Source organism: Capricornis sumatraensis, chromosome 5 (genome assembly GCF_032405125.1).
Source record: "Capricornis sumatraensis isolate serow.1 chromosome 5, serow.2, whole genome shotgun sequence".
Classification (NCBI taxonomy): domain Eukaryota; kingdom Metazoa; phylum Chordata; class Mammalia; order Artiodactyla; family Bovidae; genus Capricornis; species Capricornis sumatraensis.
This window is the reverse complement of record NC_091073.1, coordinates 119521237-119572536: the sequence shown is the minus strand read 5'-3', so window position 1 is coordinate 119572536 and position 51300 is coordinate 119521237. Positions and strand designations below refer to the sequence as shown.

Below are 51300 nucleotides of genomic sequence, written 5' to 3'. Positions count from 1 at the left end.
TATAATACATGTAATGTAATGGCACATAAAGTTATGATAGAAAAAACAAATCTTCCACAAAAGTGATTAACTCATTTTATGTAACTTCGAGCAAGCTTACTTCTCTGAAAGTTTTTCTTTGGCACGAAATGTATACAGTTATTTTAGTTCTACAATGCCCCATGAGGAATAAAGAAACTCAAAATACTGTGATCTGAGATGAATCAGGCAGTAAAGGGGCGGTTGAGGGGAAAGTCAGAAGTGTAACCAAACACAGTTTCTTCAGCTTGCCACTCCACAACCAATACATCGAGAGGCAAGCTTCGTTAGAGAAGAAAGGTGCTTTATTCGGAAAAGCCAGCAATCTGGGGAGAAGGTGGACTTATGTCCAGAGATCAGCTCCTAAGATTCTGCTCAGCTGCGCCAATTTTCCAGGTGGTATTGTTGCTGTGTTGTTTTCCGGCCACACCACACGGCTTGTGAGATCTTAGTTCCCTGACCAGGGGTCGATCCTGCATTGGAAGCGTGGAATCTTAATCACTGGGCTGCCAGGGAAGTCCCAGCCGTGACAGTCTTTCAAGGGAAAAGAATCTCAGTTAGTCGTTACGGCTGGAGGCCAGATTCTTCATCATTTTTCCACTGCGTGCAGGCCTGCTGACTTCTCTTGATCTTTCTTGGGAATCTCTCTAGCCTGCTTGGCCCACCTGTGACTGGCTGTTCTTTGCCCACGTGGTCCATCTGTGTCCACGTGGTCTGCCTGCAAATTTCCTAAGGGAATTCTAGGGGTTGAGAGTCAGTCATTCTTTAACGACTGAATTCTTTATTCCTATTCCTTCTAATCCAGGAAAGGAATCAACAGGTTAGGTAAGGCGCTAGCGGTAAAGAACCCGCCTGCCAATGCAGGAGCCGTAAGAGGCTCGAGTTTGACCCCTGGGTCCGGAAAATCCCCTGGAGAAGGAAATGGCAACCCACGCTAGTGTTCTTGCCTGGGGAATCCTATGGACAGAGGAGCCTGGTGGGCTATGACCCATAGGTTTGTGAAGAGTTGGACATGACTGAAGCGACTCAGCACAGCAGGCAATGCGGAAAAGCTGAAACCAGGAGCTAAGTTAAATGTTGCCTAATGATCTCATCGTCATGATGAAGGTCTAAGGAAAACAGCAGAGATAAACAAACAGAAAAGGGGCAAAGGAGCTGCTTGCAGAGGGTTTGAGAAGATAAATAAGAGAATTCCGCTGTCTTGAAATTCTTGCAGAACCATCCTTCGTGCAAGAGTTCAGCTCATCCTTCAAAGTCCTAGAAATCCAGGCAAGGACTTGACCATTTGAAATCTGCAGAAATTCCTCTTCAATTTTAGGTACAACTTGCTGTCAATTACAGTGCTCAAAAATGCAACTTAATATAGAATTACATTGTCATTTGCATAAAAAATAAAGGCGTGGTGGTGCTGGTTGAAGGAAGGGTGCTACGTGCGTGTGTGAACACACGTACAAAGCCCTCCTGGGACAAAACAAAAACAGTTCTACAGGGAGGAGACTGAGGGAGGGTGGAGAGTTACCTGCTCTGCAAACGCTTGTGTTTTGCGCATGCTTGTGTTGCTGCTTGTTTTAGCTGCGCTGCGTGGCTTGAGGGATCTTAGTTCCTGACCAGGGATTGAGGCTGCCTCCTCGGCAGTGAAAATGCAGACTCCTAACCACTGGACAGCCAGGGAATCCTGGAATGTGTTTTAGCACAGTTTAATAGTGTTTCTGACGTTAACACAATAGTTTTTCTGACACTGATGGTGCTTAAGCTAAGTCTTGTCAATGAGATGATGAGAAAGCTTTAAAAGGAATTCCTGCTTAGGGTAAGGCCCAGTTCGGGGCAGAATCAGTACTGCGCCTTTGAATTTATGGATACTATGAATGAGGTCGATGAGGCAGGGAGCGGGAACCAGGGAAAGTGGGGAGCCCTTGATTGACCCCATTTCCTTCCAGGTTCCAGGAGGGAAGGGGTGTGAGGCTCTCGGATGCCCAACAGCCCAGACTCAGCGGTGGTTATGAGAGGCAGACAGGAGCCTGCAAGCCGGTGTTGATTTTTTCCTTATGGCTTTTTGCTTAAACATTTAATCCCTCTTTTAGTTTCAAATCAACACAGTGGCAGATATTATCAACAACCATTATCCCTGTCCTGAGGTAGTTGTCAACCCAGGGAGAGAAATAGGATCAACTCTGGGGAGAGGCCGCCTGGGCTTTGCCTCTGGAGGCTGTAATTGCCTCTGTCAGGAGAGGGATACAATTCCACTTCCCTCTCTGCCTGCAGACACCAGTGTGAAATTCTCTTCCCCGCCCTCCTCCGAGGGCTGGTCCTGTTGAGAACAAGGCTGGGTCTGGACAAGGAGGAAATGAAACCCGCTGCCCCAGTTAAAAGGTCTCAGCGGGTCCTTCCAGCTGCCACGGCCTGCTCCAGGTCTGCTGGCTTCCCCTGGGCCCTGCTGACTGCCAAGGCCACCGAGCGTCCTTAGCTCATGTCCACTCTGATGGGCTGGCCCCGGCCCTGTCGGTCCGATGGATTTCGTGCTGATCCCTGACTTGGCCATGGTCTTTCTGATGAGGTCACCTGCCTGGCTTGCACCTTCAGCCTGATGCCGTGTCTCCCTCACCCCTCCCCCAGGTGCAACATATGTTGTTGCGGAACCTCAGGTCATCAAGGAAGCGAAAAACAAGTTCGGTCCCTCTTGATGAAATACTTGATTCCTTTTTCCTTTGCCTAAACAGAAATTTGCTTCAAGGGAAATAAATTACACATAAACGCTGAAAATGAGCTTGCTTTTGAAAAAGGAGGATGTCTGTTCAGCCTCATGGGGGGAACCATTCTTTCTATCTCCATTGTTCAGGCGAACTCTACAGTCTGTGATGAACAGATCTTGCCCTTTATCTTGTTTGGCCATCTGCCTTCTGCTTCTCAGTTATTTAGAAAGTGCTTTAATAGCATTTCTACCCATGAGGAAAGAGACAGAAAATGGGGACTTCCTTGGTGGTCCAGTGGTTAAGAATCTACCTTGAGATGCAGGGGGTGACGAGGGTTCAATCCCTCGTGTGGGAATTAAAATCCCACATGCTGCAGAGCAACTAAGCCTGAGCACCACAACTGCTGAGCCGGCAAGCCACAAGCAGAGCGTCCACGCACCACAACGAAATAGCCTGCACAGTACACGGAGGTCCTGTGTGCTGCAGCTAAGTCCCGGCACAGCCAAAGGAATGAAGAAGCACTAGAAAGAAACAGAAGACGACACTCAGAAAAAAAGAAAAGGCCTGCTTGTTTTTTACTATTAGGTTATACGAGAAGAATAAAATTTTACTCAGGATTGATTTGGATATCTTCTGAAAAGGGCAGACTAGATCATGGGAAACAACTCTTTCACTGAGAACATTTTAAAAAGCTGCACCAAATATATGATTACTTGGCTTAAAGTCATGGGAGGCGGTGGCTACTTCACAGTAATTAAGTCCATACTTAGGGGCTGAGATCTAGACAAGACTTGAACCCGGGGTGGAGCATCCACCTTCAGGCCTACTGTTCTCCCAGGGCATTGGCTAACTCCTGAGGAAGGAACTGGAAGACTGAGAAGATAAACAGAGCTGTGAAAGCCTTGTGCGGGGACCTGCCCTCTTCATACCCATCCCTGTGCCTGCAGTGAAATCGTGCATATGGCGGGCTCAGCACAGACTCAGTGACTGGTGAGTGTAGGTCACTGATATAAGCTAATCTAGCCTTCCTTCCTCCAGCATAAATAGAAAGCAAGACTTGTTTTAGGAATACATGGTAGGTCCCAGCTAAGCTCAAGCTAGAGCTCAGAGTATGGAAGTAGTCATCTGGGAATCCCTGCAAGTGCCACATTGGCATGAATTGGTATGAACAGAGGCCTCGGTCCTGGGCTAGCGGGAGATGAAGGCTGGGGAGAATTGGGCAGGAGGAGGATAGATAGTAAGGATGGCTAGGCACAAGTCCCCATCAATGTTTGTTTATTTCTTTGGATATAACTGATTTACAATGTTGTGACAGTTTCAGGTGTACAGCAAAGTGAATCAGTCATCCATATAGGTATGTATACTCTTTTTTCAGAGTCTTTGGCCATATAGGTCATTGCAGAGTACTGAGTAGAGTTCCCTGTGTTATTGTTCAGTCGCTAAGTTGTGTCCACCTCTTTGTGACCCCATGGACTGCAGCACGCCAGGCTTCCCTGTCCTTCACTGTCTCCTGGAGTTTGCTCAAATTCATATCCGTTGAGTCAATGATGCTATCTAACCATCTCATCCTCTGCTTCTCCCTCCTTCTTTTGCTTTTAGTCTTTTCCAGCATCAGGGTCTTTCCCAATGAGTTGGCTCTTCACGTTAGGTGGCCAAAGTATTGGAACTTCAGCTTCAGCATCAGTCCTTACAATGAATATTCGGAGCTGATTTCCTTTAGGATAGACTGGTTGGATCTCCTTGCAGTCCAAGAGACTCTCAAGAGTCTTCTCCAACACCACAATTGAAAAGCATCAATTCCTCAGCACTCAGCATTCTTTATGGTCCAACTCTCAAATCCGTACCTGACTACTGGAAAAATCATAACTTTGACTAATGGGCCTTTGTCAGCAAGGTAATGTCTCTGTTTTTCAATACACTGTCTAGGTTTGCAATAGTTTTCCTTCCAAGGAGTAAGCATCTTTTAGTTTCGTGGCTTCAGTGGATTCCTACCAGTAATCTGTGTTATTTACAGTAGTGTGTCTATGTCAGTCCTGATCTCCTGATTTATACCCCTCCACCGCTGGGCTTCCTTGGTAGCTCAGAGGTTAAAGCGTCTGCCTGCATTGCGGGAGACCCAGGTTCGATCCCTGGGTTGCGAAGATCCCCTGGAGAAGGAAATGGCAACCTACTCCAGTATTCTTGCCTGGAGAATCCCATGGACGGAGGAGGCTGGAGGAGCCTGGTGGGCTACAGTCCACGGGGTCACAAAGAGTTGGACACAACTGAGCGACTTCACTTCACTTCATCACTGTTGACTAAGGGGTTAGATCCCAAAGAGGCAGAGATGTGCTCCCCAAAAGGCTCTGACTGAGAGCTGTGATGCTCTGAGGAGCAGCTGACGGACGGAGCCAGCTGGGAGGCCTGCCTTCTGTGGTCCGCACGTTTGGTCCTCCGAGGGCTCAGTGTGGCCGGCTGCAGAGGACTGCAGCACTCAGTCAAACTCTATGCTCAAAAACAAGGGTGCCAGGGTTTCCTTGGTGTCCCCATGGCTAAGACTCCACGCTCCCAATGCACGGGCGCCCAGGTTTGGTCCTGGGTGTGATTTATATTATTTTAAAATAAACATACAAAGCACATAATGATAAAAAACACAAGAGCACCAATAGCAAAGGCCAGGGCAAGATCCCTCAGAAGAAATCCGAGCAGAAGGACATAACCCAACCCTGTTGGGTCCTAGAGACTCCCTGGGGAGCGAGTGGGGCTGGGGAGCTGCAGGTGTTGAATCACCTCTGAAGCCTGTGGGAACTGAGGCTCTTCCTGCCTGTGGTGTGGCCTCCGTGGCACCCTGAATGGGGCCTGGGACTTTTCGCACTGGCTAAAAAATATGAATTTTATGAATGAAAAATTTTCAGGTAGAGATTACTCTTTCATAAGGGTATAGAAATTCAAGTTTTAAAGATTATCCTATTTAATTAGGTTATTCGTTTTCATGCTGTTGAGTTGTAGAAGTTCCTTACGTATTTTGGAAATGTATCCCTTATCTGATACATAGCTTGCAAATATTTTCTCCCATCCTGTAGACTGACTTATCCTTTTATTGACTGTTTCCTTTGCTGTGAAGAAGTTTTCTCGTTTGATGGAATCCCACTGGTCTATTTTCACTTTGTTGCCTGTGCTTTGGTGTCACGTCAAGAAATCATTGCCAAGACTAATGTTGTACGGCTTTAAAAAAAAAATAAGCTAGAGTTGAGTAGACGATTTCTAAAGACAAACAAGTGGCCGATAAGTATATGAAAGGATGCTCAATATCACTCATCATCAGGAAAATGCAAATTGAAACCAAAATGAGATATTACCTCACATCTGTTAGAGTGGCCTTTATCAAAAATAAAAAGAAGAAAAGAGATAAATGTTGGAGGAAGGGAATTCTTGTACACTGTCAGTGGGAATGCAAAATGTGCAGTCACTCTGGAGAACACTGTGGAGGAGCTACAAAAAAATTAAAAATAGAACTACGGTCTGATCCAGTAAATCTACTTCTGGGTATTTATCCAAAAGAATTGAAAGCAGGACCTTGAAGAGATACCAGCACTCCAATAACTGAGTAGCGCAGGCGTTCTAAAGATTCGGGATCGAGGCATTCTCAACCGCCGAGATGTGTAAACAACCTGAATGTCTGTGACGAACGAAATAAATGATACAACGGAATATTATTCAGCCTTCAAAGAGATGGAAATTCTGGAAGTGTGACAAGGAGGGTAAAGCTTGAGGATGTTCCGCTAAGTGTAAGAAGCCAGTCACAGGGCAAACAGTGCCTGATTCCACTCACATTACACTATCCAAAATGGTCAAACTCATAGAATCAGAGAATAGAATGGTGGTTGCCAGAGGCTATAGGAAGGGGGAAAGAGTGTATGGTTATATACAATGGGAGTTTGCAAAATGAATAAATTCTAGAGACCTGCTGGGCAGCATTGTCCCTGTAGCTAATAATACTGCCTTGTACACAACATTTTTTTGTTCTTTGATCTCACTGTTAATCTCACTACCATAATAAAATTTAAAAATAATTTTTTTAAATTCTACTTTCAATTCATTTTTAAGTTTCTGTTCTCAGCCAGATTTTGTTTTGAAATTAGAAGAGAAGATTCTATTCTCAAAGAGGCTTTAGTCTTACCAGAGAGACAGTTAAGAAAAAAAAAAAAAGCAAGGTACACTGACTGTTTAACTAGCAGTGAAACTGACAACTGCTATTCCTCTTGTTGCATTTCACGTTTCGTAATTCTAATCCACAATGTCACTTCGCTTCCCAATTCCAATTGACATCATTTTGATGTACATTTTGGGTTGATGCCTAAGGACATTTGAAAACAGTTTAGTGCTGAGCCTAAGCTGAATATATTCCCAGAATTCCTGTGCTGATCAATTATTTATCCCTTAAAAATGCTAAGATCAAAACTGAAAAAAATGTTCTATATTTCAGCTTAACAGGAGCTTTTGGGAGACTAGCAGGAACAAAATACTTTTGAGTCTTAAGTTGGTAGAAATGAGCTTCCCAGTCCCCTTATTCTTTATCTAAACAAGGCAATTCCTTTGCCCCCAGTAGTTAAAAATAAATTTTTACATTATGAAGAACTTATCATTTATATCAAACATTTTAGTCTTTTAACATGAGAGTTATTGGGGATTTTTAAATACAACTAGTAAATATTGTGATTTTCTGTTTTAATTAAAAGGTAATAAAAATGCCTAATTGCCACTTTAATAGCATCTTTTGATCCACGAACTTCTCATTTTTGTATACATTCACTTTTTAATAGATTATTTTTTTAAAGAAACTTCACATTTACAGAAAAATTGGGAAGACAGTACAGAGTTCCTGTGTATCTGGCCCCATCTTTCACCAATTATTTTTTTTTTAATCTTTGAGGACATTGGGTTATATATATATTTCAACATTTATTTATTTGGCTGTGCCAGGTTTAGTCGTGGCCTGTGAACTCAGTTGTGGCATGTGGGATCCAGTTCCCTGAGCAGGAATGGGTCACGGGCCTCCTGCGTTTGAATCACAGTCTCCCCCTGCACTGGACCACCAGAGAAATCCCTCCCCCTGATATTCTAGTTCTTTCATGAGTCTAGAAGAAGCTACCAATTTTCAATTTACTCAGCTTTTCTCTTGTTGTCAGGATACAGTGGAGACTTACAAGAACTTGAGAAATAGGAGCCGCAACAGGAAGTCACACACGCATTTTTAAACCTTAATCTAGGTTTTCATGGACGCAGTAAATGAAGAGTAGTGCATCATGTGAGAATAGAACAGGAGGGTGCTGATTTCCAGCTGTGTCCCTGGCTATGGCTTTCAAAGAAGTCACTGTCTCAGGCCTTCCCTGGCGGTCCAGTGGCTACCATTCCATGCTCCTGCTGCTGGAGGTACAGGTTCAATCCCTGGTCTGGAAACTGAGATCCCACATACCCCGTGGTGTGGCCAAAAACTTAAAAAAAAAAAAATTCACTGTTCCTAAGGCCTACCTTCACATAGCTGAACGTGAAAATCAAAGGCTTAAAGCGCCTTGAGAACTCATATCCTTTCTCTTTCTCTCAGTCTTACTAAAACATTTAAAATAGAAGGTTACATTGTCACTCAGTCGTGTCCAGCACTTAGTGACCCCGTGGACTATACAGTCCATGGAATTCTCCAGGCCAGAAGACTGGAGTGGGTAGCCTTTCCCTTCTCCAGGGGATCTTCCCAACCCAGGGATTGAACCCAGGTCTCCCGCACTGCAGGCGAATTCTTTACCAGCGGAGCCACAAGGGAAGCCCTCAATTAAAGGGGCGTGGTCCATGTAGTGTGTGCGTGTGTATGTGTGTCAATTTTTTTTTTTGAGGGGTGTGTTAAGTCACTCAGTTGTGTCTGACTCTTTGCGGCCCCATGGACTGTAGCACGCCAACCTTCCCCATCCTTCACCATCTCCCGGAATTTGCTCAAACCCATGTCCATAGAGTCAACGATGCCATCCAACCATCCACAAGTGAACACCAAACTTAAATCGGTTTGGGTTGTGTTACAGAACGTTGAGGTCTAGAATCAGGTGAGCTGATTGCTGTGCTTCAAATAATTCCACCCGGGATCCCCCTTCCTCTGTTTCTCTCTCCTTTAGCAGGTCTGGGTCTGCCCCAGGCTGCACCTCCACCTCCCTGCTCGGCTTTTCCTTTGCAGTTACAGCTGCTGCCCTTGGAGAGCTCAGCCCCTCTGACACACCATGCTTGGCCTCTTGCTTTTCTCCCGGACAATATGGTGTTCATATCTTTTTCATAACGATACATAGGACCACCACTGTGAGTGAAATAGCCATAATTTATTAAACTAACCACCTATTTTCAGACATTTGTATTATTTTACTTTCCCCCATCACAAGCAAAGCTCTAGGACTTATTTTTGCAAATATTGATGCACCTTAGCCGTTTATTTTTATTTTTAAAAGATTTTTAGGACTTCCCTCGAGGTACAGTGGATAGGAATACACCTGCCAATGCAGGGGACATAGGTTCAGTCCCTGGTCCAGGAAGATTCCATGTGTTTTGAAGCAACTAAGCCCACGTGCCACAACTGCTGAGGCCTGTGCACCTGCAGCCTGGGCTCTGAAACGAGAGGCCACGGCAGTGAGAAATCATGCACCCCAACAAAGAGTGGCCCCAGCTTGCTGCAAGTGAAGAAAAGCTCACTCAGCAACGGAGACATAACACAACAAAAAATAAAAAAATAATATATAAAAAAGGAAAACTCAAAAAAGTTGTTGTTTAAAAAAATCTATTTGGCAGCAACTACTATCTATTAATAGTTGCAGCCTATGAGATCTGGTTCCCTGACCAGGGATCAAACTCCGGTCCCCAGCAATGAGAATGCAGAGTCTTAGCCACTGGACCACTAGGGAAGTCCTTTAGCTGGTATTTTCAAGGACAGATTCTTACAGGGGAATTAATAGGTCTAGGGGTATTGTTCACACTCCTCTTAACCTTTCAGAAATAAAGATTTGATAGGAGTGAACCTGTTTCATCACTCAATTTTCATTTCTCTATTTAATTCACAAATCACTAAATGCTTGGTTTAATCAAAATGTATTATGCCTATGATGATTCTGTGATATAATTTCATTATAAGGGACTCATTTTTGGAGACATCGTCCTTTGGTCTTATTTTCTTTTAAATTGTCTACCCACAGGGTTATAGCTTTTTGTCTCCTTGAAAATTGTACTCTTCTTAGGTTTAGGACATATCTGGCTGGACCCAATATTCCCTCTGAGATAATATGGTTATTTTCCACTACTGCCTTCTCACATGGTCAGAACGAAGATCTATATGGCAGTTCGTCTCATTTAACATTTAAATCTGAACAGTTAAATTTCCAACCAAGACAGTTAAGGACATATCTGATATTCAGCTTCGAACAAAGTGAGATTTTCATCAGTGAAGAGACAATTCAATCCTCTCTGCTTCTTGCACTGGTTTTACATCCATTTTGGAAAACATGACTCATTTTCTCTATGTGGTCTGGTGATCTCCCTACAACAAGCCTCCTGCACCCTCTTCCTCAATTCTGCTTTCCCAAATGCTTTCCACCATTTCTCTACTAGAATGTTTATTTCCTCAACAAGTGTGTAAGTTTTGAGCAAAGAGTACAGAGCCACACCTCTCTTTTAATATAGGTGATTTTTTAGAACACAGTGTACTCCCTGATTTCCTCATTTGAATCGTGAATTTTATATGCTTCTTTCTCAGTGACTTCATAAGATCCATTTCTTATCCATGCATTAGTTCACTTTGTTTAGTACCCAGGGTCTACACACGGCATAGCACATGCTACGGCAGTATCGACTCATTGAGACCCTGCTATCTTGTCCCCTGAAATACTGGAATGGATGTTGCTGCCGTTCCTGCTCCTATATTACTAACATCTGAACTAGCCTGGACTGAAATCTGCTTCTTCCCTGCTGTATTTTCAACCTGTTACCCAAGGACTGGTTACACAAAGCCACTGGTTCTAGCCTCATTCTGGGCTTTTCCCAGAAAGCATACCCGAAGTGGAGTAGAAATGCAGCAAGCTTGGCGTTTGGAGCTGTTGACTGCAAACCATCAGGTCACTGAGACTGGTTTTCTTTTTCTGCCAGCCATCCCTCCTCCACGATTAAAATGGTTTCCATGTTTTCATGGAGTGAAAGTAAATGTTTTGAAGCACAAGCTTTATTACCTAATCTTTGTACATCAACCTGGGCATCTGTGCACATATTTTGAAAGGTAATTATTAAGTAATGAACCTATTAAAATGAAATATGAAACCTGCTATCAGAGGAACTGCTATCAGGAATTTAGTGAGGACTAAAACCCCGGTTCTCACAGTATGATCTAAGTGCCCTGAGGAGCCCCAAGATCTTCCAGGGGTTCATGAGATCAAAACTAGTTCATAAAAGGACTGAAAACGACATTTTCCTTTTCTGCGGTGTCAGTACTGGTACTGTGCTCACATCACAACAGATTGAATCCAGAAGCGGGTATGTGGGACGCCCTGGTGGTCCAGTGGTTAAGAATCTGTCTTGCAGTGCAGGGGATGTGGGGATCCCTGGTTAGGAAACGAAGATCCTATGTGCCGTGTAGCAACTGAGCCCGAGTACAGCAACTAGAGAGCCTGCGTGCCACAATGAAAGATCCCGCATGGGAAACTAAGACCTGAGACCAAATAAATAGATATTTTTTAAAAGAACCAAGTATGAGATTCTACCTCTCATTTGATTAAGCCAACCATTATAGAGATTTGCAAAAATGTGGACCAATGCTATTCTCCTCTCTAATTTTTTATTTTAGAAAATAGGTTTTTTTTTTAAAAAAAAAAAAAAAACGTTGACATGTAACAGGTTGAATAAATACACATTCAAAACTTTCTTCAATTTAATTTGTAATACAGTAAATATCAACATATATAATTCACATAATCAAGAGCTCTTTGGGATCCTTAGTTTTTAAGAAGGTAAAGAGTTCCTCAGCCCCAAAATTCTGAGAGCTGTTACACCAAAATGATTATTCAAATTCAGTCTAGTTGTCTTCGCTCTTCCTTTGAATAATTTTTTAGCTCACAAAGATGGGAAAATTCTATCCACTATTTCCATCCTCATGTATCATAGGTTTTTATTATAACAACTCATTCATATATACCTGTAAATATAAATGAAAAGGAAATTGTCAAAGGGGATTAGAAGCCCCATCCCATACAACACAGAAAACACACACACGTGAGTAAAAATCTGTCCCTGAGAAATAAAAATTTCTTCTGGTATGAGTTGAAGTGTACAGAATTCTGTGTCAAAGTAATTAAAATGTTACTTAAAAAAAAAAAGAGGTTAATAAGGGAGTTCCCTAGTGGCCCAGTGGTTAAGACTCTGCACTTCAGAATGCAGGGGGCCCAGGTTTGATCCCTAGTCAGAGAACTAGATCCTGCATGCCACAACTAAGAGCGGTGCAGCCAAACAAATTAATAAAAGAAGAGAGAAGATAACATCATCTTCAGTTCAGTTCAGTTGCTCAGTCGTGTCCGACTCTTTGCGACCCCATGAATCGCAGCACGCCAGGCCTCCCTGTCCACTGCCAACTCCCGGAGTTCACTCAGACTCACGTCCATCGAGTTGTTGATGCCATCCAGCCATCTCATACTCTGTCTCCCCCTTCTCCTCCTGCCCCCAACCCCTCCCAGCATCAGAGTCTTTTCCAATGAGTCAACTCTGCGCATGAGGTGGCCAAAGTATTGGAGTTCAGCTTTAGCATCATTCCTTCCAAAGAACACCCAGGACTGATGTCCTTTAGAATGGACTGGTTGGATCTCCTTGCAGTCCAAGGGACTCTCAAGAGTCTTCTCCGATATCCTCTTAGTCCATTCATAACTCCTGTTTCTCTAAAGTCACAATCTCACAGAATTTTTTTAAATGGCTTTCTTGAAATATAACTCCTACGTCATATAGTGTGTAGCTAGAGGGCTTTTAGCATATTTAAGAATTGTGCATCCATCACATAATCAACCTTAGAATATCTCCATTACCCCAAAAGGGAATATGGTACCCATTAGCCATCACCACACAACTCCCTGCATCCTTGGCAATCGCTAACCCACTTCTTGTCTCTACAGGCAACTATCCTGGACATTTCACATAAATGGGATCATGCTGTAGGTGATCCTTTGGGGCTGACTTCTTTCACTGAACATGTTTTCAAGGCTCACACAAGTGTAACATGAATCAGTATATTGTTTCTTTTTATTGCCAAATAATATTCTATTGTATGCCTATCCCACATTTTATGTATTCATTCATCAGCTGGTGGATATTTGTGTGATTTCCACTTTATGGCTATTATGAAAAATGCTGCTATGAACATGAATGTACAGGTGTTTGTGTGGGCATGGGTTTTCATTTCTCTTGGGTATGGATCTGGGAGTGGCAGGGCTGGACCAGATGGTAAGTTTGTGTTTGAGATTTAGAGAAACTGCCACACTGTTTTCCAATGGGGCTTATCCATTCCACATTCTCACTAACAACACACCAAGATTCTAACTTCTCTAGACCCTCACAATGCTTGTTACTTTCATTTTTAAAAATTCTAGCCGTTCTAGTGGGTGTGAAGAAGCATCTTGTTGTGACTTTGGTTTGTTATGGCCTTTTCATTGTGAAATGAAGATTGTCAACTGGAAAATTCTAGAATCTCAGGCTTTAAACACCCAACTTCCTCAAAACTCTTCTTCTAACGGGGATGCTAACCTCAACAGCTTTCCCTCCTAAATAGTAACATAAAGTTTAGGGAAATTTTCTTTCTGTAGGGTGTCTCAATAACCCTATCAGTTGAAAGCAAGATCTAGAGAGTTCAGAAGCCCTATACACGGTCACAAACTCAATGACTTGGTTCTCTCTTCTGTGGCTCAGACAGTAAAGAACCTGCCAGCAAAGTGGGAGAACTGGGTTCAATCTTTGGGTCAGGAAGATCCCCTGGAGGAGGGTATGGCAATCCACCCCAGTATCCTTGCCTGGAGAATCCCATGGACAGAGGAGCCTGGCAGGCTAGTCCAGAGGGTCATAAAGAGTCAGACACAACTTAGCGACTAACACACACACAACCTTCTTTATGGTCCTACTCCCTCGTGAGAACACAGCAAGAAGTCTGCAGTCTGCAATCAGGAAGAAGACTCTCACCACCGCTCCACCAGACTGGCACCCTGATCTCAGGCTTCTAGCCCCCAGAACTATGAGGAATGTGTGTGTGTGTGTGTGTGTATAAGCCACATAGTTAACAGTATTTTCTTATGATAGTTTGGTTGGACTAAGATACTTTCTCTTAAAGGACCCGGATGGAAATTAAGCAAAGGTTTACAGAGGAAATTGGCCTATAACACAGGAGTGAAACAAGGCCCTAGGAAGATTCCCTTTGGATACAGGAATACAGAGCTGATGTTTACTGAAGACAGGTTTCTGAAGCAGTGTGGATGTTGAGAAGCCATTCGATAATTGAAGCAATGTGGGCTTCCCTGGTGGCTCAGATGGTAAAGAATCTGCCTGCAATGCAAGAGACCCAGGTCTGATCCTGAATCCAAAAGATCCCCTGGAGAAAGAAATGGCAACCTACTCCAGTAATCTTGTCTGGACAATTCCATGGACAGAGGAGGCTGGTGGGCTACAGTCCATGGGGTCACAAACAGTTTCACATGACTGGATCAACTGACACTTTCACTTTCATTCTTCTGGATGTAGAATCTATTAGGCAGTATTGTGTGAAGTCAAGAGCACTGGTTTTGGGTCAATCCCAAGGTCAAAATAATCTCTAACTCTTCCCAGCTATGTGAACTTCATCTTGTAATTTGTTTCCCCTCTCCAGTCTCTTTGTCTGTAAAAGAGGACATCACCATCTATCTAAGAGCAGTATGTTATTACAGTCAGAGTCACAAGCTCTGGACCCGATCTACCTGGATTTGTAATCCAGCTCTGCAACTTCTCAGCTATATGACCTCAGGCAAGTTGCTTAACCTCTCTGATCCTTTGTTCATTCATCCGATGCCTACCCACAGTAGCAAGATAAAGACTAAAGGATGGAATTATGTAAAGTGGCTGGTGTATAGCAGAGCACTCAACAATAGTTAGTGCTGCTACCTAATACTAGTATTAATATGAAACTAAATAAAGCAAAAATGGGAAAGTTGGATGATGCCAAGAGCTGGGGCTATGAGGAAAGAATATCTTTTGTTGACCAACTCGAAGAACTTAGTCAAGTTAAACATATGTTTACTTTGTGACCCAGCCATTCCATTCCAGCGTATATATTGCAGAAAAATTCTCAGAAAAGATTCACGAGGGAACAAGTGCAGGAGAATGTTCGTCAAAATGCTGTGTGTGGGAGCAGGAGCTGGAGACATGTGTTATGCAGGACATAGACAAGTAAAGTGTGGTGGATACGGTGTAGTTCAGTCATGAGCAGCCAGAGAGCTACGTATACAAATAAGAACAGAGACAGACCTTGAAACACAGTGTCGCACACACAAAAAGGGGGAAACCAAGCGTATTAGCTGGGGATTTAACCAGGAACGCAGAAAACATTGTAAGCTTTTTAAAACAGAGAGGAAATTTAATATGGGGAATTGGTTACACAGGTGAAGAAAATTTGAGACACTGACTGACGTGAGACAGGTGAGGCAGCCTGGGCATTCACAACAGCAGGAAGTCATCACCACTACCCCAGGCTGGAGGGACAAGGGGATGACATGGCGTCACGTGAGTCCAGGGACTGAGGTCACTGGGCAGAAGCTCGGCTTGTGGCAGGGTTCAGTTTTCAGTTCAGTCACTCAGTCGTGTCTGACTCTCTGCGACCCCATGGACTGCAGCATGCCAGGCTGCCCTGTCCATCACCTACTCCCAGAACTTACTCAAATTCATGTCCATTAAGTCACTGATGCCATCCAACCATCTCATCCTCTGTTGTCCCCTTCTCCTCCCACCTTCCATCTTTCCCAGCATCAGGGTCTTTTCCGTGAGTCAGTTCTTCACATCAGCTGGCCAAAGTATTGTAGTTTCAGCTTCAGCATCAGTCCTTCCAATGAATAGTCAGGACTGATTTCCCTTAGGACGGACTGGTTTGAACTCCTTGCTCTCCAAGGGACTCTCAAGAGTTTTCTCCAATACCACAGTTCAAAAGCATCAGTTCTTCTGCACTCAACTTTCTTTATAGTTCAACTCTCATATCCATACATGACTCCTGGAAAAACCATAGCTTTGACTAGATGGACCTTAGTTGGCAATGTCTTTGCTTTTTAATATCTAGGTTGTCTAGGTTGCTCATAGCTTTTTAATAGCTTTTTGATATCTAAATATCTAGGTTGGTCATAGCTTTTCTTCCAAGGAGCAAGTGTCTTTTAATTTCATGGCTGCAGTCACCATCTGCAGTGATTTTGGAGCCTCCCAAAATAAAGTCTCTCACTGTTTCCATTGTTTCCCCATCTATTTGCCATGAACTGGTGGGATTGGATGCCATGATCTTAGTTTTCTGAATGTTGAGCTTTAAACCAACTTTTTCACTCTCGTCGTTCGCTTTCATCAAGAGGCTCTAGCTCTCCTTCGCTTTCTGCCTTAAGGCAGGGTTGTCCAGGGGGAATTGGAGCCATGGGGAAACACAGCCGCTGCAGGATATCCTGAGAGGGAGACACAGGAGCAAACACTGGGCGCCCCCCTCCTCCATCCTCCAGTCTCCCACTGTGTCTCTTCAGGCAGAAGCTGACTAGGGAACCCGGCAATGCAGCTTGCCGAGATGAGTCCACCTCTCTGCCCCCCATCTCACTTCACTCCACTCCACCCTACAGTGCATGGTGATACGAACCAGAGCAGGGAAAGAACAAGAAACGGGTATGAGAGTCAAAGATACCAGTTGGCACACAATTATTCATGTAAACTGCAGACACCTATACATTCAGGGAAATGGCAACCCACTCCAGTACTCTTGCAAGGAAAATCCCAAGGACATCGTGTGGGGTCACTAAGAGTCGGACTTGACTGAGCGACTTCACTTTCACTTTTCACTTTCATGCATGGGAGAAGGAAATGGCAACCCACTCCAGCGTTCTTGCCTGGAGAATCCCAGGGACGGGGGAGCCTGGTGGGCTGCCATCTATGGGGTCGCGCAGAGTCGGACACGACTGCAGTGACTTAGCAGCAGCAGACATTCAGGGACTTCTCTGGCCGTCCAGTGGCTAAGACTCCGTACTCCCAGTGCAGGAGCCCTGGGTTGGATCCTTGGTCAGGGGACTAGATCCCACGCGCCGCGTCTGCAGATCCTGTGCACCACAACTAAGACCCAGGGCAGCCAAATAAACATTACAAAGACACACACAGAAAACAAATACCTACACGTTCAAAACATAGCTACTTATTTTGCAAGGAACCTACAAACTCAAGGACACATAGAAAACACAGGAGAATAGCTGTCCATGCATGAAACTTCCCTGTCAACCCCGAGGTTGGAGCTTTGCCTTCTAATGCAGGGGTGAGAGTCCAATCCCTGGTCTGGGAGGATTCCACACGCCACAAAGCAACGAAGCCCATGCACCACAACTCCTGAACCTGCGCTCCAGAGCCCGGGAGCTGCAACAGAAGAAGCCACCGCGATGAGAAGCCCGTGCACCGCAAGAGAGAGGAAGCCCGCCCAGTGAAACTAGAGAAACGCCGGAGCACAGCCATGAAGCCCCAGGGCTACCCAAAAAATAAATAAATAATAATTTAAAAAAAAAAAAAACAGGTCCACATTAAAAAAAATTCTTAAAAAGAAACTGTCCATGTAGGAATGAGTGAGGGAGTAAGAAATGGGGCTAAAAAGAAATAACAAATAAATAAATGAAACGAGAGCAGGACTTTGCAGGAGCAGAAAGATACCTGCTCACAAACCAAAAAGTACAATTAACTAACCCCAAGTACAATTAATCAAACCCGTGTCTTTTGCACTTCCTGCCTTACAGGTGGGTTCTTTACTGTCTGAGCCACCAGGGAAGTCCCATAGTGTTAGTCACTCATTTGTGTCCCCATGGACTGTAGCCCACCGGGCTCCTCTGTCCATGGGGATTCTCTGGCAAGAATACTGGAGTGGGTAGCCAATCCCTTCTTCAGGGGATCTTCCTGACCCAGGGATCAAACCAGGGTCTTCTGCATCGAAGGCAGGTTCTGTACCACTTGAGCCACCAGGGAAGCCCCAGCTAACGCTGAGGTGCATGAAAAACAGGAGGAGCTGAAGATGTCTATAGGGTAAGGGAACGTCATACTCATCAGCTGTTGTTTACCTGTTAGCACCGTAGCAGCTCTGTCAGTTCCCACCATCTTCTCGATCCTTCATAAAGAATCACAGGATCTAGAGTTGTAAAAGGACTTAGATCCTCTGCATCTTCTGGAAGGAATTTAATGTGTTAGGAAGACCACAGGCTTCACAGGCAGGTAGACCTGGGTTCTTACTGGCTGGAGGACTGTGTGCTTGCTAAACCTCTCTGAGCTTCAAAATCCTCACCTATGAAATCATGGTACAATAAATACCTTGCAAGGCAGGGTTGGAAATGATACACATAGAACAATAAGCGGATTGTCTGGGACACATCTGGCTTTCAATAAACGGGAGCTCCAAGGGGCTTTCCTGGTGGCTCAGTAGTAAAGAACATGCCAGCCAAATGCAGGAGACATGGATTTGATCCCTGAGTCGGGAATTCCCCTGGAGGAGGAAATGGCAGCCCGCTCCAGTACTCTTGCCTGGAGAATCCCATGGACAGAGGAGCCTGGTGGGCTACAGTCCTCAGGGTCACAAACAGTCAGACGTGACATAGCAACTAAAGAATAACAAATCATTGAGTCCAAATCCCTCACTTTTCAGAGAAAGAAATGGACACTACCATCTCATGGAAGCTGGAGGTATTATCTGGGATCGTACAGGCAGAGCAGAGTCGATTATGGATTTAAAATATCCATATTTAAAAATCTACTTAGGGAATTCCCAGGGCTTCCCTGATAGCTCAGTTGGTTAAGAATCTGCTTGCAGTTTGGGAGACCTGGGTTCAATCCCTGGGTTGGGAAGATCCCCTGGAGAAGGGAAAGGCTACCCACTTCAGTATTCTGGCCTGGAGAATTCAATTCGGACACAATGGAGCGACTTTCACTTAGGGAATTCCCTGGAGATCTCGTGGTTAGGGCTCTGCATTGGCACTGCAGTGGCCCAGGTTCAATTCTTAGTCAGGGAACTAAACTCCCAAGCCACACCAAGCAGCCAAAAAGAGAGAGAACTATTTAAATGGATCTCAAGGGTATATACCTAGGACTCGAACTGAAGATAGGACTTTAGGATAAATTCCTAGAAGTAAGATTGCTGTGTGAAAAAGTTAATAAATATATAGTTTTGTTCCGTTCCGTTCAGTTCAGTTGCTCAGTCGCGTCCGTCTCTTTGCGATCCCATGAACCGCAGCACGCCAGGCCTCCCGTCTATCACCAACTCCCGGAGTTTACCCAAACCTATGTCCATTGAGTCGGTGATGCCATCCAGCCATCTCATCCTCTGTTGTCCCCTTTTCCTCCTGCCCTCAGTCTTTCCCAGCATCAGGATCTTTTCAAATGAGTCAGCCCTTCGCATCAGGTGGCCAAAGTATTGGAGTTTCAGCTTCAAAATCAGTCCTACCAATGGACACCCAGGACTGATCTCCTTTGGGGTGGACTGGTTGGATCTCCTTTAGGGTAGACTGGTTGGATCTCCTTGCAGTCCAAGGGACTCTCAAGAGTCTTCTCCAACACCACAGTTCAAAAGCATCAATTCTTTGGCACTCGGCTTTCTTTATAGTCCAACTCTCACATCCATACATGACCACTGGAAAAACCATAGCCTTGACTAGACGGACCTTTGTTGTCAAAGTAATGTCTCTGCTTTTCAACTTGCTGTCTAGGTTGGTCACAACTTTCCTTCCAAGGAGTAAGCGTCTTTTAATTTCATGGCTGCAATCACCATCTGCAGTGATAGTTTTGTTAGGTATTGCCAAATTCCACCTCCCCGAAAGAATGGACGTGTTTGCATTTCTACCAGAAATTTATGAGAGTGCCTTAAACTTTTTTTTTTAAAGAGTAGTGATGTCTCTAGAGTAGGAAAATTGAAGTAATTTCAAAACCATGTTGTGCAAGACGCTGCACACAAACAGGTGCGCCCTTAATGGATTAAACGAGTTCAGCTGACATGTCATCTTCATTGGGAACGGTGTGAGTACCAAGGAAAGCGTTTAGCACAGAGCAGCTATTCAATTGGAAAGCTTTCTTTTTCAAATATTGATTTCCTTGTGTGTGAAGGAAGCTCTGCTTTGTAGAGAAGTGAGAGGGATGGAGGTGGGGTGACCCAGATTTGTGGCTTTGTAAACACACATCCTCATGAACAAGGCTTAGTGAGATACACGCTGCCTCCCCACCAGCCACTCCCACTTCTCCTAAGGACTCCGATTGTGCTGCTGTTTACTGTTATTCACTTCGTTCCCCAGAGCCTTTCTACTTTGGAAGAACATACCTCTCCCCCTAGATCTAGAAGGTCTAGGTGGGTCATGCGACTCAGGCCTTAGCTAACCAGCCCAATCTTTTTTTTCTTTTTTTTTTTTTGAAATTTCCTTATTTATTTTCTCCAAGCTCTGTGGCCTGCAGGATCTTCGTTCCTCGACCAGAGGACTAGAGAATCAAACCCTCTCTCCCTGCAGCGGAAGTGCAAACTCTTTACCCCTGAACTGCCAAGGAAGCCCCCTAACCAGCCCAATCTTATTCCGTGATTGTGATGTTTCCAGTGTGGATGCATAGCATGGTGAGGACCGAGGTAGAAAATATGAATCCAACAAGAGAAAAGAGAAAGCAGGGAGGTGTTTGCCTAACTGATCCTCTCAATAAACTAACTGTGAAGACTGTCTACCTCCGGGTCTCCGTCTGCATGACCCAACAAGTCCCATTAAGTAAATCAGTAAGAGCTGGGTGTTCTACAGCTGCAACCGAAACCATTCTGATTTATACAATGAGAAGCTTCAGTATTACCTACAAGAAATGTTTCATAAGTACATGATATTCTTTACATTTTTTTAAAGAACAGGTGTGTGAAAAAATACATATCTTTTTTATCAAAGTATAGCTGACTTACAATGTTGTGTTAATTTTTGCTGTACAGCAAAATGATATATATATATATATTCTTTTTAATGTTCTTTTCCATTAAAGTTTATCCCAGGAATATAGTTTCCTGTGATACATAGTGAGACATTGTTGTCCACCCAGAAAGATATATATCTTTGCATGAAGCTTCTTAATTCCAGAAAACAGTTTATCATCTTCATATTAATAGCCAATGCTACTGGTTCCAGATTCTTGCCTTTTAGAACCTAACGTGTACTAAGTCGCTTCAGTAGTGTCCGACTCTGTGCAACCCTATTGACTGTAGCCTGCCAGGCTCTTCTGTCCTTGGGATTCTCCAGGTAAGAATACTGAAGAGGGTTGCCATGCCCTCCTCCAGGAGATTTTCCCAAATCCAGGGATCAACCCTTATCTCCTACATCTCCTGCATTGGCAAGCAGATTCTTTACCACTATTGCCACCTGGGAAGTCCTTAGAAACTAAAGTGGGCATTAATATTGGTAGCTCTAAATTTGTGATCTCGCAGTCTTACAAGTTAGATTCAAAACTTTATTGAGAAAGTTCAGTAAGTCATGAAATATCTTTAGATCAGAATGAAAGACATATACACCTAGATTGGCTACACTTTCCCACCATTTTGAAATACAGTTGCCCCACCTTTCTCAGTTACGATTATATTTCTGCTTCTCCGAGCTTCTGGTTTGTTCAGTCAAAACCTTTAATTTATCCTGTTACAGATTGGTTAGTGTGGGTCGTCAAGACCTGAAAAGATCCTGGGCTTTTATTCTCCCTGCAAGCTGACAAAGCAGCCTATGACAACTTCATGGATGGTGACAGACCACACTAAAGTCCGAGTCAGACACAAGAGATTTTGTTGCTCATAGTAATAGGAGTAACCAGCAAATCAGCATTTCCTCTCACTGCTTGCCAGAGCTCCAGTAGCCACAGGGCAGTGGGGAAAGGGTGAGATGTGACCAGCGCACGGAGTGGGCTGCGTACAGGGGAAGAATCTTGGGCTTAGGGAACCCAAATCTTTTATAGTGGGCAGCATGCATGACTTTGCTCTGGTCACTCTACAAATGGCTTAGGAAATCCGGGACCTCAGTACAAAATGGGCTGTAGTTCAAGTCATCGCCATCATCAGTATTATCTGAATCGGATTAGATTTATGGACTGGGTAAGGGAGCAAATAATATAACCTAGCACCTTAACAGTATTTGTCTATTTTTTGGAGACTCCATGTGTGGAAGTGGATGGAGAGGAGGCAGAGGAGAGAAATGTTGGTAGAGGCAAACGGTGATGCTGGGAACATACCAGCCTGTCCACCTTGCCTTCGATCACAATCCTTTAACCCCACACATGGCAACCTCATGTTAGGAAGGAGCATGTTTTCTGGTACATTTTTCACCCTCTTTCCAAGGGGCTTTGCCGCCTAACCTCATACAACACTCACCTTGAAAAGAGCTGCAATAAAAATACATTTTTTTCCCATATCACATGTCTGCAGCATTTTAGTACCTAGAGAAGTTTCAGCACTTTTTATTGTGTGGCACTCTGGACAACTCCCAGACAGGCTCATCTCTTAATCTGGCCCTAATCGCTGCAATCATGGGGAATGGAAGATCTCTACTGAGTATTATTGTATCTTTTGTGCTACATTAAGTGACAATCTAAAAAAGGCAGGGAGGTAGGAAAGGAATTGATATTTTGTGCAAGGTACTGTGCTAACCATTTTAAGTACACGGTTTCACTTAGTCATCATCAGTTCAGTTCAGTTCAGTCACTCAGTCGTGTCCAGCTCTTTGCAACCCCATGGATCTCAGCACACCAGGCCTCCCTGTCCATCACCAACTCTCAGAGTTTACCCAAACTCATGTCCATTGAGTCGGTGATGCCATCCAACCATCTCATCCTCTGTCATCCCCTTCTCCTCCTGCCTTCAATCTTTCCCAGCATCAGGGTCTTTTCAAATGAGTCAGCTCTATGCTACCTAAGATCCAGAGAGGTAAGTAACTTATATCAGGGTAATAAGTGACAGAATCAGGTTAAAAATTCTATGTATCTCTGACATCAGAATCCATGGTGAGTTCAGAAAATTCATCTTGAAATTCAGGAACATTGTAACTCAGGGAAGAGCTCTGTGCAATGAAACAACAGTACCAATACTTGTGGAATATTGAACGTGATTATAAATAATTACAGGAAAATTTCCCTAGTTGGAACACTTACTGCCATACTCTATCATAGTATTAGGTCTCTCACCGACTGCATTATATGTGCAAGAAGGCCAAGACTGGTTTTCTGAGGGGAGGGGGGTAACATTTGTTCAGAGTTGGGTGCTCCTTTTAATTTTCACAAGAGGAGTTTCAACTCGAATCTTGTATTTCTACTATCTTGCTATTTACTTCAGAGAAAAAAAAAAACATTAAGTGCTCAGACTAGAACTTCCTGAACCTCTTTGAGCTCCACATCCCAAACTATATCTTGCACCTATATCCATTTTTTAATTGAAGTATCATTGCAGGTCAAGAAGCAACAGTTAGAACAGGACATGGAACTGCAGACTAGTTCCAAATTGGGAAAGGAGTACGTCAAGGCTGTATATTGTCACCCTGCTTATTAACTTATATGCAGAGTACATCATGAGAAACGCTGGGCTGGAAGAAGCACAAGCTGGAATCAAGATTGCTGGGAGAAATATCAATAACCTCAGATATGCAGATGACACCAGCCTTATGGCAGAAAGTGAAGAAGAACTAAAGAGCCTCTTGATGAAAGTGAAAGGAGAGTGAAAAAGTTGGCTTAAAGCTCAACATTCAAAAAACTAAGATCATGGCATTTGGTCCCATCACTTCATGGCAAATAGATGGGGAAACAGTGGAAATAGTGACAGACTTCATTTTGGAGGGCTCCAAAATCACTGCAGATAGTGACTGCAGCCATGAAATTAAAAGATGCTTGCTCCTTGGAAGGAAAGCTATAACAAACCTGGACCATGCATTAAAAAGCAGAGACATTAGTTTGCCAACAAAGGTCCATCTAGTCAAGGCTATGGTTTTTCCCATGGTCACGTATGGATGTGAGAGTTGGACTGTGAAGAAGGCTGAGCGCCGAAGAATTGATGCTTTTGAACTGTGGTGTTGGAGAAGACTCTTGAGAGTCCCTTTGACTTCAAGGATATCAAACCTTTCAGTCCTAAGTTGGCCACCTGATGTGAAGAGCCTACTTATTGGAAAAGACCCTGATGCTGGGAAAGATTGAAGGCAGGAGGATAAGGGGACAGCAGAGGATGAGATAGTTGGATGACCTGTCCATCACTGACTCAATGGACATGAGTCTGAGCCAGCTCCAGGAGATAATGAAGGATAGGGAAGGCCTGGCGTGCTGCAGTCCATGGGGTCACAAAGAGTTCGACATGATTAGTGACTAAGCAACAACAAGAACAATAGTAAATTTACAATGTTGTGTTATAAAATCTGCTGTACAGAAAAGTCAGTCAGTTATACACATACATATACATTCTTTTTTATATTCTTTTCCCTTATGGTTTATCACAAGGTATTGAATAGAGTTCCCTGTGCTCTACAGAAGGACGCTGTTGCTTATCCATCCTGTATATGTGCTGGGCTTGTGCTTAGTCGTGTCCAACTCTTTGCAACCCTACGGACTGTAGCCCACCAAGCTCCTCTATGGGGATTCTTCAGGTAAGACTACTGGAGTGGGTTGCCATGGCTTTCTCCAGGGGATCTTCCAAATCCAGGGACTGAACCCAGGTCTCCCACATTGCAGGCGGATTCTTTACCATCTGAGCCACCAGGGAATCCCACAAATACTGGAGGAGCCAGGGGATCTTCCCGACGCAGGAATCAAATTGGGGTCTCCTGCATTGCAGGCGGATTGTTTACCAGCTGCTGAGCTATGAGGGAAGCCCGTGCTATATATAATAGTTTGCATCTGCTAACCCCAGACTCCCAGTTCATCCCTCCCCCACCCCCTTTCCCCGCTGGCAACTGCAAGTCTGTTCTCTATGTCTGAAAATCTGTTTCTGTTTCATCAGTTCAGTCCAGTTCAGTTCAGTTGCTCAGTCGTGTCTGACTCTTTGCGACCCCATGAATCGCAGCACGCGAGGCCTCCCTGTCCATCACCAACTCCCGGAGTTCACTCAGACTCATCTCCATTGAGTCGGTGATGCCATCCAGCCATCTCATCCTCTGTCGTCCCCTTCTCTTCCTGCCCCCAATCCCTCCCAGCATCAGGGTCTTTTCCAATGAGTCAACTCTTCGCATCAGGTGGCCAAAGTATTGGAGTTTCAGCCTCAACATCGGTCCTTCCAATGAACACCCAGGACTGATCTCCTTTAGGATACACTAGTTGGACCTCCTTGCAGTCCAAGGGACTCTCAAGAGTCTTCTCCAACACCACAGTTCAAAAGCATCAATTCTTCAGCGGTCAGCCTTCTTCACAGTCCAACTCTCACATCCATACATGACCACTGGAAAAACCATAGCCTTGACTAGATGGACCTTTGTTGGCAAAGTAATGTCTCTGCTTTTGAATATGCTATCTAGGTTGGTCATAATTTCTCTTCCAAGGAATAAGTGTCTTTTAATTTCATGGCTGCAGTCACCATCTGCAGTGATTTTGGAGCCCAAAAAAGTAAAGTCTGCACTGTTCCCCATCTCTTTCCCGTGAAGTGAGGGGACCAGATGCTGTGATCTTCGTTTTCTGTTTCATATACAGGTTCATTTGTGTCATATTTTAGACTCCACACATAAGTGATATCATTTGTCTTTCTCTGTCTGACCTACTTCACTTGGTAGGATAATTTCTATGTCCATTCATGTTTCTGCAAATAGCATTATTTCATGCTTGTTTATGGCTTAGCAATATTCCATTGTGTGTGGGGATGAATACCAAATCTTCTTTACCTGTCTGTGGACATTAGGTGTTGCCATGTCTTGGCTATTGTGAATAGTCTGTCCCTATTCTTGACTCCCCTCCCTGCTCACAATGGAAGATGCCCTCCCCCATCTAAAGCTGATTCTTATACCCAGACCCTCCTTCCTCTTCCAGTCCAACTCCATCAACTATCCTTCCTCAGATATAGTGTCTCTAACCATTAAATGTCTACCAGCTCTTAACTATCAGCATTTAAACATGAACCAGGCTTTACCTTCTTAAAAGACTCTTCCTATATCCTATATATATGTTTCTTCTATGTAGCATGTTATTTTCTTCCTTCAGAGCCAAATTTCTTTGAGGAACTGACTGTATTTATGGTCTTTGCTTTCTATTTCTTAAGACTCTTCCTATATCCTATATATATATTTCTTCTATGTAACATGTTATTTCCTTCCTTCAGAGCCAAGTTTCTTTGAAGAAATGACTGTATTCCTGGTCTTTGCTTCCTGTTTCTTATTAATGTCCCAACCACTATGATGATTACAACACAGTAAAATGGGCCAAAATAGTGCCTCAGTTTCCTCACTGGTACAATGCAGGTTATTACAATACCCACCTCAGGATTGTGAAGATTAAATCAGTTCAGTTCAGTTCAGTCGCTCAGTCGTGTCCGACTCTTTGCGACCCCATGAATCGCAGCACGCCAGGCCTCCCTGTTCATCACCATCGGAGTTCACTCAGACTCATGTCCACCGAGTCCGTGATGCCATCCAGCCATCTCATCCTCGGTCGTCCCCTTCTCCTCCTGCCCCCAATCCCTCCCAGCATCAGAGACTTTTCCAATGAGTCAACTCTTCACATGAGGTGGCCAAAGTACTGGAGTTTCAGCTTCAGCATCATTCCCTCCAAAGAAATCCCAGGGTTGATCTTCAGAATGGATTGGTTGTATCTCCTTGCAGTCCAAGGGACTCTCAAGAGTCTTCTCCAACACCACAGTTCAATGCATCAATTCTTCAGTGCTCAGCCTTCTTCACAGTCCAACTCTCACATCCATATATGACCACAGGAAAAACCATAGCCTTGACTAGATGGACCTTAGTCGGCAAAGTAATGTCTCTGCTTTTGAATATACTATCTAGGTTGGTCATGACTTTTCTTCCAAGGAGTAAGCGTCTTTTAATTTCATGGCTGCAGTCACCATCTGCAGTGATTTTGGAGCCCCAAAAAAATAAAGTCTGACACTGTTTCCACTGTTTCCCCATCTATTTGCCATGAAGTGATGGGACAAGATGCCATGATCTTCGTTTTCTGAATGTTGAGCTTTAAGCCAACTTTTTCGCTCTCCTCTTTCACTTTCATCAAGAGGCTTTTTAGCTCCTCTTCACTTTCTGCCATAAGGCTGGTGTCATCTGCATATCTGAGGTGATTGATATTTCTCCCAGCAATCTTTATTCCAGCTTGTGTTTCTTCCAGTCCAGCGTTTCTCATGATGTACTCTGCATAGAAGTTAAATAAGCAGGGTGACAATATACAGCCTTGACGTACTCTTTTTCCTATTTGGAACCAGTTAAATCAATTATTATATATTAAAGCCCTTAGGACAGTGCCTGGCACTGTAAACATTAACTATCGTTACTGTTATAAAATCATTTCTTAATTACACAGCTGCAAGTGTAAGGATAAGATTAAGAGAATGGAGAGTACCAACTTCAAAGTTTTGCCCCACCAAACAACAGATACAGCTATTGGAAAGTGACTTTTTAAAGGAGACATTGGAATAAATGACGTTACTATGCTATAAACTTCATTCAGTGAAAGTGAAAGTCGCTCTGTCGTGTCGGGACTCTTTGCGACCCCATGGTCTGTACAGTCCATGGAATTTTCCAGGCCAGAATTACTGGAGTGGGTAGCCGTTCCCTTCTCCAGGGTATTTCCCAACCCAGAGATCCAACTCAGACCTCTCGAATTGCAGGCGGATTTTTTACCAGCTGAGCCACGAGGCAAGTCCGAGAATAACTCCATTCAGACACGTATCTTATTCTTTGTTCTGTTCCCAAGACTCCGCACAAGGTCTGGAGAATAGCAAATACTCAATATCCATCCATTTTATCATCTCATCTAATATTCATCTTAACGCATAGACACTTGATAACAACTTATTAATAGAATTTTTCTGCCTCCAAAATGAACTCGATAAATCTGTCGGCTTGATATAGTTTTAAAAATTCGTTTAAATTTAATGTACTTTTTTTCAGAGTCAACCATGAACCACACGCACACGCTGCTAGTTTTACTTAACAAAAGCATATTGAAGTTTACGAGAAAATAAACCCCCAAGCTGTCTCCCAGTCTCCTAGGAGACGCGGGTCTGACGTCAGTGAACCGGCAAGCTCGAACGCCCTAGTGCGCATGCCCGCCGGCTCCCCAGCGGAGGCTGGGCGCAGTGCGCATGCCCACTCCGGGGTCAAGGGGTCAGCGTCTCTGACTGGCTGAGGGGAAGACACCGGGCGGTAAATGGCGCTGCAGGCGGGAAGGTTGAGTGGCTGGTGCTCCGAGCCTCCGGGGAGATGTGTAGTGACTTCCATAGGGCTGAATCTGGGACGGAGGTGAGAGGCGCCGGGGTGAAAGCCAGGGAGACGAGAACAGGGCCACGGGCGGGCGCGGGAGGCCAGAGGGCGTGGGAGGCCCGGGCCCTCAGGAGAAGGAGGAGGCGCGCGGGGCCCGGGCGCCGGCGACCCTGGTGCCCCGTCCCCCAAACTTGCGCCCCCCGGAGACCTGGGGCCCTCAGAGGGCTCACTGCGTACACGACTCGGTGTAAAGTGGGAGCTGTCTAGTCTCTAGCGTTATGGGCCGAACCTGTGCACGGCAGTCAAACACGGTGTGCAGGAGAGGCTAAGAAAAGTAGGGTGTCGCCCGGCTGAGCGTTCATAGATTTTTCTAGAACAGGGGTGTCTGAGTAGGTGGCACCACCTTCGCCTTCTGTACGTCTTTGCTTATGGTGTCCTGCTCTCGCTATTACAATATATATCCAGCCTAAATATCCAGGGCCACACAAGCAGTGTGAGGCCTGCAAGGATTTATTCAGGAATTGAACCAGCAAGGACTAAGCACTTAGTATGTGTCCGCCGCGGGTGAAAGATCTAGAGTCAGAAGCAGGAAACAGCTTCCGCTATTGCAGAACTGAGAAGGGAGGCCGACCGCAAATTACAGGGCCTTGGGCAACCTGGAAGACTTAACTGGGAGGAGGAGGCGACAGCTGAAGTTTCAGGGACCTTTTGAAGGTGACTTGGCCAGGAAGGGGTGACATGGGGCAGGGAGTTGGAAGTATGTGGGTTCTGCCTTTGGGTTTTCCTGATAGCTCAGTTGGTAAAGAACCCACCTGCATTGCAGGAGACCCCGGGTTCGATTCCTGGGTCGGGAAGATCCCCTGGAGAAAGGATAGGCTACCCACTCCAGTCTTTTTGGGTTTCCCTGGTGGCTCAGCTGGTAAAGAATCCGCCTGTAATGCGGGAGACCTGGGTTCGATCCCTGGGTTGGGAAGATCCCCTGGAGAAGGGAAAGGCTACACTCCAGTATTGTGGTCTGGAGAATTCCATCGACTGTATAGCCCATGGAGTCGCAAAGAATCGGATACGACCAAGCGGCTTTCACGTTTATGCTCGCTTGGTTTAGGGAAAGTGCAAGTAGTTCTTTGTAGTTGAATCCAAACAAAGCTAGTGGGGACACAGTGTTGGGAGGTCAGCCCTGAGAAGTAGGCAGTGCAGGTTATGGAGGATCTTTTATAGAAGAGGGAGGGTGGGTAGCAGTGCCCTAAACTGATGAGCAAGCTTTCTGCGCGGGTCCAGATAGTCTGTATTTAGGTTTTGCGGGCCATTCTGTCTGTCGGGACTGCTCAGCTCTGCTGTTTAATGTTTAGGCAGCCAGAGACGTGTAAACAAATGAGTGTGGCTCTGTTCCAATAAACCTTTTGTTCTTTTGGGGGATCTTATTTTTGGTGCCAGGTCTTCATTGCTGTACCAGCCTTCTGTAGTTGTGGCAAGTGGGGGCTGCTCTCTGGTTGTGGTGCGGAGGCTTCTGTTGTCGGGAGTGCGGCTTGTACCGCACAGCAGGCTTAGGTGGCTGTGGCAAGTGGGCTTTGTAGTTGTGGTCCCCAGGCTCTAGAGCACAGGCGTGATAGTTGTGGCGCAGGCTTAGTTGCTCCACGGCCTGTGAGGTCTTGCTGGACCAGGGATGGAACTCACGTCTCCTACATTGTCAGGCAAATTTTTTATCACTAAGCAACCAGGGAAGTCCCAACCTTTTTATTTTAAACATCAAGATTTGGCCTGCTGGCCATAGTTTGCCAACCCTTGCTCCTTTAGAGTAGAGGCGCCTCTCCCTGTAAGAACTCCTACAGCTACAAGCTTACTGACTGAAATGATAATTTGAATCCCAGGTTAAACTCAGATGACTTTTGCAGTCAGAACAAGGCTAGTATCTGAAAACTGAGAACCCAGTGCAGTCAAATCGCTGAACAAAACATGCATCACATCGTCTGCCTGCCTGGCGATCCTCAGCAAGATTGCCTTACTAGAATTACTTTGGAGTACAGAGCGGATGGGGGTGGGGTGGATGCTTCTTTATTCTTTTTCCTTTTTGTCAACAAAACCAACTAAACAAGCCTCTTTTTTCTAAATTGCTGGGCACCCTGTGGCCATTGCTTAATTTATTTGGATTCTGTTTCTTTTCTTTGTACATTAGTCTACTACGCGAACTTCTTGGAGTCACTGTGTTGAGGAAGATGTCTGAGGTCTCAGACTATCGCAAGAAACTGAAATGAGCTACTTTAAATTTTTAATTCACAAGAATAGCCATATTATAAAATAGCTAACGTTCCCTACATCTTGTGACTAGGAGGCAAAAGACATTTCATACAGGGTCTTAAAAAAACACAAAAGTTGCAAAGAGGATTTTTTTTTTAAGCAGATTCCAGGGGTGCAATTTCTAGTAGGCGAGAGAGCAAGTGGAAAACTTACATAGTGAGCCCTTGATTTAAAGAAGACACACCTTGGAATGCAATTTATGGTAGACAGTCTGTTCTTTACCTTACTTTTAAACAGTAGCAATGGTATTTTTACTTTTATATTCCTCTGAACATTAGAAAAGATTTTTGGCAATATTTTGGTATCACTCACCAAGTGGCTGTATTTGCATATAGTTGTTAAGTAGTGATATATGTTGAGTTTTCTCAAAAATGCCAGTATTTGTTAAGTATAAAAGTAACCGGTGGATAAAAAAATTCACTATCCAGTTTTGGTTGACATGTACAATATACTTTTTCTTCTCTTTTAAGTTTATTATGATAGTTTCTATTGTATTTATTATTAAAGTAGTACATGCTTATGGCAGAAAATTCCAGTAGTATGAAGTGAAAAGTTGGAAACCTCTCTACCCCAATTATCATGTCCCAAGGATGGTGCTAGTGGGAAAGAACCCGTCTGCCAATGAGGGTTCGCGCCCTGGGTGGGGAAAATCCCCTGGAGGAGGAAATGGCAACCCACTCCAGTATCCTTGCCTGGAGAATCCCATGGACAGAGGAGTCTGTAGGGCTATAGTCCATAGGGTCGCAAAAAGTTGAACATGACTGAAGCAATTAGTATGCATACAAGGTGGATTTTTGTGACGTTTCCCAGAAATTCTCTCTCTCTCTCTCTCTCTCTCTCTCTCTTTTGTTTTGGATGTTTTGGCTGCTCTGGTCAGCATGTGGGATGGCTTTCCAACCAGTTATTGAGCCCAGGCCACCACAGTGAAAGTGAAGTACACGAACCACTAGACCACTAGGGAATTCCCTGCCAGAAAGTTCCTAATGTCCTTGTTTTGGAGGCTGAGATGGAGAGTGCTGGATCTTGATTCTAGTCTTGGCTCTGCCGGCAGCAAGCTGAGAGATTTTGTATAAGTTATTAAACCTTGGGGCTTCGCAGGTGGCGCTAGTGATAAAGAATCTGCCTGCCAACTCAGGAGACCTAAGAATGGGGGTTCTATCCCCGTGTCAGGAAGATCCCATGGAGGGGGAAATGGCAACTCACTCCAGTATTCTTGCCTGGAAAATCCCACGGACAGAGGAGCCTGGCGGGCTACAGTCCATGGGGCTGCAAAAAGTGGGACACGGCTGAGCACATATATTAAACCTTGGCTTCTAGCTGTAAGGTGAGGGTGATAGATGATAAATTCTCAGTTCCCTTTCAGCTGTACTTCTAGAAGGTGAGTCCTTATATTTCTGCGTATCCTTCCACTAAGCACAGTATTCCCTGCACAGTACACACTTGATAAATATTAATAGTAATGCCTGGTTTTCTTTATTTTTTGGCTGCACTGTGCTGCACACGGGATCTTAGTTCTGTAACCAGGTATTGACCTGTGCCCTTGGCAGTGACAGTGCAGAATCGTAACCATTGGTCCACCTGGAAATCCCCTGGTTTTCTTTTCTTAGAAAAGGTTCAACTCACCTGCCGAATCAACTAGGCCTGAAAATGGATGGTGCTGGAGCGTCGGGCCCATTCCTGGCTGTTGCTGGCAGTCAAAGAGGCACAAGAGGGCTGGTGTGCCAAACAACACCCCCCCACGATGCTGTGACGCATAGGAGGGCCACTTCGGTGAGCCTTGAAGCCTAGGTTGTGAACCCATGTGGAGCCACAAGAGGCAAATATTACATAAGACAAGTAGCGTTTATTAAATAATATTTGGTCTTGCAGTGATAGAACAACATCTGTCCCCTTCTCTCTTTTCATCCCTTCTTACCCAAAACAGAATCAGTGCTCCATCATTACCATTACTCCATTGTGAGTACTTTCAACTTCCTTGTCTTTTTACATCCTAACCTACAAAGGCAGAAACATTACTTTGCCAACAAAGGTCCGTCTAGTCAAGGCTATGGTTTTTCTAGTAGTCATGTATGGATAAGAGAGTTGGACTATAAAGAAAGCTGAGCACTGAAGAATTGATGCTTTTGAACTGTGGTGTTGAAGAAGGACTCTTGAGAGTCCCTTGGACTGCAAGGAGATCCAACCAGTGCATCCTAAAGGAGATCAGTCCTGGGTGTTCATTGGAAGGACTGATGTTGAAGCTGAAACTCCAATACTTTGGCCACCTGATGCAAAGAACTGACTCCTTGGAAAAAGACCCTGATGCTGGGAGGGATTGGGGGCAGGAAGAGAAAGGGGCAACAGAGGATTAGATGGTTGGATAGCATCACCAACTCAATGGACATGAGTTTGAGCAAACTGCAGGAGTTAGTGAAGGACAGGGAAGCCTGGCGTGCTGCAGTTCATGGGGTCACAAAGAGTCGGACACGACTGAACTCAACTACTTTCCGGACCATGGTTAAACCTAGCTGTCTACTTCCTACTGTTTACTGTCTACCCACTCAGCTGGATATTGCTAGAGAAAATCACAGCCAGGCTGACTGATTCCATTTTTAAATTTATAACCGTCAACTTCAAGTAGACTCCCAATCTATCTGTGCTTTCCTAGCTAATTCACTTTGTCTCTACAAAATACCTGGTATCAATTCCAATCTTATGCCTGAATTCTAGCCACACATGTTCTAGTACCTTCTTGATACCCACATGGATGTCTAATAGGCCTCCCACACTTACCATGTTCATCATGATTGACTCCTGGATGAAAATAGGAGAAGCCTTGCCCCAAACTGAAGCCTTGGTGTACCACCACACATGTACACCCAGCCCCAGCCTGCTCCCTCCTCTGCCTTCCCTATCTTGTTAAATGATGGATTTTTTTCTACCTTTTGTTCAAGCCAAACCCCTTGAAGTCATTCTTGAATCCGCGTTTCCCCCTCCTGTCAGCCCGCATTCATTAGTGCGTTCTGTCGTCTGTGCTGTCAATGTGTTTTCATGGGTTTGACCACATTTCATTACCTTTCCTGCAGCCGTTCCTCTTCCTGGTGACCATTACCTGCTTGACTGCAGTGACCTCCTGACTGGCCTCCGCTCCACCCTGTTCACACTTCCTCTAATGTATTTTCCACGTAGTATCCACGATGCTCCATTCAAAACAGAAGCAGACTCCACTGCCCAGAGCTTTCCGGAGGTTCCTGTATCATTCATGGTAGAACCTGGAATCCTGTTTCTTACATGATTTGCAAACTGTGATTTGTCCTTCAGCCCCACCGATAACCTCAGCTCTCCTCTCCTGCCTTTGTGATCTCCTCTCCCTCACTCTTCTTCAGACTCACTGTTCTTGCTCTTCCTTGAATGTACCAGATCTGCCTCGGCCTCAGAGCCTTTGCAGTTCCTGTTGAGTCTGCCTAGATACTTCTCCCTGAGAAGGTGACACGGCTCACTTCCACACTTGCGTCGTTTCTGTTCACAAGCCAACTTGTATGAGGAGGTCCTTTCTACTGTTGGTTTTTTAAGATTTGTTTATGGCTACACTGGGTCTTCGTGGGATTGTGCGGGCTTTCTCTAGCTGGGGTGAGTGGGGGCTGCTGTCTGTCAGTCGCTGCGGTGGTTTCTCCTGTTGCAGCGCATGGGCCCTGGAGCGTGCAGGCCTCAGTAGCTGCGGCTCACCGGCCCTAGAGCACAGGCTCGGTAGTGGAGACACACAGGCTCGGTTGTCCTGCAGCATGCGGGGTCTTCTCAGGCTGAGGGCTGAACCCATGTCCCCTGCATTGGCAGGCAGGTTCCTAACCACTGAGCCACCAGGGAAGTGCCCTTCCTACTGTTAATCTTTATTCCACTTACCTGTTTCTTCCTCTGAACACTTACATCTGATCTTACATTGTACATGTGTTGTCTTACCACCTCCCACCCCTGCCATTTAAGAATCATTATTGCAGATGTTCTCTGTTTATTCCTTTAAGTCTCAGTGTTTAGAACAGTATTTAGCTCACTGTAGGTGCTCAGTAGGTCTTACCCAGTAACTCAGTAAAGAATACCTGTGCAATGCTGGAGACACAGCTTCGGTCCCTAGGTTAGAAAGGTCCCCTGGAGAAGGAAATGGCAACCCACTCCAGTGTTCTTGCCTGGAAAATCCCATGGACAGAGGTGCCTGGTGGGCTGCAATCCATGGGGTCGCAAGAGCAGGACACAACTTAGCTACTAAACAACATCTGGCTTCTGTCTCCATCTTCCACTAAGAGTGCTTTTCTCAAGGTTACATGTTGCCAAATGCTCATTTCTCAGCACCCCTCCTAGACTAGCAAGGCAGAAGGTGCACTTCCTGCAGACAAGCTGTCAGGACCCCAGAACAGGCTGATCAGTGCATGTCTAAAATAATCCATTAGGGAAAATCCCTCCTTCCCTGGGGAAGAGAGAACAAGAGGATAGGAGAATACACCGCACATGTTTCTCCAGCGGAGTCCCTCACAAACGGGGCAGGAGGCCAGGGGAGGGAGTGTTCTCCAGTGTTAAGGTTCTGCAGTTTTGAGTCTATGCTTTGTTATCTCTTTCTGAGGTCTTGTGTATAGTTGATTCTTCTAAGTGAAATTTTGAAGCACAGTCTGATAATAACTTCCTGGTGAAATCTTCACTGTACATTTAATGAAATTACTAATTTGTGGAATGTCATAAATTAAAATTTAGTCTTTATTTTGCTAGAAATTAATGCTCCTTAAGTACGTATAGTAATTTCCCCCTGACTTTCAACATATTTTTCTTATAGGATGATTGCTTTTTAAAACATTAGTGAAAGGCAGTAACTCTCAGGGAATATACTAGAAACAATGGAATTGTACTATTTCAGTTCAGTCGCTCAGTCGTGTCCGACTCTTTGCAACTCCATGAATCGCAGCACGCCAGGCCTCCCTGTCCATCATCAACTCCCGGACTTCACTCAGACTCAGGTCCATCGAGTCAGTGATGCCATCCAGCCATCTCATCCTCTGTCGTCTCCTTCTCCTCCTGCCCCCAGTCCCTCCCAGCATCAAAGTCTTTTCCAATGAGTCACCTCTTTGTATGAGGTGGCCAAAGTACTGGAGTTTCAGCTTTAGCATCATTCCTTCCAAAGAAATCCCAGGGCTGATCTTCAGAATGGACTGGTTGGATCTCCTTGCAGTCCAAGGGACTCTCAAGAGTCTTCTCCAACACCACAGTTCAAATGCATCAATTCTTCGGCGCTCAGCCTTCTTCACAGTCCAACTCTCACATCCATACGTGACTACTAGAAAAACCATAGCCTTGACTAGACGGACCTTAGTCGGCAAAGTAACGTCTCTGCTTTTGAATATGCTGTCTATGTTGGTCATAACTTTTCTTCCAAGGAGTAAGCGTCTTTTAATTTCATGGCTGCAGTCACCATCTGCAGTGATTTTGGAGCCCAAAAAAATAAAGTCTGACATTGTTTCCACTGTTTCCCCATCTATTTGCCATGAAGTGATGGGACTGGATGCGATGATCTTCGTTTTCTGAATGTTGAGCTTTTGTACTATTTAGTATCTGAGTAACAGCTGTCTTTTCCATGTAATTTAGACAAAAGCTTTATTGAAGAGCCAGGGCTAGTACTCTGCCCTGAAGGGCAGTTGAATTTTCTAAGTAGCAGAAGAACCTGATTTCATAAATGAAAAGAATTAGTCCTCTGATTTAAGGGACTCCATGATAAGGGCCAAATTTTGCATTGATCACATACATATTAACATAGATGCTGTTTCCTTGCCTTCCTACATGTTCCAGCTTGTCTCTTTATGTTATGTGTTGTTTAGTTACTAAGTCTGTTTGACTCTGCAATCACGTGGACTATAGCCCACCAGTCCATGGGATTTCCCAGGCAAGAACACTGGAGTGGGTTGCCATTTCTTCTCCAGGGGCTCTTCCTGACCCAGGGGTCCAACCTGCATCCCCTCCATTGACTGGTGGATTCCTTATCGCTGAGCCACCTGGGAAACTGTTATTATAGTTGCACATGTTTGCCTGGAGTGAATTTCCTCTATATATTGTATATGCAGGAAAACTACTAAAAATTATATTCAGTTTGTAGATGGAAGTCCAAGCTTGTTATAGGGCAGGGGGGTGAATATTTGGTTTAGAGTGTAGATGGACTTTCACACATAACTGGTTTGAAACCTTGCTGCTGGGTCCATCTGCAAACAGATTTCATCACAAAAGGTCAGGGGAAATGAGCCTTTATCCAAATGACAAGTACATATGCATGTCTGCCTTGATACCATTCATTTCTGGTGATTTGATCTTTAAGCTCCCCTTCCTGCTCTAGTGTAAGCTTCTCCATAAAGATAAAATGATGCTTCAAAGCATCTTTACGATACGCATTCTACTTAATAAGCATATATAATAAACATATACCTTGAAGGTATATGATTGCCTGTAAAACAGACTCTTGTTAATGACTATTAATAACTTTAGCAATAACTAAGAATACTCATGGACTTTTGTAGAACTTTGCATAGATTGTCCAAACATAGGAAAATTTGTATAGCTTAAGGATCCCTTTACTCCAGCCTTTGCCCAGTTCTACCTACCTGTGCCCTGTTTACCTTCATCTTAACAAGCAGCTACTAAGTTTGTGCCAGATGTAAAGCATTTTGGAATTGGTGGTGAGCCAAGATAGAGCCCTCTCCTTTAAGCTCTTACATCCAGATGAGGGAGACTGGTAACGTGTTTTGAAGTATAGGACTAGCTTTCTGGAAGGAGGTGGGCCTCAAGAATGTATAGAGTTTTCATTCATTCAATAGCCTGGGCCTTACAGTATTTTAGAGTATAGGGAAAGGACATTTCTCTATCAGTGAACATTTTGTATGTGCCTGAAAGAACTATATGCTGAATCGCTTTCAAAATTAAAGTAGCCTCTCACACTGATTAGAATCCACTGTGCCTTTTCAGTGCCTTCACAGAGCCCCATGTCATTTCTGTTACAGCACCTCCAATACTTTCTTGGATTCTTGAACCCTTTGACTCTGCCCCATTCAATTCTTTGAGGATAGGAACTGTCTGTTGTATCTGTGTATGCCCAGCAACTTACTCACTGGACTCTTTACTGGAAATATTAAACTGGAATATTTACCAATGGATATTTGTATAATTAAGTATTACCCCCTTTTGTAGTGTTGCTCCAATGTTGATTGTGCTGTTGAAAGAAAACATTTGGGGATCCTTGTGATGTTAGGGTGTGTTACGAGAGATGGTTGAGAGAGACCAGGTAATTGTTTAGACAGGACCTTAGATTGTTTTGACCTTCAGCTGAGGAAATCCAAAAACTGTTGTCCCTGCACTCAAATTTTTGTCCGACTCAGTGATACAGACTCTGAGGCTTTGCAGCGCAGGGGAGGAGCTCCAGGCTTTGGGAGCCAGAGATCCCGGTGGAATCCTGGCTCATCTCGTCTGAAGGCAGAGTGACAACGAATAGAGTCAATGGAACAGCTAAAAGAGACAGTGTATGTAAGTCATGTACTGCTGATACCGCAGCAAGTACAGAAGGTAGCTGTTCTTAGATAGGTATTGTTATGATGATAAAACCTGGCAGATACTGATTTGCAAACCATATGCCAAAACTGTTCATTTACAATTTTAGTTCAAGTGCCAAATAGATGAAGATTGTGTCCTCCGTGTATTCTTTCCCAATTAGGAAATTTGAGCTCAGAAATGTTGCTTAGAGAATCAAGAGAAATAATTATCTTAATAGCTGCCATCACCAAACTCTGTTTGCCTGACGTGGTCATCTTCCCTAAAGGAATTAAACTGTCCTGTCAAGCAGAACTTAGTTGGATTCCTTGTACCTTGGCTTAACTTACTTTTTGCCCTTCTGAAGCTCTAGGTTGATTACACCTTGCTTCTTTCAACTCCTCGAATCTGGGCATCATTCACTTAAATTTATGTAATGGTCAGGTTTATACCAAATATTTAGGGTATTTTCTACTTGGGTTTGGAAGATACTTCATCCCATCAGATGACTTGTATACGTTGTTAATATTGCCTATTTGTGTAAGTATTATTATGAAAAATAGCTATGTTTTCCTAAACAAAAAATGTAGTGAAGAGTGAAATTAACTGGGTTCTCATCTCTCCTTCTGTATCTAATCTATTACTATATGATGTTCTGGTTAAAGTTTGTGAAGATCATCTCGGCTCTTACAGAGTTGGAAAAGGGAGGAGTATTTTCGGACAATTATGGATATTCTTCCTTGACAGTATACCAAAACTTGACAAGTAGTGAAGTTAATTGCATTGTAGAATATGAAATTATGTCAGTAGACTTTTCATATGTTACAATTCATTGATTTATCGTAACTTTAAACTGTCCGAGAGTGAATTTTACTCAGTGATTGGTCATTTGGAAATGGTGGTTCACTGAGTTATGTAGATCTTCCAAGTATTTACACATTTGTTAAATAATTAGCCCCCCAAAATCACATTTGTTAACATCACCAGTGATTTCACCAGTACCTTAAGTATCGGGATGCTGTCAAGCTCACAGCAGTAGATAAAAGTTTTCCAAAATTCACATTTTATCATTGGCAGCAAATACTGTCAGTTACTTTTCCTTAAAGTGATAGGCTCATTTTCAATAAGAAGTCTGACAGATACCGAAGTTTGTGTAATCATAATTAGTCAGTCATTCTTCAAATAAAAGTGTTTTGTGAAAAAGTACCCATCTCAGATAATCACACAAGTGCTTTTCCTAGAGAAAACCCACTGCGTTTCGGTTTGCAGCAAAAGTGCTTTCTTTGTGTGTGAAGTTGGGAGAAGTCCCCAAGACTCCAGAGTTTCAGGTCCTGCAGAGTTTCAGGTCCTCACCCCCTCTCTCATTCAGACATTAATTGCATGTTTGGCGGTTCCCAAGGCTACCTTCAGGTTTAGTGATTTGCTGGAAGGACTTACAGAATACACTGAAAGCTTAGTCCCGCTTATAGTTTACTGCAGCAAAAGGAAACATTGAAATCAGCCCAGGGAAGAGATACAGTGGGACAAAATCCAGAATTCTGAACAGGGAGCCTCCAGGTATCCTGTCCTGGTGGAGGGTGGTCAGTGCTAGCTTACCCCAGCGACAGCGAGGACAGTGTGCCGGCCGAGGAAGCTCACCTGGGCTTTGGTGTCCAGAGTCTTCATGGGGCTTTGTCGTGTGGACATAGTCAGCCCACCAATAACTGAGGCTGAGCTGCCTCCAGCCCCTCACCCCACCACTCTAGGCATCAGTTTCTCTTGGAACACGTTGAATCCTTAGCAGTCTTATGAAGGAAAGACTGTTTTCTTCTTCCTTTTACCGATGAGAAACTCAAGCCCAGAGATCTAGTGGGTCAGCTTCTGTCTACTCTTAACTGTTGTAAATTGCTTCTTTTTTTTTTAAACTTATGATTTATTTTTGGCTGTGCTGGGTCTTTGTTGCAGTGCACGGACTTTCTCCGGTTGTGCTGAGTGGGGGTGCTCTTCACTGCAGTGTGTAGGCTTCTCTCGTGGCAGAGCACAGGCTTTAAGGCGAGCAGGCTCAGTAACTGTGCCGAGTTGCTCCCCGGCATGTGGGATCTTCCCGGACCTGGGATCGATCCCGTGTCTCCTGCGTTGGCAGGCGGATTCTTAACCACTGGACAACCAGGGAGGTCTATTCATTGCTTCTGAAAACCCCTTGCTCTAATCTACAAATGAGAGAGCAAACTCATAAAGGTGACATCCAAGATCTTTTGTGATCTGACTTCTGTTCTTTAGGACTTCGTTATGTCCTACCTGTTTTGTGCTGCAAGCTCTGGCATTTCAGATCTCCTTACAGTTTACCTACACACAGCTGTTTATAACCTTTTAATCTTGGCTGATGTTGCATCTGCCGGCTATGCCTGCCTTTGTGCCCTGTTCACAGATTCAAGTATTTGGAGCTTCTCAGGGAGAGTTTTTCTCCATTGTCCCTTCCCTTCCCATCCCCTCCACCAGATAAGGAGCTGGCAATATAATGAACAGACGAAAGTTGATACCTGTATGACAAGTGTGGTGGGCATAGTGAGAAAGATAATTATAGCAAGTAAGGAAATACTGTGCAGTTAGTTTGATTCTGTGTCCCCAACTATGCTATTGGCTTCTTTGAAGGCAGAGACTCATTTTATACCAAGAGTACTTGGTATGTAAAAAATAAAGTATATTCTGGGTAAATGAACACAACTTTTCTGCTAAATTATATTTTCTATTTCATAATTTCCTCCAAATCCTCAAAATGCTGATGAAAAGTTTCTTAGAGATTTTTGGTAAATTGTATAAATATTGATTTGTAGGATTATGTGTGTGTGTGCTGAATTTTAAATTTTTAGATAATAAATTTTCCTTCTCTCTCTTTTCTTCCTGCCTTTTGCAAGCTCCTTGCCCGATTGGAAGGTAGAAGTTCCTTGAAAGAAATAGAACCACATCTGTTTGCTGATGAAGAGTCACCTGTGCATGGTAAAAACACAGTCTCAATCCAAAATATAGTGTCATAAATTAAGTTTTATAAAACAAGTTTTCCCCCCACTTATATCCATATATGGGTTTCCCTGGTGGCTCAGATGGTAAAGAATCTGCTTGCAATGTGGGAGACCCAGGTTCGACCCATGGGTTGGTAAGATCCCCTGGAGAAGGGAGAGGCAATCCACTGCAGTATTCTTGTCTGGGAGAATTCCATAGACAGAGGAGCCTGTGAGCTACAGACCACGGGGTTGCAAAGAGTTGGATACGACTGAGCAACTAACACACCCACACACACACATTCATATATACACTCACACTTCTAGCAAGAGCCTACATAGCTTAAACGTGAAATTAAAAACTGGGACAGAGGTGATGGCGGCTTGCTTTCTGGCCTTCGTTGTCTGCCACCTGAGATGGAGCTGGTTTTCCTTCAGTAAGTCTTCGTGTAAACAACCTCTTATCCCAGCACAGTAATTGTGGGAGTTTGTTGCTTATTGTTTCCTTACAAGTTTGAGGATCACAGGAAGGTTCTTAGGTACTTGGTAGTTCTGTGAATATTTTTACAATAGGGAAAATGATACCCACTTATTCTACTAACACTTCTCCACTAGGGGAAACTGAAAAAAGAAGGTGGTGTGCTTAGATGTGTGTGTGTGTTTTTTCTTTCCCAGTGTAATAGTCTTTAAAGGCATGCAGTTCACCCACTCAAGTGTACAGTTTGCACTTATGCGTCTGTTGGCACAGTCAGTTCTAGAACATTTTCTTCACCCCCAAAAGACAGCCACGCCTGTTGGTAGTCGCTCCTCAGTTCCTCTCATGTCCCTTAGCTCCAGGCACCTATTAATCTACTTTCTGCTTCAATGATGTGCCTTTTCTGGACATTTCATATCGTTGGAACCATCCAGTATATGGTCTTTTGTCACTGATGTCTACTTTGCTTCATATTTTCAAGATTTATTAGACTGCAGCATGCATCAAGTAGTTTGTTCCTTTTTATCGACTAATGTTCTGTTGTATCCATTCTTCAGTTGGTGGCCATTTGGGTGGTTTCTACTTTTTGGTTATTAAGAGTAATGCTACTATGATCATCTTGTGTACCAGTTTTTCTCTGGAGAAATATTTTCAGTTTTCTTGGGTAATACCTACGAGAGGAGCTGCTGGGTTGTATGGTAGCTCTGTGTTTAACCTTTGGCAAAATTTCCAGGCTGTTGTCTAAAGCGCCTGCTGGGAAACCCACACTTCACCTGTCACCGTCAGTGAAGTGTGTACTGGTTCCAGTTTGCCCAGATCCTGCAAACAGCTATTGTCTGTCTTTCTGAGTATAGCCTTCCCAGTGAGAATGAAGTGATACCTCATTGTGGTTTTGATTTACATTTCCCTAATGGCTAATGGTGTTAAGCATCTTTGCACGTGCCTTTTGGCAATTTGTGTGTGTAACTTGGGGAAATATCAGATCTTTTGCCTATTTATAAAATTGGGCTGTGTTTTTATTATTGAGGTGAGTCTTTTATATATTTTAGCTACAAGCCTTTATTAAATATGTGATGTGCAGATATTTTCTCCTATTTTGTAGTTTCTTTTCTCCATTAAGGCACAAAGTTACTAATTTTGATGAAATCCACCAATTTATCCAGTTTTTCTTGCTCTTGTCTTTGGTATCAAAACTAAGAAGCCATTGCCTAATCCAGGGTCGAAAAGATTTAGGGCTTTTGGTATCATTGTAACTGATTTCTGTTTTCATTATTTTCTGATCAGAGAACATACTTCTGTGATTTCAGTCTGTTTAAATTTATTGAGCTGTGTTTCTGGCCAAGCATATGGTCCATCCTGGAGAATGTCCCATGTGTGCTTGAGAAGAATGTGTACTCTGCTGTGGCTGGGCCAAGCGTTTTATTGGTGTCTCTTAGTTCTAGTTGGCTTTTAGTGTTGTTCAGGTACCCTTTTCCTTGCTGATCTTCTGTCCAGTTGTTCTGTCTGTTATTGAAAGTTGGATATTTTAGTCTTTTAGTCTCCAACTCTTGGTGAATTGTCTGTTTCTCCCTGTCAGTTTTTGTGGGTTTCATGTAGTATTGGGCACATGTATGTTTATTATCATTATTATAGCTTATCAATGAGTTGACTTATTAATCATTTTAAAATGTTTCTCTTTGTCATCTCACACCCTTTAAGATGGCTACTGTCATAACAAACTCACAAGTGTTAGTGAGGCGGTGAGCAGATTAGTACCATTGTGCACTATTGACAGGATCATAAAAATGGGATCATAATGGTGCAGCCATTATGGAAAACAGTTTGAGGGTTCCTCAAAAAGTAAAATATAGAACTACCATTGTACTTCTGGGTATACAGTTGAATCAAAAGCAGGGTATTGAACAGGTATTATTTGCATACCTGTGTTCATAGCAGCAGTATTCACAGTAATTGCTCAGAGATGAGAGCAACCCAAGTGCTCATCAACAGATGAATGGATTTAAACAAAGGTGGTCTGTACATAGAATGGAATATTATTCAGCCTTCAAAAGGAGAGAAATTCTGACATATGCTACAACATGAATGAATCTTGAGGACATGCTTAGTGAAATAAGCCAGTCACAAAAAGAAAAATACTTCCTGAATCCCCTGTATTATATGGGGAGTCTAAAATAGTCAGATCCATAGAAACAGAAAGTGGAATGGTGGTTTCCAGGGGCTGGGGAGGGAAGAGAGAATTGTTTACTGGGTACAGATTTTCAGTTTTGGGAGGTGATAAAGTTCTGGAGACGTATTCTGTCTGGTGACAGGCTAGCCGCTTCTAGTCTCTGTTGGTTACGCTTGCATAGTATTTCGTTTTCTGTCCTTTTAGTATCAGCCTTGTGACTTGGGTTGTAAAGTATGCCCGCTGTAGACAGCCTGTAGCTGGATCATGTTTCTTTATTCCCTTTTGTCAGTCTCTGCCTTTTGTTTGGACTGTTTAGTCCGTTTGTTATTAGTTAAGACAGGGTTTATGGGTGCCATCCTGCTGTCTGTTCATGTGTGTCCTGCATCTTTTTGTTCCTCTGTTCAATCCTTTACTCTCTTCTGTGTTAAATGGGCGTCAGTGGTGGCTCACATGGTAAAGAATCTGCCTGCAGTTCAGGAGACCTGGGTTCGATCCCCAAGGCAGGGAGATCACCTGAAGAAGGGCATGGCAACCCACTCCAGTATTCTTGCTTGGAGAATTCCATGGACTGAGGAATCTGGTGGGCTGCCATCCATGGGGTTCTCAAAGAGTTGGACACAAAAAAAGTAAAGAAAAAATAGACCCGACTGAGCAACTAACACTTTTACTTTGTGTTAAGTAGATATTTTCTAGTATAATTTTAATTCCTTGTCATTATTTTTACCTTTTTTGTGTTAGTTGCCTCATGATCACTCTCAGGATCACAGTCAGCATCTTAATTTATAACAGTCTAGTATGGGTTACATACCACCTTAATTTCTATATTTTTTGTAAAAAATCTTTGCTATCATAGCTCCGTTCCTGTCCCCTTCCTCTTGCTGTTATAAATTATGCATTTATACAGTATATGCCCTTCACACTTAAAATTTTACTTAGTTAAAATCATTAAAATTACTTAATGCAGTTGTTTCTTAAATCAGATGAAAAAATAATTACAACTATAAAACACATAACTCTTACATTTACCTATATAGTTATATTTACCTGTGTTCTTTATTTGCTCATTTGGAATTAAGTTACTGTCTACTGCTATCCTTTTATGCATCCTGAAGGACTCCTTTTAGTATTTCCTATAGAGCATATGTGTTAGTCAAAAAAATTCTAAACTGTCAATAATAAATGACAAATTTTGATCAAACATATTAGACAAAAGATTCAACTATCTTTTTAGTCTATCAGAAAGGATATTATTACATTGAACCTTATGGAACTGACTTTAAAACATGGATTCGAAGCACAGCTTATACATTTGAATGTTATATTTCTAGAAACTTTAAAAAACACCATTATGTTCAGTCACTAACAAAAAAGTTTACTTAAAATTATGATAGATCTTAGAGCTATAAAACTAGTTAGATGAAAAAAATACCTGATTAGATGAATACTCTTTAGAGCAACAGCAGACATAAGACCAGGATTATAAGGGTTATTTATCAACAACAGCACTTTAACAGAAAGTGTTACAGGGAAGTTCATTTTGAAGCAGTCAGAGATTGAGGGGTTACAAGCATCTCCAATACTGCTGTGAAACGTTTTTAATGCTTTTTCTGGATAGTAGTTATTCAGGACTATATGCAAACTCATTATCTCTTCAGTACGATAGTGATTGCTCTGCAAATTCAGCACGCTTGTTATATGATCGCTCAGTCGTGTCTGACTCTTTGAGACCCCATGGACCGTGGCCTGTCAGGCTCCTCTGCCCATGGGATTTTCCTGGCAAGAATACTGGAGGGGGTTGCCATGCCCTCCTCCATGGGATCGTCCCAACCCAGAAATCAAACCCAGGTCTCCTGCATTGCAGGTAGATTCTTTACTGTCTGAGCCTCCAAGGAAGTAAGTTGGTACCTAGAGGATGTATTTTTTGGCTTTTCTCTCTTTTCCTTATTTTGAAGGCTCTTTAGATTCATAAACTCACTCTGACAATCTGCTACCCAAACCCCTTACAGCATTCTATTTGTGATGGTAACTATCAAGGCCAAACCATCCAGATTTTCTGGTTTAGTTTAACTTGTCAACTGTCAAACTGTAGAGGTGATTTTTTTTTTTTTTGGTTTGGGTTTTTTCTTTAACTACCAGTTGTCATACTCAGTAATTTGACTGGACTAGGGCAAGATTTCTCTTAACAGCTCACAGAAACTTATGAGATAGTGTTTCAGATGCAGTTAAAAGGACCCTGTCTCCCTATAGAACATTATGTTTGAATATTATTTTTGATCTTATGATTAGGTAGTAAATGTTTATAAAAATCAATGAAATTTATTTCAGTTCATCATTAAACAAATATATTTGTAGAGAATCTAGTTCAAGAAGTTAATGATCATATTCATCTTTAATTTCCAAGTTGGCAGATTTTACTTACCCGGTTGTTAGAAATGCCCTTTTCCCCCTCACTTTGCTACTAATCTGTAAAAGGGGAAGAGTGCTTCTACCTACCTAATAGTCTCTTAGACAGCCTTAAACTTTATCTCAGTTTCATTCATGCTGAACCAGGGCTATGAAGAATCCATATTCACACCACACTGGCTGGTCTCAGTTAATGCATGGGTTTAGAAAGCCTCATTAGATCTTGTAGGAGAGTGTACTCAAAGCCTTACTCTTTTGAATTACGCTGAAAAAATGTTTATGAGCCCCACCGCTCTATCCAAGAAAACACTTAGCAAAGTTTTCATTTTCCCTCTGTTCTGAGAACTCCAGAAAACATCTGGAGAGGTCTCACAGTTACCCTCTCACCAATATCTTGGGTTTCTAGCTCCCTGTGGAGTCCCTCCTCTGTTGCCTCAGAATATGTTACATTTATCTTACCTTATCTTCATTTGACTCTCCAGCCACATGAAATTGCTGTTGAATTTTTACTCTTGAAAGAGCCTAAACCATTGTTACTTTTCTGGTTCCTCGTGTGCCTCCCTTCCGCCAGGCTGATTTCCATCCTGCTCTTCTCTAAAGACAGTGACTGCTCCCTCTGGTGCTGTTGCAGACTGAGCATCTCTGTTTTTAAAGTTTGGCTCATAAAATAATGTTTGTGTTAAAGGTGCTTTTGCAGACCGTACATTTACTGCTGTTAGGTTACTATCCAGGACAGGCTGGCGATCTGTTCCTCACCTCTCCCGGGCTGTTTTTTCATTTTTAGAACTTTGCTGCTGCATTTGCTATTATTTAGTACTATCCCTATGAAATGTCTGTCGTACCTGCCTTCATGCTGGCTCCTCTAACTGTGGGTGTGTCCTGAGAATTGAGTTTCGGCCTTATCTTAGGTTCACGCCCACTCCCCTAAAGAGTTTTCTGTTCTCCGTTTCTATGTAGCTTATTCCTAAGTTACTCTCTTTCTTATTACTGTCATGAATCTTGAATCCTAGTGGCCGTAGGATATATTTGTTTTTGACACCTAGAGATACATCTTAACGTACCATTTTTGAAAGCTAAATTCTTGTTAGAATATTTATGTGATATGTGGATGAAAACTCTCTACTCAGTTTTTTTCTTTCTTTACATGGTACTTCCAAGCCTGTCTTTGAGAACTTTTAAGTCACTACGCTAGGTTTCCCCTTACCTTCTGAGTAAGTGAAGGAGGCCGAAGACTTGATAGAAACAAAGCGTCAGCACACTTGGCCCAGGGGCAGCTGGCGGGGGCTGAACCAGCCCTGAACCGTTGGCTCCTGCCCTGGCTTATCTCTGGTGTTGGCCCCTCATTCCGCGCCTTGGTCAGTGGCCTTCACACCTGCCCACTCTGCTAACCAAAGCCACACCCCACCTGCGCCTCCCTACCACACCTGCTCCCTTTCAAAATGCTGTGTTCCAAAACTGACTTTCTGCATGGAATGAGAACTTACGTTTTCATTTTTTAGATTTCTTTCAAGACGTTCTTAAGAAGAGAAGAATCCGATGAAATGCATTCAAAAGATACTGTACTCTGCACTAAGGATAGAGTATTCAGGTTCCTACCTTAAAGTAGTGAACAAGAAATCTATCAAGTAAATCGTCAGAAATGACATACCTTGTAAATGTAATGATGATCGACGATCAAGTTAGCTTTTCCTACCTCTGAGAGTTATTAGGATTCCCTTTTTCAGCTGGAAAGCCCTGTGGAAGCATTGACGGCTGCTCCTCAGCCTTGTGGGCTGACTTGCCAGGAAAAAGAGGTGCATGTGTGTGGTCTGCTTGTAATCTCCCCACCACGCCTCTGCGTGGCCCGCTGCGTCCTCACAGCCACTTTGCCATTAACCTTGCTAAGCTGTGTTTTCACCTTTCCTTCCCGATTACTATTGGCTCAATGTTAATGTTCCTTCATCTAGTGATGTAGCTTATTCTCTTTCTATAATATGGGGCGGTAAAAGACTTTATTTGGGGGTGTGGGGAGGATTTCCACTTAGTTCTTCCTTAGCTCTATGGTAGGAGGGAGTAACCTGAACTTCTGGGTTGAATATAACGGAATATAATTTTAGTCACCATAAGAGCATCCGTGAACAATTGTTAATGTGAAGATAATTTTACTCTCTGAGGCTGAAATCTTGGGAATGGGGGCGAGGGGAATCTTTTTAATTAAAAATTTGAATTGCAAATTGTATATAAGATTATAGTAAAATTTGGCTGAAGTTTTATACTACTTAAATATGGTATGGTGGCAGATTGCTAGATTTCTTACAGATTATTTGTGAGTGTTCCAACATACAATGGTTTGTTAGTAATAACAGGAAATAAAGTAACTGGACTCTCAGACAGACCTTGTAGTCGGGTCAGAACCTAAGAAACTGCCTTTTTAACATGGTGTTTCCAGTTATACTGTTTAGCCGTAAAGTGAATGGCAAATAGACAAGAATGGAAAAGCCCGTTTTGAGTGGATTTTGAAAGTCTGGCGGCAGGACAGTTTCCCCAGGTGTTTCATTTGTGCTGTCCTCAATAAACGAGACTTACTCGAACCTGCCAAGAAAGAGATTTGAGTCTTCGGAGTAGCTGACCCTGACTTATAACGCTCGGAAAATAACTCACAATGCAGGTGTCACTTCAACAAAACAGTGTCGAGCGGGATTCATACAGCACATGGCAACTAAAGGCAGTATGGAAACGTGCAGGGTGTTTCCCCCGGGGATGCAGTTGGCACTCAGGGCCTGAGGGCTGTGGGCCCTACTGCCTGTGTGCGTGAAATTGCACAGTCAAGAGCCCTTCCACCCAGAAGGCCAGCCACTCTGGGAAGCCCTTGTTAGGGAGTGTTTCAGCTGCACGTAACAGAAGCCCAGCTTCATGACTTACGTTCTTCATGTTGGTGTGGAGGCAGGCTGTGCATGGCTGGTGTGCAGGGTTCTGTATTGTTATCCACGTCCTGGGCACCTCCAGTCTTCCTGCTCCATCCTCCTTGGGGGCTCCCCTCTGCAGTGTGTACCTGTCGTCCTCGCTGTTTCCAGATAGCTGTCACCTCTGAGAAGGGAGCAGCAGAGCAGAAGTGGTGCCTGTGTCAGGCCAGCACAACTGGGAATCCCCAGCAAACGTCCACCTGTGGCTACACTGTGGTATCTGGTGGCCTCTCTTTGCAAGGAAGACTGGGAAAAATCGCTTTTAAGCTGTGCACATTGCTTTTCCCCCAAAAGTGGGGTTTTACACTTAAAGAAAAAGGAGAAACCAGATATTGGGTAATTAATGACTAGAAATGTGTACCAGTAGTCAGTATCTTTTTAAAAGATGCTTGGTCTAAGGCACTTTATTCGCAGTGCTGTAACTCATCTCCAGGAGATGCCCATAGGCCCATTTCAACCATCTCATCTTGTTTGTCAAATTTTCTTGGTGCTAATTAACAACCAACACCTTTTTCAGAGGTGAAATGTAATGATTTACGTTTAATTTCTTCATTTGTATTTGCGTATACAAATTCCTTTTGGCAAATGGGTTTAGATTTTCTTTCAAAAGAGAAAATTTCCATAAATGTCTTTATAAAAAACATTTTTTGCCGACTTCATTTTGTATCCTGTCATTATTGTGCTGCTGCATTTTGACTGACGTTTTTAAATTTTACACAGGTGATATTCTTGAATTTCATGGTGCAGAAGGAACAGGGAAAACAGAAATGCTTTATCATCTGACAGCACGATGTATACTTCCAAAATCAGAAGGGGGACTGGAAGTAGAAGTCGTGTTTATTGATACCGATTACCACTTTGATATGCTCCGGCTGGTTACGGTCCTGGAGCATCGGCTGTCCCAGAGCTCTGAAGAAACAGTGCGCCGCTGCCTTGGCCGATTGTTTCTGCTGTACTGCGGTGGTAGCACCCAGTTACTCCTCACCCTGTGCTCGCTGCAAACCATGCTCTGCAGTCATCCTTCTGTCTGCCTTTTGATTTTGGATAGCCTGTCAGCTTTTTATTGGATAGACCGCGCGAACGGAGGAGAAAGTGTTAACTTACAGGAGTCGACTCTGAAGAAGTGCTCTCAGCTCTTAGAGAAGCTTGTAAACGAGTATCGCTTGGTTCTCTTTGCAACAACGCAAAGTATAATGCAGAAAGCCTCAAACCCGGAGGAAGGGCCTTCCTGTGCCTTTAATCGCCCGGGTGACGTGGATGTGGACTATAGGCCCTATCTCTGTAAGGCGTGGCAGCAGGTAGTGAAGCGTAGAATCCTCTTCTCCAAACAAAATGGTTCTAAAGCCGGCAACCAGTTTTCTTTAGTTTCACGTCATTTAAAAAGTAACAATTTAAAAAAACACTTTTTTACTATTGGAGAAAGTGGTGTTGAGTTTTGTTGATGTGTATCTTAAACAGTCTTTGGTCAGATGTTATGGAAGTTTTAAAAAGTGTTTAACAGGCTAAAATGATTTGATTCTAAAATTTTAAACTCTAAGGGAATCTAACATAACCACGTTTCTACACAGAATGGAGTTCTTAAACTGGAACCTTAGACTGTTCTGTTCCTGGGTTGTTGAAGATTATTCAGAGTGATAATAATAATAGTTGAACTATATTAAGTTGTTTTAAAACTAAATACATAAGATACACATTTCAGTCCAAATAAAATGGAGTTTTCTAACTTTGTGTCACATTTCTGGAACTCAGTTAAATACTTGTTTAGGAAAGTTGAAATGCCTTTCTGATTTTTCATATGTAACTCCTTTAAGAAGCTGTGAACTTGGAAAATGTTTCTATGGAGCTGTTATTTCTGTAAAGGGGATGAAAGCAAGGAGCCTACCCAATCTGCCGTTCACACCCAAGACTACGGGAAGGCAGAGCATTCTGATCTGTTATACTGAATCCCAGGACGCAGTGGTTGGGTTTCTGTATAATTGTTAAATCACAGGGAAATGAGATGCCCATTTGGAGAATTCTGTGAAGGTTGAAATTTTCATCTTTCTTGTTAAGTGACTTGTTGTTTGTTGTTGGTCAGTTGCTCAGTCATATTCGACTGTTTGGGACCCCATGGACGGCAGCACACCAGGCTTCCCTGTCCTTCGCCATCTCCCAGAGTTTGCTCAAAC

At 43.5% G+C, this 51300-nt stretch overlaps 1 protein-coding gene across 1 annotated transcript; it reads left to right on the top strand.

The window, feature by feature from the left end:
* Positions 1–28292: 28292 nt before the first annotated feature.
* On the top strand, positions 28293–50574 carry XRCC2 (X-ray repair cross complementing 2). Its single transcript, XM_068973444.1, has 3 exons — positions 28293–28384; positions 41062–41143; positions 49853–50574. Exons 1-3 carry the CDS (start codon positions 28346–28348, stop codon positions 50572–50574), a joined length of 843 nt encoding a protein of 280 aa, XP_068829545.1. The 5' UTR covers positions 28293–28345.
* The last annotated feature ends 726 nt before the right edge of the window (positions 50575–51300 follow it).

Coding starts and splice junctions, on each gene's coding strand:
- XRCC2 (XM_068973444.1), top strand. CDS start 28,346: ATGTGTAGTGACTTCCATAGGGCTGAATCTGGGACGGAG. Junction 28,385..41,061: donor GGGCTGAATCTGGGACGGAG/GTGAGAGGCGCC, acceptor GCCTTTTGCAAG/CTCCTTGCCCGATTGGAAGG. Junction 41,144..49,852: donor TGAAGAGTCACCTGTGCATG/GTAAAAACACAG, acceptor AATTTTACACAG/GTGATATTCTTGAATTTCAT.